Here is a 70,405-nt window from a genome sequence, read left to right on the forward strand (position 1 = left end):
GGAAACTGAGGCTCAAGTGGAGGAGCCGTGATTTGAACCCTGGATGCCTAAATTTTGTGCTGCTAACCACTACCTGCTCTCCTGAAGTTCAGAGTTGCCCCCTGGAGCAGTGGGGTGCACCAAGTGAGCCCCTGGCCCCTCTTGGGTCGGGAGACTCCTTAAGGCCACCAGGTGTGGTGGTGGCCTCCGGCTTGGCTGCAGAGCACAGACCCCTGGGGCTGGTCTCTCAAGGTCACACGGTAGGAGTGGAAAAGCAAGAGGAAGGAGAAAATAGAGTTGAGTCAGATGCCTTGTGGAATTTCTGGCCTTTTTTGAATTCTGGGAAGAGGAAAAAAATGGCGTACTTATTCCAAGTACGTCAAGAAAATAAGGGGCTCTTTACTTTTTATGTGCAAAAATCTCTGGCAGGCGGCACCTGCAAGCAAGAGGTTGGGAATCTGTGAGACCCAGATGCCCTGAGCAGGGACCCCAGGCTGGGAGGGGGGCAGCTGGCCAAGATGGGGAGAAGCAAGAAGGGACAGGACCGTCCTGAAGGCCCAGCATTTCCTGCAGGCAGAATTTGGTCCCCAGCCCTGGAATGTGGGTGGGCCCCTCCTGTGTGGAAGGGGAAATGAATGACTGCCTCCCTCTGAGCCTTTGAGCGCCCCACGCCTCCGCTCCCAGATCTGGCACCTTCTTCTTTGGGAGCATTGGGCTGTCTAGTGGAGCCTCATTCCTCAGCAACCCTCTCATCCGAGGAGAGGCTGCGCCACTCAGAGCACAGCAGAAACACTCTGCGTCCTGAAGGGCAGCCTGCTGTCGGAGTCCTGCAGCCCCCCAGGGATAGAGGCACATCCTACCCCTCGGTTAGGGCAGGCCAGGTGGAAGCCCATGAAAGGGAAGAGACCCGGATAAGAGGTGGAGGCACGTCTTTGAGGAGAGGGTAGGGAACAGCCAACAGCAAAGACTAGAGGCTTCTCATTCTCTGGAAAACTATTTATTTACACATTTCCGAACACCTGAGTTGAAAATGGAAAAGGACAATTAATTAACTACCTTTATGCACTTAGACATCCATGAATTCAGTCAACAAACATTTATTCATTCATTTAATGTGTGCCCTGGGGCCAGAAATGATGCCAGGTGCTAAGTATTTGGAAGTATCTGGGACTGTCTGGATTGATGTTTCTCACCTGGGGGTGGGTTTGTGCGAGCATCACATACTCATGCTGCGCCCCACCCAGCCTGGGCATCAGGACTTTTGGGGAGGGGTGTGAGTAGAGGACTTTGAAAAACTCCCCAGGTGATATGGACGCAAATCTCTGGTTCAGATACAACGACCAGATTGGAAACATGTTTGTCCAGAAGTACCCGTAGTCCTATCTCTCTGGGAAAGTGTAGGCATGATCTCCAGGTTGCGTTCATTCATTCATTCATTCCACTGGTATTTATTGGGCTCTTGTCAGGTGCCATGCCCCTCACTAGATGTGGGGTTGCAGACGGACCCTGCTTTCCTGGGGCTCTCACAAGTGTGATGTCTCATCATGCCACCCCCCTCCCCTGTGATGCTCCCCATTTCATTCTCATAAAATCTCAAGTCCTCACAGTGAACCTGCGACCAGGCCCTAGATGATCTGTTGCCTGTCACCTCCACCACCCTCTCACCCTCTTCCCTCCCCTCTGCCACCTCTGCTCCTTCCACAGGCCTTCCCTCCAGCTCCCCTTCCACTGGCATGCTCCTCCCCAGAGGTCCCCCTGCTAACTCTATTGAAGGCCACCTCTTGCCCCACACCCAGCACCACTACTCTGCTCCTCTGCTCCATTGTCCCTAGCACTTGTCACCTCCTAACACTTTATGTCATTTTCTTATTTGTGATGTACACTGCTTCCTGTGGTCTTGCCCTCCCTCTCCCCTTCTGGAATGTAAGCTCCCAGAGGACAGTGTCTTTGCTTTGTCACTGATGTAGCCCAAGCATCTAGAATAGTACCTGGCGTACGGTGGGTGCTCAGTAAATGTTTGTTGAATGAATCAAGCAAATAATTACACAGAGAAGTATGAAATTACTAATGTGTTAAGTGCTGACTAGAGAGAATGAGCAAAATGGTCTCTGAGCTCCTCCCGGCTCGTCAACTGTATAATTTTACTTCTGTTTTTCTTTGAAACATCATTCAGTGTTTACAATGATCCTGTGTGGTGAAGACTGTTCCTCTCTATTTTTGTTATCAGTGTGTTTTTCTCATGGCCCGGGCTCAGGGGGGAAGCGGATGTTGAAGACCCAGCAGTCTCTCTGCTGCTGGGCTCACTGTCACATCCCCGTGAGGGAGGGCGGCAGGGGACTCGTTGGTGGCCAGTCACGTATTCAACCAGGACAAGTCACTGAGCCTGTTCAGAAGGCTGAGATAAGGGATTTTAGAACAATTGTGAAAATACCTAACGTGTCCGCAGGGAGTCGGTCAGCAGATTCGGGAGGTTCTGAGGCTTGTGATCCTTCATGGAAGCCAAGGGAGAGGAAATTCCAGGGAAAGAGCCCTACGGGGTGTCAGGTGTTGGGTGTGTGTGCGTGCGCCTGTGTGCGTGCTTGTGTAAAAGGAGCTGAGCCAGTGACCGCATCCCCAGAACCCCAGCAGAGATCAGAACGGCCACCTCTCTGAGGCAGAAGGACAACCACTTCAAAAGACTGACCCATCAAAGAAAGGATGTGTCTCTCAGAGCCCTGGAGGCAGGCGGCCCTGTTCCAGCCTTGCCCAGAGGGCAGAGGGGACAGCAGCCTTAGCCCAGCCATCTGGACCCTAAACTGTCCCGAGGATGGGATGGGGTGGGGACAGCAGGCCATTGCTGCCTGATGCCCTCAGTCAGGCCCCTTTCGTCTGTCTCCACTCCCTTCCCCGGCAGCTTTTGTCATCCGCCTATTGTAAGGCTGGTCAGGGTGACCATGAGTGCCCGTCTCTGCCCTGGTTGATGTGCCCCTTTTCCAAGGATGGTGTCCAGGACAGCCAGGATGGAGAGCAGACCATGTCAAGGAGAGAGGGCCATGATGTTCTCTGGAGTAGGGGCCACCTGCCATCACTTTCCTGATGACCAGCCATTGCTTGGTGCCTCAGAGCCACCACCCTTCTTTAAATGTGCTGGGGGCAGTGTCAGTGAACAGGGAGGTGGCGGGTGCAGGTGGCTTTGTCGAGGAATCTGCAGTGAGGGGCAGAACCCTGGAAACAGCGGGGTACAAAGTTCTCAGCTAGGAGCCGTGAGGCCATCTGCAGGGGCCTGAGGGCAACCCTGGAGACAGAGACCCCATGCCAAGGAGGCTGCAGGGGAGGGAGTCAAGGTAAGAGGTGGCATGGGCCGAGTTTGAGCTGGCACACTCCAGCAGGGAGGAGACAGGAGGTTACAGGCAGTGACTGAGGTCGTGTGGTGGCGAGGGGAGGGAGAGGGGTGGTGTAGGTCCTGGGAGCTAGCTCGCAGGGAGGAAGGCAGGCCAGGAATCCCTTCTGCTGGGAATGATTTCAGGCTGGAATTGTTTGTGGATTGATCCAGTCACCCCTGTCTCAAGCTCCCTCTGGGGTCCTGATACCCCCAGATCCGAGTCCGAAACCCTTTGGATTGCCATCAAAGCCTCCACCACCGGCCTCAGCTCCCGTTCCGGGCCTCTCCTGGCCTTGACCTCCAGGGTCCCAGGGCTTCCCATAGCTGTGGCTTCTTCCTTTGTGCCTTTGCTTCTCCGACTTATCCCTGCAATAAAATGCCACCACTTCCTGGAAGCCTTCCCCAAACCTGCTGGTGCCCTTGGTGACCCAGAATGGCTCTTTGTCTGGGGGTATCCCTTCTTGAACCACAGACAGGTGATCCAAGGCCACAGGCCATGTGCACAGAGTGGACAGGGCTCTTGTGAAGGCTGGGGTCAGGAGCCTGGCTTCTCCATTCTCCTCTACCCAAGCTTATGTAAATACCCGGAGGGACCAGCCCTCCCAAATGCAAGGACAGCACTAAAGGGAGCAGACACAAAGCATAAGGCAGGGAGGCCGCCAAAGCCCTGACTTGGACCCTACCATCCAGGCCAGCAGGCCCAGAGTGGGATCCTTGGAAATGGCAGCTCCATCAGGACAAAAGGATTCCATGGCCAAAAGCGTTCGGGAATCTCTATGTGCTATATGTCCCCTATCACCCATTAGCACACTAAAGGCTCTGAAAAGTCCTGCAGGAAAGTGCCTGTTTGAGTTTATTTAACCTGGCACATCCCAAGTTTACTGACCAGGGAATCTGTTGTGTATGTGTGTGACATGTGTGTGACATGTGTGTGACACAAGTGTGACACCTATTAGCATCACCCAGAGCTCTGGTATTCGACAGGCTTGGACCTCCTCTGTGCCTGATGTGCTACGTGACTTCAGGCTAGTTCCTTGGATGTTCTGAACCTCAGGTGCCTATTTGCAAAATAGGTTCCTTACATGGTCCGTGAAAGTGAATGCAGTGTTGGCTGGGGGTCCCAGGAGGACATAATGTAGGCCGCTCCTGCAATTCCAGCCTTGTAGTTATGGTCTGGGGCTCACAGGAGACAGCAGGAGTGAGCACTCTGCAGGGCATGGTCCTGGGGCGCACAGCCAAGAGCTGGGACAGGAACCACATCCCCCCGACCCACCCAGTGGCCATCTGACCAAAGAGCCCTCTTCCAGGTAGCAGGCGTTTCCTGGGGTCCACACTGTTGTGGTTACCCTCTGTCCAGGCCCGTCTTGTACCGCTTGGCCCTCCACTCTCTAGCCGTAGGGAATGTCTGCCGGTCCCTCCCCCTGCATCTTGCTTTCCCTGCCCTCTCCCTGGCCATCCACCTTCCATTCTCACTCCCCTCCTTTATCTGGCCAGTTCAACCTGCAGGCCTCTGCTGAGATGCTTTTTCTCCATGAGGTTTTCTGGCTCCCCTCAGTTCACAGGTCTCCACTCTGGGTTCCTGTGGAACGTCTGCTTCCTACTTCAGACACACCCGCTCCACATATGGTGAGTTTTTTATCATCTGTCTCCAGCCAGCTTGTGCTCCTCCCAGGCAAGGCTGCTGCCCCATTCACACAGAGCACAGTCTTAAAAGGGAGGCGAAAAATGGTGCTTGGACATACGATTCTCTGTTCCCTCTCGCCCTCTCTGGGCCTGGGCCTGGCATCCCCTGCCTCCTTCCTCCTGTGGGGAGCTGTAGGCTGCGTCATCCTTCTGCTGCTGAAAGTGATGAATCACCTGTCCCCATCAGCCCCGCATGGTGAAAATCCCCCTCCGAGGAACATGGAGGAAATGCCGCAGACTGTGGCTCGCCTTGTCATGGGGAGCAAGTGGGGTGGGAGGGGCCGGTGCCTGAGCAAGCCAGGAGGGGCTGGGGACTTCCCTGCTCCCTGCCCTGAGCATCTTCTTGGTTTCTGCCAGCTGGGGCTGCACAGAGGGGCGGTGGTACTGCCCTTAGCTGAGGTGGGTCCTGGGAACTGGGCATCCCCGGCAGATGCTGAGCTAAGCAGTGGCAGGGATGGGGGAGGATGGTGCTCAGAAGCACAGCCCAGCCCAGACTGCCTGACAGGCAATGGGATCAGGGAGACCCGGGTAGCTGATGAGGAGCCAAGGCCCAGGTGGGCCCCTCCTTCAGCCTGAGGTGGGAGGTGGGCAGCAGCACTGATGCAGGTATATGCGAGGGCAGGCCCCGGGGCCTTTTAGCTTGGTCAGACCAGCCCAGCAGGAAGCCAGGGCTGGGAGGGCCAGGCAGGATGAGGAAGGTTTGCACACCAGGACCAAAGCCTCAAGAAGCCCATGGGCTGCTAAAGGAGACTCCATTCTGGGTGAGGCCTGAGGCCTGCTGGTCACGCTTGCTCCTTGGCTCAGGGAGTCTGGGTCGGGGCAAGCCTGGGCCTGATTCCTCCCGTGGTCACTGCCCAGCAGGGAATCTGCTGGGGTGGGCACCGCCCTGAGTGGAGCTGCCATGGGCAACTTGCCTGCCTAGGGCCCTGGCTGCCTCGCCCAGCCCTCCCATAGGTCATGCTGGGAGCTTGAGACCGGAGCTGCCAAAGAAATGCCAGGTGCAAGCACTGTGGGCCTTGGGGCGAGGACAGTGGGGCCCACAGGGTGAGTCTCCTGCTTCTCCTAAAATACAAAACTGACCTTGCCACTCCCTGCTTCCAGTCCCTCCCTAGTGCCATCCAGGCAATCAGGACGGCACTCAGCTCTGCCCTGGGCCTGCGAGGCCCTGGGTGATGTGGTCTCCACCCCCCTCCCGCCTCACCTCTCACTCTCCCCCACCTGTGAATCACTTTCCATTTCCCTCTGCCCAAGCGCTTGGTACTCAAAGGCGACCTCAGCACCCAGCTAAGTCCTGCTCATCCTCCGCTTGCTGCTCCAGGAGGAGAGTGGCTCTGACCCCCGTCTAGTTCCTCCCTACAGTCCCACAGCTCCCGCCTGCCCCCTGCCAGCTTAGTGAACCACTGAATGGCCCCAGATGTCACACTCTTGACCAAGCCACTTGAAGATCCCACTCTAACAGCCTCTCCCCAGCAGTTCCCTTTCTAACCTGCAGGCTCCTGCAGTGTGCTCACCTGTCTGAGCACAGGGTCCATTTGGCTCTACCAAGAGTCAGCTTACCCAGCCTTCCTAAGTGTGGGTCCTGGCTACCCCGCTCCTGGGGGTTCACCGAACCTGCAGGTGGGGCCCTGATCACTGTGGGTGTTATGCAGATGTCCAGGCTGACATCTTTCACGTTGTTCACTTTAGGGCTCTTCCCTGGGGGCCCAGGCCTGGCTCCCTATTCTCTGCCCTGAGCCCCCTCCCCTGTGGATTCTTCCCTCCTCCTCCCCCAGGGTCATCACCTCCCTGCATCTCTGTCTTCCCTGCTCTTGGCCTCCTCTGATGGGACACTGCCCAGGGGGTGGGGGCAGCCTCATGCTGCTTGTCCCTTTCCCTTCCCAGAGCTTGTCTAGATCAAGCTCTCCTGGTCTGAGCTTGCTGCATGTCCTGTCGCTGTTGTCTGAGACCCTACCCTCCAGTCTCCGGGACTGTCCTGGCCCCAACACCTCTGCTAGCCCTCCCTAAGGTCCTCATGAGAGCTTCTCAAGTGGTCAATTACTCACTGACAACTCCCACTCCCAGCGTCCGCCCCATGCCTGGCCTAGGCTAGAGCTGGGGCTGCAGTGTGAACAATAGGCCCTGTGCTCAGAGCTCCCATAGTGTGGTGGGCAAACAATTTATAGACTCAGATATGCTGTTATTGCAGGAGGCTAACAAGTGCTGGGGGAGCTCCCTGGGCAAGCGGGGTTCTGTCTGGCAGAGGGTCCAGGGAGATGTATTTGAGCCTTTGCAGACTCTAGCCATTGACCTCTGCCCTTCACCTGCTCATACCTTCTCCTCCCAATAGCCTCTGTGATGCTCACTGGTTTCCGATCACAGCTGTGGGTGCACATGTCCAGACAGTCCCTTTGCCTTGACTTACTACCTGCTCTTGTGATCCCATCATGGGCTCCACATGGGCTGACCTCTCGGCTGCCCCTGGAGTGAGGGCCCTGCTGCTTGGTGTATCAAGTTGCACTTAGGGACTGCTTGGGGAAGGAAAGGCTCTGACCTCTAGGAGGAGGCCACTCTCTGGTCCTATGCAGCTGAGGGGTCCCCAGGGATGTCCTCCCCCTCTGAGTTCTCTGCCTCCCTCCCATCTAACCAAAGGTCTCAGTTGTTAACATTGTTGAACTTGTGAATAGATATGTTTGTTGTCAGGGCAGCCTACTTCAGGCTTCCTGGGAGCAGAGGGCATGGTACCTACAGCAAAACCAGCCCACCGTGATAGGACTGTTGGCTTGTGCCTGCTGCTGAGTGGGGCATCCAGGATGTACAGAGGAGCTGGCCCCATTGTCATGGTAACAAGGCCCAGGCATGAGGGCATTGGAGAAGGCTGACTTTGCACGGCTGAGCTCCATTCTCACCTGCTGATCACCGCTAGGAGTGTGTCCCAGGTGCTGGGTGAAGGCTGAAAGTGGAGACTGGGTAACCACCCTGAAACCCTGTGAGTGATCCTGCCAGCCCCTGGGCCTCACCTGGTGCGTCTCACACCAGCTAAGGATGACCCTGGAGGCAGCCAGCTCCTCAGCAATTGCCCACTCTTGTCATGCTCTTGAGCCTGGTCCACAAGGCCCTTCCGATCTGACCCTGCCTCCTTCTCCTTTCGAGCCCCAGCCCCAGGAAACGCCTCTGTTCCTTAACAGGGCTGTGTCAGTCCACATCCTGTCTTTATACAAGCTGTTAAGGCTTTGTCTAATATGTTCCCTGTCTTCTCCCACTTCTCTCCATCACCAGAGAGACTCATCCACAGGCCCAAGGCCCAGGATAGTCACCTCCCCTAAGCAAAGTGGAGCACATCTGCTCTGCTCTGTGCTACGACTGGCAGCCCCATCACATTGCTTTTTGTCTACTACCCCTGTGAGACTATGACCTCCCAGAGGAAAAGGTCCAGGTCTTCTCTGTTGTATCTCCAGGGTTTGGCAGATGGAATTGCTCAATAAACATGGAACAAATCAACTTAGTCAAGATTCCTTTGGTTACAAGTTTAGGCAAAAGGAAGTTTCTCGAGAAAAAGTCTCATAACTGCAGGAATAAGAGGGCATGGGTGGCCCTCAATGAGAGCTGGAACTATGACTGACACAGCTCCAGGATTCACTTGCATCTTCTCTCCTCCACTTCCTCCCTGTGGTGAACAACGTGACCACCAATGGCTCCAGAGCTTTCTGGCTCCAAACCCATGGAGGAACCAGGCCACCTCTTTATATTCTTACATTAAAAATGCCAGGGAAGAATCCTGATTGGCCCAGCTTGAGCTAGTTGCCTATCCTCGGACCACCCATTATGAGGAGGGTATCTAAGAAGATGGCAGTTCCCATTCAAAGCTCATAGTTGGAGAAGGGTGGAGAGCAGATGCTAGGAGGAGGGTGCTGTTCTGGGCAGCCAAAACAAAGTGAAACATTGCATGAGTGAACGACTGAATAAATGAATGAGCCAAGAGCAACGCAGGTTCTCACAGATAATGGTACAGCTTCTGAAGCGTTTGCAAATCATTCTCATTGGCTCTTGCAAAAGCCCTATGACCCCACATTTCACAGATGAGAAAAGAGGCTCAAAGTCACACACTAGAGAAATGCAGCCAGGATGCCACCTCCGTATGGCTTATGAGGTGAGTGCCCTCAGAGGCTTTCCTCCCACACAGATGTGGGCAGCTAGACCTCTCCTGGGCAGTCACTGGAGAAAAGGGCGAGTGTCTGCCTGTGAGTGAGGGAAGAGGGGACTCTGCCAAGGGTTAACTTCAAATCCGTTTCTGCACCAACTCTCTTGTTTGAAAATCTTCTCTTGCCTCAGTCAGCATTGCACATGAGGACATAGCTGCTTCCTTGGAGATTTGAGATCGTGCCATCTTGCTTTAAGGTTAGACTATGATTCCCAGCAATGATTATCTGAGGTTGTGACTAGAGCCATAAGCCTCCAGGACGGGGGTGGGGGACATTATCCAGAACCAGACAAATTTGAGAGGGCCTTTGACCCGGGTTTTAGAGGGCAAGTGGGCTGGTCAGTTTTCACCTCCTACTACCTCCCGCCCGCATACACCAGGGAATGCACTGATTTTTCCTGTGCCTTTATCCTAACACCTGGCACTTTCTCCAGTGCAAAGGGATCAGCAGCTACACTTGCTTCTTAAGGGCAAGACTTGCATCTGTTCATCTTATCCTCCCAGAACTTCGGGCCTATGGCAGATTGTTTATAAAAAAGGCTTCAATAACTCCTCCCATATCTATGTTATGCCCTTTTGCAATGTGACTCTGATGATTCTTTCATGAAGAGATGGAGTCTATTTTCCTATGCCTTGAATTTGGGCTTGCCTGTGACTTGCTTTGACCACTAGAATACTGCAGCCTAGTCCTCAAGAGGCCCTACAGCCTTTGCACTTGTCCCCTTAGAATCTGCCAAACTGCATGTGAACATGCTGGGCTAGCCTGCTGGAGCCTGAGACCACAAGGAGTAGACAAGCGACATCCCAGCTGAGGCTCGCTAGACTGACTACCACCAGCACCAAGAGTCAGACGTATGAATAAGGCCATCTTGGACCTTCCAGGCCCAGTAGAGCCACTGGAGGACAGTAGCCACACTAATGACCCAGCTGAGACCAGCAGAAGAATCTCCCAGCTGAGCCCAGCCCAAATTGCTGACTCACGGAATTGTGAGCAAATAAAATGGTTGCTGTTTTAAGCAGCTAAGTTTTGAAGTAGTGTGTTACACAGTGATAGATAAGGGGTACAGGGCGGTTCCTAGTTGTAGTGGTTGAATTCTGTGTCCCAAAAAGATACGTTCAAGTCCTAACCCCCAGTACCTGTGAATGTGACCTTATTTGGAAAGAGGGTCTTTGCTGACGTAATCGCGTTAAGATGAGGTCACACCAGATGAGAGTGGGCCCTAAATCCAATGGCTGATGTCCTTAGGAGAGAAAGGAGAGAGGGATTTGGATACAGAGACAGAGGGGACACAGAGAAGAAGGCCATGTGATGAGGAAGGCAGAGACGGCAGGGAGGTGATGCAGCCCTAAACCAAGGAATGCCAAGGGCAGCCAGGAGCCACCAGGAGCTAGGAAGGGGCAAAGGATTCTCCGCTAGTGCCATTGGAGGGAGCGTGGCCCTGCTGACACCTTGATTTTGAACTTTCAGCCTCTAGAAGGGTGAGACAATAAATTTCTGTGGTTTTAAGCCCGCTGGTTTCTGGTAATTTGCTATAGCAGCTTTAAGAAATTAATACGCTACTTCAAAAGTTTCGCTGGGAGAGTGCTGGCTGCCTGCATGGAGAAACTGAGAAGCAGTGGGGAACTGGCTCACCCCTTGTCACCTCTCCTGCACTGACTGCACTCGCCATGCACCTGGGCTGCTACCACCCAGGGCTCAGACACACGCATCTTCTGCCCAGCCCTCCAGGTCCGGCTGCAGCTCTGCCAGGCATGACGCTCATGGCTTTCTTTGAAATGATATGGTGTGTGTGCACCTGTGTGAACACACAGTTTTTTCTGCACATAAAAGTAGTTTCTGAACCTTTAAATATGCTTGGAAAATATAACAAAGTAAAAGAAGAAAAGAAAATTTCCCAATAACTTTATCTTCCAGAGACAGGCACAGTCAACATTGGTTTGTAAATCCTTAGTCTCTTTGTTTATACAAATTTTGACATGCGGTACGTGCTTTTACGTGTCCTGTGTTTGTCACTCAGTAACATGCCATGGACTTTTTCTGTGTCAATAACTATGAGTCTGTTTGCTCAGTGCATATTTATTAAATACCCACTATGTGTCAGACACTTTACAGAACTCCAGGATGCAATGATGAAAAGACTGTGCGTTCGCAGTCTCTGTCCCCATGAAGTTTATAGCCTAGCAGGGGACACAGGCATCAAGCAAATAATTACACAAATTCTTTTTTGATTTTCTATTTTGCAACCATTTTAGACTTACAGAAGAGTTGCAAAAATGATGCAGAGTTCTCATATACCCTTCACCCAACTTCTCCTGGTATGTATATCTCTCACAACTATACGATTCCAAAGACTAAGGAATTAACATTGGTGCAATGCTATTCAGTACAGACTTTCTTTTCCACTTATACATTTATTTTCTGTTCCAGGATCTAATCCAGTGTCTCATATTACATTTGGTTGTCATGTTTCCTTAAGCTCCTCCAATCTGTGACAGTTCATCAGTCTTTCAGAACCTTAAGACTTTTTAAGAGTACTAGTCAGTTGATTTGTAGAAGCTCCCATAATTTGGGTCTGTCTGATGTTTCCTCATGATTAGATGAAGGTTATGCACTATCGGAAAGGGTGCCATCTAAGAGGCCAGCCCTTCTCAGGGCACCATATCAGGAGGCACACGATGTCAGTATGTCTCATTAATGGGGATGTTAACCTTGGTCACTTAGTTAAGGTGAAATCTATGGGGTTTCTCCACTCTAAAGTTACCATTTTCCCCTTTGTCACCAATAAAAATTTGTTTGGGGGAGAATATTTTGATACTATGCAAATACCATGTTTCTTCGTGAACTTTGCCCACCAAGTTTAATACCCATGAGTGGATCTTGCCTGTAGAGATCTGGTGTTTTAATGGTGATTTTCTACTTCCTCATTCCTTCTGTGTTTATCAAGTGAAGTTCTTCTGTAAGGGAAAGGTGTCACAAATGCTGCTCCTGTGACAGCAGTGAGGAGTTTTCCGAGGATGCGATGAGAACATAGAACAGAGTAACCTCACTCAGTCTGTGGTAGTCAGGGAAGTCTTCCCTGAAGAGGTGATATTTAAGATAATTCCTGCAGAATCAAAAGAAATTAGCAGGGTAAAGGGTTGAGGGTAAAAGGGAGAATGTTCCAGGAGCAGGGAGTAGCAAGTCTATACCCAAAGCTGATGGAGACTGAAATTGCATGACTGACTTTGGCCAGGTTGAAACTTTGGCCCCCTGGAGGGGCTTCCTCCTTTGAAGGGAGCAGCTGCTTCTTACTCCAGCCAAAGTCTTGCCCAGTGAAAATGAGGGCCTAGAATTGCCAGAGTTTCTGGTGTTCAGGAGAAGCTGGACATCTGGATTTTTTTCCGTAAAATTTCTCAGTCTTTTTAATGTTGGCAAATAATCCCATTCTCCTTAAAAGCCAAACAAAACCTGTAAGCTGTCAGGGCTTTTTTTAAGACTATTATTTTAGAGCAGTTTTAGGTTCACGGAAAGACTGAGAGGAAGGTACAGAGATTTCCCATATATCCCCTGCCCCCTCCACGCACAGCCTCCTCATCATCCACATCCCCCACCACAGTGGTACATTTGCTATGGTTGATGAACTTACACTGACACATTACAATCACCCTAAGTCATAGTTTCCATTAGGATCCACTCTTGGTGTTGTATATTCTACACATTTGAATAAATGTAGAATGACCTGTATCCACCGTTACAGTGTCATACAGAGTAGTTTCACTGCCCTAAAAATCCTCTGTGTTCTGCCTATTCATCCCCCTGCCCTCCCTTCCTTCCACCCCCAGCTGTCTGTTTTTATCTGTGCGTGGCTGAATCATAATTTATTTATCTCCTGTGGCTGGACCTTGAACGTATTTTCAATTGTTCACTGTTATAAACAATGCTGTAATGAACATCCTTGTACAGACAACCTTGACACCTTCTCTGGCTATGACAGTTTGCCCTGAATAGTCACTGTGGCCTCTTCATGGCCAGACCCCATGGTATTTCCAGGTCCCACTCACCTTCACCCTCCACACCTCATGCTCCCCCAAGGCCTCAGCTCTCCCTGTACTTTTCCACCTCCTTCAAGGTCTCTGTCAGCTGTGGCTGAGACCACATTGGAATCTCCACCATTAGTAAAGTCTGTGAGGTGGTCTGGGCTGTGGTGCCACAGAAGGGGCTCAGCTCTCTCCTGGGTTGAGGGACACAGTTGGTCCTGGATGCATTTCAGGCTAGAGCCTTGGCCTGGCTGTTCTGCTGATCTGCTTCCTGGAAGGGAAGGGCCCAAGGCCGGCTCTGCAAGCACTCTGGTTGCTGAAAGGGCAGCAAATACATTTTTGGCAGATTTACTGAATTGCTCTGATAAGGCTGGTATGGAGGAGATAAGGAGCCTGGGCCTCATGCCAGAATCCAGAGAGAAATTCCCTCTAATGGCGAGGGAAGAACCTAGGATCCACTGCTAGAGCTGGTGGGCGGGGGCCACAGCCCCAGCTCTCTGGCCACACCCAGCTTCCTTCCCGTGGTGCCATCTTGCACCACTGCCTTGGTGTTGTGCCTGGACTGTTCTTACTGTGGGGGTTAAAAGCCAGCTTGACATGTGGTGGGGGGTGGAGGGGTGAGAGGAAGGGCAGGTTTCCTTGCCCCTATGGCTCTTACAGAGGGAGACAAGGGAAAACTTTCTTTCCTGCTTGTCCTGAAGGAGGCTTCATCTGTGTCCAGGTAGGAGGCGAGGGTGAAACCCTGATGGCTGCTCCTGAGGGGCAGGGGTCTACCTCATACTCTCTGATCTTGAATAGTCCAAGTGGCACTTTCTGGAGGATTTTTAAAGATATACATAAAATGAAGCTATTAAGAGAGTCTGGCTGTCAGTGGGCTTCCTTCTAGACTAATTTTAAAAATAATAAAAATTACCTTAAAAATAATAATGTCCCCATTTACTGAGCACTAACTCTGTGCCAGGCTTCATGCTAAAGCCTCCGTGTATAGTACCTCATTTAACTCTCTTGCCAACTCCCAGGGGTTCAGGTTAATAGCCTTGGTTTCAGGATGAGCTTAAAAACCTGCTCCGAAGTTGAACTGAGGCTGGGCACATCAGTGGGGACAAGCCTGGCTTCCACAGCATCCAGAAATCCCCACCTGGACCACAGTGGACAAGACTGCTGTCGACAAAGCACCCACTCATCTGTCTTGTGTTTGCTCCCAGGAGCCCTAGAGCATGTGTCACCACCCTATGACCTTGCTGTTTCCTAAGGCTGGGGGAGCATGTGGAGGGAGGACTCCAAGTCCCCAGAAGCTTCTGCCTCCAGAGTCTGAGCCCCAAGGTGAGACGCCCTTGCTCTGTGGACCAAGCTGCCTATTGTCCCCTCACCTGGGAAGGGCTGCATTCTAAGTTTGGATTTTTCATAATCTCCCTGGCCTCTGTGGTTTACAAGCGTTATGCATACTCAGACATTTGTGATAATGGAATGGTCACTATTTCTAACATGAGCTCTTTGGAGTCTCTGAGAGCCTGTGTTTTATAGATTCGTTTTTTCATTCACTTGTTGGTCTCCTGAGTACTTGCTGGACCTGGCACTGCTGGAGGGACTGGGGATGCTGCGGCCAGCAGGGCACATGTGGCCCCAGCCTTCCTGGGCTCATATTCCTGTGGGAAAAATGCTCGATGAAATACTAGCAAAATGAATCCATATAAAAAAGATTATATACCATGACCACATGGAATTTATTCCTGAAATGCAAGATTAGTATAATATCCAGAAATCAATGTAACTCTCCATTTTAATAGATTTAATGACAAAACCCACAATATTTCAATAGTCACGGAAAAAGCATTTGATAAAATACAACACTCTTTCATAATGAAAACATTCAACAAACCAGGAGTAGAAGAGAACTTCCTCACCTTGGTAAAAGGCATCTACAAAACCCCCACAGCTAACATCATACTTGACGGTGAAAAACTGCTTTGCCCCTAAGATCAGGAACAAGACAAGAATTTCTACTCTTACCACTTCTATTCAGCCTTGTTCTGGAGGTTGTAGCCAGAGCCATTAGGCAGGAAAATTAAATACAAGGCATCCGGATCGGAAAGGAAGAAGTAAAACGATGTCTATTTGTAGATGACATAATCTTGTGTAAAGAAAAGCCTAAGGGGGCTGGCCCAGTGGCGTAGTGGTTCAGTTCGCGTGCTCCGCTTCGGTCACCTGGGCTTCGCAGGTTCAGATCTGGGCGCAGACCTAGCGCTGCTCGTCAAGCCACACTGTGGCAGCACCCCACACAAAATAAAGGAAGATTGCCAAAGATGTTAGCTCAGCAGCCATCTTGCTCAGGCAAAAAGAGGAAGATTGGCAACTGCCCAGTGTCGCCTCACCTGGGAAGGGCTGCATTGGCCCTGTTAGCTCAGGGACAATCTTCCTCACAAACGAAAAAAGAGAAAATCCTAAGGAATCTACTAAAAAGACAATTAGGACTATTAAATAAGTTCAGCAAGGTGATAAGACACAAGGTCAATATGCAAGAATCAATTTTATTTCTGTGCGTGAGCAATAGACGGTTCTAATATGAAATCAAGAAAACAATTACACTTATAGTGGTATCAAAAAGAATAAGATGCCTAGGAATAAATTTAACAAAAGAAGTGCAAGATTTACATACTGAAAGCCACATTCTAGTGGGAACAGTTGAGAAAACAAAGGGACATCAGCTTGGCTGGGCCATGTTGTCAGGGAGCAGCAGGCAGACCCAGGAAGACGTCCCCACTGTAGCCTCAGCAACCGGTGCAGGTTTGCAGAGCTCCGTGCCCATCCGCTTGCCTCTGCCCGGCTTCAGTGCCCTTTTGCCCCATTTAGGAAGGGGATTCTGGTGGTCTTGGCCATCACAGCCTTGCAAGTAATGTCTGTATTTCAAGTTGTGCAGGTGATGGGAACTTAGTGGTACAAAGTCCAAAATGGCCTCTCATTTTGAGAAAAGGAGGTGCCACTTTCCAGAGGCCTTGCCTCGTTCGGCCTTGGGCACAGGCTGCACCTTGGAAGTTCCCTGCTGCCTCCTGCTTCTGGGAAAAATGCAAGTTGTTTTTTTTAAAATCAACCTTTTATTATAGGATGGTTTTAGATTTGCAGAATTATTACAAAGATAGACAAAGTGGTCCTGTGAACCTGTTCCCATTTTTCCCTATTATTAACATCTGCGTTGGTATGGTACATTTGCCGCAATCAATGAGTCAATATTGATATATTATCGTTAACTGAAGTCCATCCTTTATTCAGATAGCCTCCATTTTTCCCTAACGTCCTTTTTCTGTTCCGGGATCCTGTCTGGGATACCATAGTACCTTTAGTTGTCATGTCTCTTAGGCTCCTCTTGCCGGTGACAGCTTAAAATACAAGTTTTAGCTTTGACAAGGGCATGTAGAAAGAGCGAGCTCTGGAGTCAGACAGATCTTGACTCAAATCCCAGTTCTGCCCTTATTAGCTGGGGACCTAGAGTAATTTATTTAAGCCCTTTGAGCCTTAATTTCCTCATCTGTAAAATGGAGGCAATAATGTCGAGCTTGCAGGGCTGTACCTTGCAGGAGAATACATGAGGCACAGCCTGCACCGTGCCGAGCACACAGCTGTGCTCCACGGCAACAGTTCCAGTGATGTGTCCACTTGCCTCCTCCTAAGCCACTGCCCTCTTCCTCTCCCATCGTATGCTGTGTCCAGTAGGTGCACTCACCCCTGGCGTGTGCTGCACAGACCCAGCAGAAGGGCTGGAATGAAAGGCAACACCTATTTAACACCAGCTGCCCCAGGACTGCTGGGTTTTCCCCGTCTTTTCCAGTCGAACTTAGGTCCGGGCATGCGGGCCAGCGCCTCTCGTCATGGTTACCTACTTGTCAGGAATGCACAAGGCTGTCTGCTCCTGGGATTGAGTCAGCACCTGGGAGCTCTGACATACTCCTGCCCAAACCTGACCTTGACCAGCCTTGCCTTCCCAAAGGCCTGGTGGTGAGGGGACAAGCCTGTGGCTTGCTCCTTTGGGGCTGTGTTGGCAGGGCCACCTGGACACATGAGTGAACTTTGTCCCATCTGTCTGTCTGCCTGCCGCTCTCTGAGGACACTAGGTGTTTGCTTCTGGTAGAAAGTCTCCTGGAGGGAGAGCGAGTCCATGTGCAGGGAGCATGTGTGCATTTCTGGGGGTACGTGTTTGATGTGGATGTGGGTGTGGGCCCACAAGAGGAGGTATGTATGTGTGTGTACATGTGTGTGTAAAAGTGTGCATGCCGCCTTAGTGTACCTGAAGGTTTATGATAGATGTTGGTGGGCAGGTGTGCATGTGGCCAACCTGTGAGTACATTTTGAGTCTGAGTGTGATTGGTGTGGAAGAGTGTGTATGTGACCAGGTGTGCATTTGCAGGTGTGAAAGTGTGTTCGATAAGAGAAGGGGATCTCCACATGTCTGCTATGCTACATACCATGGGCTCAGATGCAGAAACAAATCTGATGGATGGAGCCTTCCCTATAGCCACAGCCCTGCACCTATGTGGACACAGGAACAGGGCTCGAACCACCTCCTGGGCCAGAAGTACCTCTTCTGTTCGAAGCTGGAGGTAAATCATAGAGCATGGCACTCAATGTCTCTTTACCAAGAGAATGGCGTGTGTTTGGGGTTTTGTGTGACCCTCATATCAGCCGTTGAGAGCTGACTCGTGAAGGAAGAAGCTTCTGAAAGAAGGGAGACCAGGTACAGGGAAACTGTGCTCCCATTTAGGATCACAGTGTTCCAGGGAGGCCCTTCCTGGGCCTGAGACACTGCATGGAGCTCTGAGGGGCCATGGAGCACCCCAGGCCCGCCCTGGTGCAGGAGCCACTGCAGGGAGCTGCAGGCCCCGCAGGACTCAGGGAGCTCATCCTTGGGGACTCCCCTGCCCCGGGATCCCCCTTATCCTCCCTTACAATGCTCCCTCACTTCCTGTCCCCCACCCTTTGCCACTCAGGGAGGCTTCAATCCATCGAAGCCCAAGTTTGCAAAACTCTCCTTTTATTAAAGCTTCTGTCTGGAATGCACTTTCCTCATGTGCACACCTGGCTCACTCCCTCTCTTCCTTGGAATCGTTCTCTCAAATGTCACCTTCTCAATAACCACCCTTTAAAATCACAACTCTCCCCCGGCCCCGCCACCTTACTTTAAACGCCTCACCTCCTGCCCTCCTCTGTTTCCTCCCCAGCTCTCATCACCTTCTCACACGGTGGGGACCTGCACCACGAGAGGACACGAGCGCGGAAATTGAGACTAAGCAGTTAGAAACTTCTGAACTATAGCGTCTACAGATACTACAGAATCTATAGCAATTTGATGTTGCTCAGAAACCCAAAGGCAGATCGGAAATAAAGAAGCTGATTTTTCACCCCAGAGGGTTTAAGAATCATGGTTCTAGCACACTCTGTAAAATGTATTCCATTTCCTGTTTGTCTTCTCCCCACCCGCTGCTGCTTGACTGCCAGCTCCACAGGGCAGGGATCTTCTCCGCTTTACTCCCCACGATCTCCCCAGCTCCTAGAAGAGTGGCTGGCACGTGGTGGGTGCTGGATGGATATTTGTTGAATGAGCGAATGTGGAAGAGGTGATCCGAGAGGGTGAAGCATCATCAGCTGGCCACGGGCTAGGAGGGCAGCAAATGCTCTCTGTTCCCCATCCCTGCCTGACTTGAACACAGTGCTCTGGATCCAAACCCCTGTGAGTTGTTCTTGGGGTTCAAGTACCATAGGACATGGTTGGGAACTGTTGCCCTAATAAAAAGTGTCCCACTCTGCCCTTGGCCCTGCCCCTGGCCCATTCCCAGAGGGAGCCCAAGGCTGGCAGGGCCAGGCAGAGTGGCTCTCCTGGAGGTGGAGACAGTTTGATTCCACCTGCTGTTCCCACGGCTGTGCTGGCTGGGGTTGGCTGGGGCCCACGTGGCAGCAGCACCTAGGCCTGCCTCACGGGCCAGCCATCCGGCAGGGCCGGTTCTGGGCTCGCACACCCATGGCCACACCTGCTTTGTCACTCCTCTCCTCTTTGGCCCAAGCCCTGGGGCTCAGCTTCTCTTTCTCTGACTCTACAGAATCTCTTTTGTCCTCCCCTACTCCAGTGAAGGGTGGGGGTCTGGCCAAGAAGGAGGGGTTTGGGCCCTCCGGTCAAAACATCCTTAGGGGCTACTGTCCAGGCAGCGCTCAGGGCCATTGGTGACCCCAGCACGAGGACAGGAGTAACCTTTGTACAATTGAAAGTTCAGTTCTATCTTCTTATCTGCTTCCTCTCAACCAAGCAGAACCACAGACTGGCATCCATTAACAAAGGTTCCCTCAGTTTGTGAGTCTCACCTCTCCACCTGGTCCTGGGGACATAAAGGAAGCTGGAGGAGGGAGGTTGCCAAGAGGAAGTGATGCTCAAGCTAGTTTTTGATGGATGAGTCTGGAGTTAGCAATCCAAGAGAGGAGAAAAGAGATGAGAAAGGCACTCCAGAGAAAAGAGAATGGCATATGCAAAGGCCCGAAGGTCAAGAGAGACCACAGGTCACTCAGAAACATCCATCTGGTGTGTATATGGCTAGGTGTGCACAGGAAGGTGATGGAATCCAGAGCCAGAAAAGTAGACAGGGCCAGTTCTTGTCCAGAATACTCATTTGGCCAACACTATGAGCATCCCTGTGCTTGGCTCAGTACGGGGTATTAACATAGAAAACAGATGAGAGGAACATAAAGATGTTTGGACACATAATTCGCCTTATGCGTCTCCTCACTGTACCGTCAGTGCTGGGCACATGGCAGGCACTGAATAAACATCTGTAAACACAAATGAATGAATGAGTGGATGAATGAATGAATGAAGAGATGGAATGGCCAATCTTCACAGCCACAGAGAAATAGGATGGAGTAAAGAGAAGTCAGTCTTGCTGAAGCAGAGAACCTAAACCTTAGAGAAAGCCTCTGGAAGGAGAACCGTTTCTCTTTATTTTAAACTAAAGCGGCAGGGGAGCCAGTCCCATGGCCTAGTGGTTGAGTTTGCGTGCTCTGTTTCGGCGGCTGAGGGTTTTGCCAGTTCGGATCCTGGGTGCGGACAAGGCACCACTCATCAGGCCATGCTGGGGTGGGATCCCACATGCCACAACTAGAAGAACCCACAACTAAAATATACAACTACGTACTGGGAGCTTTGGGGAGAAAAAGGGAAAAAAATCTTTAAACTAAAGAGGATTATTGTAGTTTTCAGGGCAAACCTTAGCTGAGGCTTGTGCAGTTAGTCACTCTATGGTTGAGATTTTGGTATTTTTGCCGCTGATGCAACACACTGTAAGGATTTCCACAGCACATTGTGTTGAGCAAGCAAAGGCTGCAGAGGAGAGGCTGGGCAGGGCCTCCTGGAGCTGGAAAAGAAGGCCAAATTGATGCAAGAAGAGGCAAACCTGTGCAGGGAAATGTCCACATTCTTGCCCAACCACACCTGGAATGTGGCCCCAGGGAGGAGCCTTTGCACTTGCAAGAGGCATTTATCTGAGGACGGTTTGTGACATTTGGCTGGCTCAGAATTGAAAGCTGACAGGCCCTCAGAGTAGAGGAGAATGTGTCCCTGCTACAGCCGAGGGGTGTGGCTCTCCAGGGCACCCAGAGAACCAAATGTCAGTTGTGTCCCCCTCCCACCCCAACTCTGGCTAGGGGCTGGAGATTTGCTTCGTGGGTGAGAGTAGGGGGCAGACATGGGCCAGTCACAGGTCTAGTCCTTGGAAGCTGGTCAGCCTTATTGTCCGGATTCTGTGAGGATACCCCCACCCCGGCCCCAGACCCCCTGTGGGCACCTCTGGCCCAGGGGAGAGGGTTGGGTTATAGTGAGTAGCCAGAAGCAGCTGCTCTGTCTACCCGGGGTGGAGGAAAACTGCAGCTTCATTTTTCTCCAGCTCAAAGCCTCACCTGGGAGAGACAAGGATGAGCCCAAGTCATGGGCACCCCCCAGAGCTTCATTCCTCTGGGGAGACACGATATGATACCCCATGCCCAGATGCAGATTTACTGTGAGGTTAATGAAGCTTGTGCCTCGAGGCGCTCATTTGAACAAACCCCTTCCACGACTCTAGGCCTAATTTCGTATTTGCATTTTGCATTCTTTTTCTTAAGCAGGGTCCCCCAAATCATATAAGCTTCAGGCCCTACAAAACTGCAGCCACCCTGCCAGTACTCCTTGACCCAGGAAAACCTAGAGCAGATAGTGGGGCATCTGGGAGGCTCAGGGCTCTCGGGTCTCCTTCCTGAACCTCAGGCCAGGGCCACCCCACTGGCAGCCCAGGGTGAGATGGTGGAGGGCAAGGCTCAGAGCAGTGTCCCCCCTGCAGCCAGCGGAGGTGTACCTGAGCCAATGGCCAGCCAGGCTGGATGGAAGGAGACCGTCAGCTATAGAAGAGTCAGCGTCAACTTGAGAAGCAGGAGCCAGCAAGAGTGGATGCACGAGATCAAACAGCACTTCTAATTGTGTCCATATGGCCCACTGGTGGGGCATTTGGTGATGACCCATGGTTGACCACTGGCTTAAAATGGATGTAAAATACCATTGAATTGTATACTTTAAAAGGGTGGATTTTATGGTGTGTGAATTATATCTCAATTAAAAAAAAGGTACTGAGAGCTTGGTTGCTGTGGTGCTTTTCTTGTGTGTTGGGTCTAGTACTGGGGTGTCCATGAAGGCATTGCTAGGTGCCAGAGTTTCTGGGCATCAGTCACACATGGCAAGGGCTGTTCAGGGACCACTGCATCCCGGCCGGGTCCTCACTGAGCTAGGAGACAAGACAGTGGCACTACAAACAAGTTTCCTGTCCAGCTGGGGTCCCTGGGGGCAGTGGAGCAGCTTCAGGCCTTCCTGGGCCCCGATTTGCTGCCCCTATCTGGGCACATTTCGCCCAGCCCTCTGAGCCTCACACATGCTCGGGCCAGAGGAAGAGTTAACGATTAACCCGGAGGTTAGAGAAGAGAGGGCTGGGACTGTGCTCACAGGTTGCCTTCCCGCCCTCTGGCACAGTGGAGGCCCATTCTGAGCTGCACCCCCAGCCTGCTGAGTGGAGGCACTGAATGGAGGCAGGGCAGGGCTATCCCTCGCAGAGGAACTTGGCCTCCAAAGGACTCAGCAGAGTCAGCCATGAGACCCAGGGATGAGCCCCCTCACAGCCCCGGCCCCGTTGTCACAGGTGCGCAGGCACATGGGCAAACATTCCTTCCCCAGGGCCTGCCCTACCCCACCGCGCCTGCAGCTCCACCAGCTCCGGAGCTGTTAGGACAAATTTCAAAGTGCGCCGAGAAGCCTACTCAACCTCTTTTCTGAGAATAAATATCTCCTTAGGCCCACTGGTGACCATGTGGCTGGAGAGCCCAGGTGCCCTCCAAGGGCACTAGTCAGAAGATACTGCTGGCGTCCCTCACATCTTTCTCTGTGACACATGCTCAAGCACACAAGTGCACAGACACGTACACAAATACGCATGCATGTACATGTGCTGGGCACACGGGAATCGCTTTCTTCGTTCCATCCCCCAGGTCTGTGCAAGAAAATATTAAAATGACTCTCACCAGACCAGCTCCTGCAGAAGGCACAGCCGCTTTGCGCTCCTGGCCCAGGTGCTAGGGATGGGATGGCCTCTTGCCAGGGATTACCGCACTCAGGTCTGAGCTGCCCTCCCAGGGCTTTTCTTGGGGGCAGATGGAGGCAGATGGTTCCATTTCCTTGTAGGCAGGTAGGCCGGCTCAGGAAGACACGTTCTCTAGGATCCTGCTTGGTTACTCATGAACATAGCTAAGTCCCCACACCCGCCCTCAAAATACCTCACCCACAGCCATGGTGGGAACTGTTCCCATCATGTGCCCACAGCATGTCCAGCTGCCTTCTGCCTCATGGTCAGCCTCTGACTGCCAGCCCATATCCTGATTGGGAATCTCAGTGTGCCCACCCTGCTGCGCACAGACACGTACTTTGTTTCTGATAGGGGAACACCTGAGATGGAGAATGATTTTTCTTTAACGGGTTGGAGTGATACGCTTTCCTGGGCATGGGGCAGGACTGCTGATGCCACAGCAAGAGAGGGAGGCCATGCCCAAGAATGTGCCACACACACGAACACCCTCTGCCCATGTCCAGGCAGAGGGTAGGCGCAGTGCCCAGTCTCTTGGACGGTTCCAGAAAAGCACTCCCTGTGCTGGGCCGGAGGGGAGCAGGAGGGAAGATAGGAGTCGGGGACGGATAAAGCCACCTCTGCACACCCACTCCTACTGTGGAGTAACCACAGCGTTCAATGCCGAGAGTGGTCAGGGACTATGACATGTGTGGCCCCCCGAAATCCTCACCCTCTTTGCCCCTCGGTGCAGTCTCTCACCTGTGCAAAAACACCACTTTTAATTTTTTTTTTTATTAAAATACTGTTATACCCAGTGGAATGCAGCAGCAGTCCTGGTACAGGGCAGCATAACAGAACAGCCACGTTTACATTTTAAATAGTTATGATAACTTAAACATTCAGACACACACCATGGTCTTTGGCAGAAAATGTTCACAGCACAAAACATACTTTAAAAGAAATACCAAATATTAATCCAAAATATATTAAGTTGTTTTTTTTCCTTTCACAATATTTTTTTGCCTTTTTTTTCTCTCTTTTTTTCTTTTTGCTTTGTAAACAATGCACATGAACCAAATGTATTTTTCAGCTTTAAAGAGGGACGGGGGATTTAAAAAAATATGCAATTGTCCAGCAAATGCAAATGTTTAAAAAGGAAACTTGAGGAACCATGGGAATAAAATAACACATACGGAATCTAAAAACTGTAGAAGAAAAAACAATGATTCAAGGAGAACTGAAAACAGTCAAGACAAATGGCTAAAACCCACCAATCGCCCCTGGGCTGAGTTGGGAGGACTCTTTAAGACCACAGGTCAAAGTCACTGCTGCTGCAGGCTGCCATGTGGATGCTTCACTCTAACTCCAGAACGCTGGCCCTGCTTCAGGGCGCTGGGCACCGGGAGCTGAGGAGCCAGCCTCACAGGCGCCATTTTGTGATGGGGGTTCCCTTCCGAGGACTGTTCAAGTCACAACTTGTAGCTCATTGATTAGTTTTCAATAGCATAGCTCCCTCTCCCAATCCTTCCAGGTGGGAACAAAGACTCTGATGAGAACAAGGCAACTCCTCCTGTTTCCTTCGAGAGAATCGGGGCTGGGAAGCCCACCATGGCAGATGTCTGTGTGTGGTGGCTCATTTCATCTGGCTCAGGGTTCATAACCAAACTGACAGGATGTCCCAGGGACAGGAGCTGTGGAGCCATTTCAAGAGGCTGGTGATTGGGGTCCCTTGGGCATTTAAAACAGGGCTCAAGATGGAGGAAAAGACAGTCAATAACCTGTGGATCAACCAGTATCAAAATCCACAGACTTGAGAAGGAGAGATAACCGGGAGGCTGGCCAGAAGTTACAGGAAGTGCAACAGCAGGGATGGGAGCACAGAACGAGGGGACAAATCTGAAGCAGCATGCTTCAATCTTCTGTTCCACAGAAAGGGACTATATACAAACTGCACAGCGTACTCCAGTCCACTTAAATGGCCCCTACTCACTCCAGGTGAGGAGATGAGGCTGTGGCTTCTGCAGGATTAACACCCTCAGCAATCCCCAAAGGATGTAAGTCTTAGTGATCTCCAGGAGGCAGTGAGGAGCTGAGGAGCAGATGAGGTTGGCTGGGGCCACACTTAGCCAGAGGGGAACATCATGGGTGACTTGATTCCTGAACCAGCCTATCTGGGGTCTCTGGCAGCCATTCTTGGAAATCAGTCCCCAAACAAACATATCCCCTCCCTCCCTGCCTGAGTGCCAACTGGGGGTGCAGGGGGGCTCAGCTCTCTTCTGAGCTTTCAGTTGCTACCCCAGCAGCAGGTAAAGGTTGAATCCTCATACTGCATGGGCCCAGGAGGAATGTGGGGCTAAGAAGCAGGGTCTTCTGAGGTGCGGGTGCTCTCACAGCGCTCCTCTCCCCTGCAGCATCCTTCCTAAACTCCTGGGACCAGATGATCAACGGAAATAAGCGTGCACTGGGTAAAGTGAGGAAGCAGCAGTTGGAGGGGGCTGCTGGAATGGCCGAGAGCAGGGAATCGTTCCAGTCGCCAATGCACCAGCTCCTTCAGATCAGTATCTCCACCATGTCCGACAAGTCCTGGACTCTGGATGTAGCTACAGAGTCTGGAGAAAGAAAAGAACACAGGCACATGCCAGGGAGTGTTTCCAGAATGTTCTTTTAATCCTGGCACATTTTTAAGATAGGCTCTTTCTTCACCAACTTTTCCTACCTCAGCTGCCCAGGTACCCCAGTTCCCATAAATTGGCCAACCAAACACCATGCCCTTCTCCCTCTGAGCTCACCACCCAACCACCAACCTCCCATGTGGGGACACTTCTGTTTATAACTTTGAATGGCTGGAGGGCTTGGAGGGAGGGTAGAGAGCCCTGAGGCGGGGTGGCTGCAGCATTCTTGTCATGCCTGTGGTTCTCTGAGATGGTGAGGCACAGGCAAATATGCGAAGGCTAATGTGAAAGGGGAGCAAACAAATTAAATGGCGTCTTCTCAAATTTCTCCTTCCCGGACTCTTTTTAAACAAAGTCTTCTAACTCGAGAGTGCCATCAGGATCTTAGATATTTATCTTACAGGGCCATCATTATCTTAGATATTTAGGTTGGCAATTAAATATGTAAGGAAGACCAGGAAAAAGGAGACGAAGTGCCGCCCACATGGTCACTTTCTTTCTCAACTTTGGATCTGTCTGTAATCAGGGTTCTCAGTTCCTCTTTTCACACATCCAACCAGCCCTCAGGCTCATACTACGTTGGGCCACACATCCTGCTCACCCACCACTGTGCAGGGCTCCCCATGGAGTGGGGGCAGTGAACAGGAGGGGTCTGGGAAGAAAGGGTCTGGTGCTCCATTTCACACCCCCAGCAAGCCCTCAGCCCTGCCCCGCACAGAAGCCGTGGGAAGGAGGGACTCACCCAGCGAGGCTGTCCTCTGGCCACTGCCGCACCCCAGGAGGCTGTCAGGTTCTAGTCCCAGGCAGGCAGCGGCGCTCTCCGGGGAGCCGTCAGTCTGGGTGCTCCCATCTCTGCTCCCGTGTTTGGCGTGGGCAGGGAGGGGAGCCACGGCCACTGGCTCCTCCGCAGGTGCTCTGTCTGCTGGGAAGGCAGGGGGTTGATAGTTACGGCCTCGTCCACAAGCTGCAGCCTCCATGAAGAACACCCCAAGTTAACTGTAGCTGTTGGGGGCTCAAGGTGGTAGAGGTCGCCCTTGATTTGCAACAACTTCGATTACGACTAAATGCTCCTGTTCCAAATAGGAATGACTGTCAGGTTGGATTGATTTCCAAACATTTCAAGTGATAGAAGACTCCTTTTAGGTTAAATCTTAAACCAACAGGGACTCTAGAATTTCTGTGGCATCTGCTTAGAAGGAGGAGGGAGGGGGCTTGCCTAGAAAGTCAATCTGCACAGGAAGCTCTATTTTACTTTGATGGAGAGCAGCTGGGGCCAGGTGATGGAATTTATGGAAATGGGGGGCTACAGCACTCTTCACATCAGTGGGATAGCTGTAGGTTACAGGGCCACTGGGGCCAGAGTAGATGTTGGCTCCCTGGATAAGAGGTCAGGAAGCCCTGGCTCCTCTGGGTCTCAGTTCTGGGAGGAAAGGCCTGAGAGCAACGAAGCCCTCCACCTGTGCCACCCACCATCCTCCTCTCACCTGCAGCCAGCCGGGCAGGGGTATCCACTTGGCGCTCACTAGAGGAGAGCCCCTGCCAGCCCTGGGTCCCTGTCGTTGCAGCCGCGAAGAGAGATGGCACAGACTTGGCGGACCGCAGGGAGCCCTGGGTGGCCTTGCCAGGGTCTTTCCTGGAGCGCTGCTGAAGGACCTTGATCACCGCATCCTTCTCCAGGATCTGGGCATGAAGCACCTTTAACCTGAGGGTGAGAGGTCACACCCTCATCGTCAAACCCAGCAGCCTCCACCCTTCCCACCTTGTCAAAGTTGAAGGGAAAGACACCCTACAACCAGGCTGGACCCTCTTGCCCTTGTAGCAGGGGCCAGGAAGGGGTCTTCAGAAATGACATCACAGCTCTGACATTTGATGCTCTGAAGACTACCAGAGCATGGGCGCTGGGCCCTTCTTACACCAGCAAAGGCAGGTCATCAAGGGATGGGTTCTGGATTCATCTGATGATAGCCATGGAACACCCCTCCTCCTGGAAGGCACGACCCCAGAGCTGCGGACCAGCAAATGGGCTCAGTGGATGTGTTTGTGCTTTTGAGTCAGACAGAGGTCAAGCGGAAATCATGTGAGGCCTCTGAGATTGTTTTTGGAGAGAAAACACTAGGCACCCCCAAGCCAGGATCTAGTCCACATTCCTTCTGGAGTGGTATGTGGCGCGGACTCAGTTGGAAAATCTTGGTCTCTGATTTACATAGGGGTCAGGGGGGCAGGTAGAGGCCTGGAGTCTTGGACGGCATCCAGCACCCCCAGAGCCAGGGTCTCCTGGGCAGACCAAGGACTCAGTTGGCACCTGGGAAAGAACAGCTGTATGATGCCTGGTGTGCCAAACATACACGGTCAGCTCAGATGCAGGAGGGATTGCTGAGCCATGTGAGGAGAGGGGCCTGTTTATCAGAGATTAAGGACATGGAGGGACTGCACACTGCCACCCCCAGCCCCACCTCAGCTGCCTGGCCTGCAATGCCCTACCTGCTTTCCATCTCCTGATGCCTGTGGCCGCCTGCGAGCAGGCCCTCGTTGAAGCTGCTGCTGGGTGAGGGCTGGGGGGAGTGTCGGATGAGAGTGGTGTCGCGCTGGGCGGCGGCCGTGGCGGCTGCATCCATGGCAAACTGCCTCATGGCCCGTTCCTCCAAATATTTCTGCTCCCACTTGGTCATGTCGGCCTCCAGCGCCAGGATCTGCTCCTCCTTCTCCCGCAGTTGCTCGGACAGCCGCAGGGCGCTGAGCTCTGGGGAGCCATCACTGCCACTACTGGGGGTGCCCGCCTGTCTCTGCAGAGCAAGGAGCACTGTGGTCAAGGGTGGAGGATGGGGTGTGGCGGCCACACCTCACCTCCACACAAGGCCTCTCACTTATGCACGTGCTTGTTCAACTATTCACAGCACACTCCCCTGGTCCCGATTCCACCCAGAGACAAAGGAGGTGGCACAGTCCCCACACCCCTGCCCTGAATCCTGTGGCTGAGGGTCTGCCTTTGCACAGGTGGCCATACAAATTACCCTCCAAACTGGGAAAGTGATGCTCTTAATAATTACACTGGGACAACCGGTATAAATCGAGACAGAACTGTGTACACCAGGAGGTACAGTCAGCCTCAGTCTGTGGGAAGGGTAAGGTTGGGGGTGGAGAGAGAAGTCTATCTGGTTTGTAAACACCAGAGCTATTCACACAGTCCAAAGTGAGGATAAAGACTCAGGATCCTGATGACCATCTTCCCTGTTGATCTTGGGACCATGTCTTCCCTCTTGGGGAGACATATAAGAGGTGGCTAGTCTTCTACTTCAAGGTTCCTGACCTACTTTCTCTAAATACCAAGGACACCAACCCCTGCTGCTGCAGAGGACAGAAGCCCAAGTCTTAAGTCCCCAAGGCTGGTGCACAGCCAAATGGCAGAGCCTCTGCTAAGCCTGCTGGTTGAGAAAAGCCCGCAGCAAGGCTGGAACAGAGATCACCCTTGTTTTCCAGGGCCTCCTCAGATGCTGCCCTAGCTCTGTCACCTCCACTCTCCACGGGTCTTCCCAGCTCACCTGCTGTGCACGCAGGGCCTTGAGTTCCTGCTCTAGGCGCGTCCGCAGACGTAGCTCCAGCTGCTCACGCTTCTCGCACGCGGCCTGCAGCTGTCCGAGAGCCTGCTGCAGCCGCTCCACCTTCTCCACATAGGCCTGCTTCTTGCGCAGCTCCTCCTCGGCGCGCGCCGCCCGGCCCTGTGCATTGCTCAGAGCCTGCTCCAGCAGCTCAGCGCGCCGCCGCTGGTCCTCGATGGCGCCGCGCAGCAGTGCCGTCTCCCGCTCCAGCTTCTCCTGCTCCTGCTGCTGCTCGTAGCCTGCAGGGAGAAAGAGAGGCTGGGTCAATGACAGGGACCACCCTGGCTGGCCCCACTGAGCACCCACCATGTGGATGAGCACGATTGCATCTTATCCTCTCAACAACCCTACGAGTCAGGTACCATTATGAACTCCCTTCTACAGGCCAGGAAACTGGGGCTCAGGTAAATTCACAAGGAAATGGCAGCGCCTGACTGCAGGGTCCCTGCAGTAATGTCTGGCTACACTGCCTCTCTGCTGGGATGTGGACCTGCCCTGGGATGGCCCCAAACGCTGTCCACTTGTGCCAGGTGCCACCATTTCCAAACCACATTCACGATTTCCCTTGAGCCTCGTGATGACACTAGAGACCGGCCAGATAGGAACCGTGATGCCCATTTACAGATGTGAGAACGGAGGCTCAGGTGGACCATGACATGGTCATCATTCAAGTGGGAGCTGTACCTCGAGCCAGGCACTTACATTTCATTCCACTGAAGCCTCTCATACCAGCCCCTTGAAGGAGGATTTGTGACTCCCAACTGACAGGGGAGTAAACACAGGAGGTGACTGAGCCGCGGGGACAGGACCCCAAGTTAGCCTGGCTCCAGAGGGCCAGGCTGCCTCTGGTGTGGTGTGAGGCCCTCACACCCAGAGGCCTCCCAAAGTGGTCTCCAGGGCTCACTCTCTGGACCCAGGCCCCCCCAATTTAGTGCCACATTTCCTTCCATGGTCTGGGGAGACCACTGTGATGTGGGCAACCGACTCATAAAGAAATGCAAACTTCGGTGCTCCGAAAAACTGCAGGCGGCCCAGTGTTTCGTTGGTTTGAATCCTGGGTGTGCACATGGCACTGCTTATCAAACCACGCTGAGGCAGCGTCCCACATACCACAACTAGAAGGACCCACAATGAAGAATATACAACTATGTACTGGGGGGCTTTGGGGAGAAAAAGGAAAAAAAATAAAATCTTTAAAAAAAAAGAAATGCAAGCTTCGCAGCACAGTGAAAATGACTAAGCCCCAAAGATTTGTGCCTGAGGTTCCAGCAATCCTGACTTTTAAAGCTCCTTGTTACCTGCCCAGGAGAACTCTGCTCAGAGACCCTCTCCATAGAGCCAGGCCAGGAGAGGCCCGGGCCAAAGCACTGAGTCCACCAGTTGATGCTCTAGGCTTAAATCCACCTCCTCTTGGGAGTCCCGGGCTGGTCCCCAGGAGTGCATTGGCTGCCTGCCTTGCTGGAGGGCGGAGGGGGACTGGGCTGTGGGGCCTGCCTGATGAACTCAAAGGCACGTCCCTGGAACAGCACTAGCAGAGCCCCGCGGAATCTTCTGCTGTAATGGAATTGTTCTCTACTCTGCCAACCTATTGAAGCACGCGAGGCTATGGAGCACTTGAAATGTGGCTAGTGCAAGGGAAGGACCGAAGTTTTCATTTTATTTAATTTTAATCTTTGGGCCATGTGTACCTAAGTACCTATCATATAGGACAGTGCAAGTTCCAGAAGAGAAGAGTGAAGGCTTGGGACCCAGCAGGCAGAAGGGAGGATTTACTGACTCAGGGCCCTGGGGCAGGAGAGGGAGGACACAGGCGGCTCAGGTCAGCTCTGGCTCACTCTGGAGTTTTGAAGGCTGGGCCCAGGCTGGCCTCATTCTTTGGTGTGGAGAGAAAAGAAGGGGAAGCTCAACAATATCAAAATTAAGCTGTTCATCCTGCACCAGCTTAACATCCAGGGAGCGGGGAGGAGTGGGCAGGCAGGGAAGACACACTGGGAGTTTGTACCTGGAGACAATGACCCGTCCTGTGTGGGTTCACAGAGCCCTTCAGCTTACCGTTTGCAGAGGCCTGCGTCTCATCCCAGCCTTATTCTGACTGTCCCATCTTACAGCCCTAGAAACCTGAGGCTCAGGTGAGAAGAAACTGCCCAAGGAGGATAGAGCTGGCAGAAGGCGGTGACAGGACTCAAGCCCAGATCCCCGGGGAGGGCAGCCAGAGCTGGTCCACATGGCCTGCCTACTAGGAAAAGTAGAGGCTCTGGGAGTAATGAGCCCATTCCTGCAAGTGCTGACTGACCCCGGAAGACGTGAGGGAACCAGCATCCCTGAGAATTCTGTTTTCCCCAGGCTGTTAAGGAGCAAGGAATTACTGCTTGGGTTTCCTCAGCCCTTGGGGAGGGGCCCGGGGGACCCAGCCTTCCTCTTCCAGCAGCTTCCTGCAGCCTTGCACAACCTGTAAGGCCCTGGTGGGGGCTGGGACGCCTCAGGCCTTGGCCATCCCAGGCCACCAGGATAAAACCTGGGCCTGCTGGGGAGGGGAGCTCCTGGGCGGGTGGGGTGGGAGAGAAGCTGGGAGACAGGGGAGGGGGCCGAGGATGGCTAGAAGGCAGGGTGCAGAGCTGCAGAGGGAGCAAGAGGATGCGCCCCTCGCCTTGAGAAAGCCAGGCCCCCCACAGGCACGTCCCTTTGTGCTCACTCTCTCCTCCCAAAGTGGCGGCCAGGGCTCAGCACGCAGGGAGCGGCGGGGGGCGGGCCGGGAGCGGAACAGCCTGGAGCCTCTGGAATGCCAGGCATCCAGGTCACCCGCGGCTGTGAGATTAATGGCTCCAGCGAGGAGCCAAGAACAGCCTGGCGCTCGCTCCCCGGGGAGCGGAAACGCCTCTAGGCCGGCCTCCCCCGTGGCCCCTCCTCTGCCTGCTCCCAGAAACCCTCCCAGTGACTTCCTTTCTTTAGCAGAACCAGGCCCCAGAAATTGCCCCTTTCCTACAGGACACCCCTGTCCTGCCTCCTGCCAGCAACCCATCCCTCTCCAGACTCCCAAGGGCTGCCCTCTCCCCTTTCTTCCTCACCACATTCACCTCTCTCCCAGAGACCCTAAGTTTTTGCCACCTCGCCCCACCCAGCCAGTACAGACTAGCCTACCTCCTGCCTACCGCCCTCCTTCAGTGCTGTGTTCTCCCCTTCCCTGCCCTGGGCGGCCCTGTTGAGGGCTCTGAGCCCTCCTTGCGGAATGAGGTGCTGCCAGCCGGAGCTCAGTCCTCAAGCTGCTCCCCCACTTCTGGACACCCCCTCCCATCTGTGCCACCTACAGTAGGTTTCCTGATGGGTCCCTTGACTCCTCCTTTCTCAAGGCCACCCTCACCCAGACACCAGCCACCCCCATTCCACTTCTCTGCGCACACCCTAAATAAGCTCGCATACAGCACATGGTAGGAGCATACAGCACACGGTAGGAGCATACAGTAGGAGCTCAGTAAATAACCGCCTCTCTGTCTGATTGCTACAGCTTTTCCCTGCTGCTGAGCTCGGGGCTTCCTTTGTCCCCACCCCACACACGCCCATGCACCTCCACTTGAGCCATCCAGCTGCTTCTTCACCTGTGGCCCGCTCTCCACCCCTGCCACCCCCACAGAGCCTCTCTCTCTGGGGACCTCCCAGTGACCAGTCTCCAGGGCCAGGGCACCCTTGTTCCCTTGAATCTGTGGTTAGAAGACCCCACTCCTTCCTCAAGCTTGCCCCTCTCTCCCAATCGCCCCACCCCCACCTCCCCAACCCCTTCTTCAGACTGTACCTGCCGGCTCAGCGCCAGGAACCCACTTCTGGCTGTCTGCAGGTGCCCACCCAGCCGCCTTGCTATGGCTCAGCTCTGCCATGCTCCCCAGCTTCTCACACTCCCGTTGGGCACCCCAACCTTTCTGTTGCCTGGGACACCTGGGAAACTCAAGTTCTTCCTTCTCTTGCATCCCACTGCCTCCAGGGCTATCCTGCCTCCTCCACTGCACCTCTGCTTCCAAAGGACACTGCCCTGATGGCAGCACCACAGCCCAGCAAATCCCTGCTCCCCAGCTGTCCCTCCTACCCCCACCGAGCTCTCCAATAAATACAGAACCAGATCTTCCTCTTCTTCAGAAGCCACCCTCCTCCTGAGTCCAGTACAGTGCTGGGCGCAGAGCAGGCAATCAGTAAACCTGGCTCCAAGCACTGCTTTGACGAGGGGGAGGGCCAATTCTTCCCATCCAGAGGGGCTGCCATGGTCCCACCACCGCAGATCTGGCCAGGCTTCTGAGTGGGACCCCGACTTACTCTGAGCAAGCAGCTTGGCCACCATGTCCTGACTGCCTGTCTGGGCCTCCTGCGTCTTGCTCACCAGGCGGCGGTTTGCAGATTCCAATCTCTCTGTTTCAAAAGAAGGAAAGATGTTTTAAGGAAAGATGTTTGAGTACCAGGTAAAGCTGCCTGCTCAGGTGTCCCCTGGGGTCCTATCTGAGGGGCTGCATCCTCCACACGGGACGAGCTCACAAGGAAGCCTCCTGCCCCGGTCAGTTCAGGGCCTAAGGAGGAGGAAGCATCCAGGGCCACGTAGGTTAGGTGAGAGCTCCATGGGGGCTCCAAGGTTAAGAACACAGAGACAAGCATCTCTCTATCAGGGTGGCCCCCAGGGAGTCTCAGCCTGGGCCCCTTTGAGTCAATTTACACTTAGTTTTGCAGAGGACAGAGATTCCAAATTTGTCCCTAGACCAGAGGGAGCAAGTGCTCCAGAGACACACTCTGCAGACGCCGCCCATCCCTCCACCTGGCTGAGCTGCTCCCACCTCTGAGATCCCGGTTGAAGTCCTGCAGCCTCCTCATTTCACTGTCCATCTTGTTCCGCATGGTCTTCTCCAGGGCCTCCCGCTTGGAAGAGGCTCTCGTCAGGCTCTCGTGGGCCTCAGAGAGCCGCTGGATTTCACTTTCCAGCTGCAAGAAGCAGACAGCAGAGCTGAAGGAGGGGGAGAGCTCCCAGGGAGCGTGTGGCATCACAGCCCACTCCACGGGCCCAGGCCGATCTGCTCCTCCCCATCGGAAAAGGTGAGAGAGGAGAGGATAAAAAGTGAAAGCAAAAGACCCAGGTGACTCCAGGGGAGGGTCAGAGGCTTGTAGCCTCCGGAAGTGGACCAGACTGCTGGAACCAGCCAGTAAGGTTCCTGTCAGCTGTCCCGAGGTCCAGATGCTGAGTGAGCCCAGGGTCAGGGGCGCAGGAAGCACCTGTGTCCAGGGTGACCGAGCACAGCTTTCCTGTGCCCAACATTCAGAAAGAAGCATTTTACTTTTGCCTGGCTTCTGCTGGGAAATCTGAGCATGGCGGGCACCAAAGGACCCCAGCCATGTTCTGGGGATTTGAACTATCTCGGACACCACAGGACAGCCACAGGAGACCTGAGGTCACCTTCTAAAGCTGAAAATATAGCTGGTAAACCTTCACCAAAGAGTGGGGCACCGGACCCCAGCCTCAGCCGCCTCTGCCCAGAGTATCTGCTCCCCGGGGCCTAGCCATCCACCGCAGAGGGCCAGCCTGGCCCCGCCGCCCCTCCCACTTGGCTGCTGGCAGGTTCCGCACGTGCTCCTAGCTGGCCTGTGATTCCAATAAATCACTCGTTTTTTCCAAGAGGAGGGGCTTTCTCTTTGGCCAGGGCTGGCCTAGAACAGACTTGCTGTTGTGTGGGGGACACAAAGGGTTCTCTGTGGGAGGTGTCTGCGGGAGGGGGTGTGTGCAGGGGCAGGGTGCGAGCGTGCAGGGAGCTGGTGAATGGGCTCTTTCTAATCACCACTGGCCAGCAACTGCTCACGCTCCAGACCTGCTCTGCTGGCCTCACGGCTGCTCCCCAGCTGTCTGGAGTCAGTGAGGGAGGGTGCATGAGGGATGAGGGGGTGGGGGTCAGAGGGATGGCTGAGAAGCCCAGCCAGACAAGCTCTCAGACTCCTCTGCCTCTCCCTCAACTGCCCACTCCCCAGTTAGCCCCTCAGGGTCCCTTCCTCCCCCTCTCCCTCTGAGGTCCAGCAGGGCCTACCTTCTCGATGCGACCAGCCTTCTCCGTCAAGCTCTCCAGCTCCCTCTGCAGCCTCTCATTGTCCCTCTGCAGCCTGGCATTCTCCCTCAGCACAGTCTCCATCTGCGCCAGGTGGGCACTGGCCGAGGAGGCCTGGGTGCTTGCTGGCCCCTCCACTCCAGGTGGACCGAGGGAGGCTAGGGGCCCGTGGCCAAGAGCAGCTGGGTGTGGGGCCGGGGGGTGCTCCTGGGACTGCTGCAGGTACTGGTACTGCTGCTGCTGCTGGAGGAACACGGGAGGCACCTGGGCCTGCAAAATCCTGGGGACATAAGAGATGGTGCTCAGAGACCGCACAAACCCTCCTGGCTCAGAGCAGCCCCGGGGAGACAAGTCAACTCAGCCTCCCCACAGCATCAGGTAGCAACTAGTGGGGAAGGCCTTTTCCACGTGGTGTCCACCCAAGACCCTCAAGAGCTAGGGAGGCTGGCCTGGAGGGGATTAACAGCAGGAGGCTTGTTTCATGCCCAGCCTTGTTGTGGTCAAGGCCTTGAGGATCAGCCTGAGTAGTCCTGGACCTTAAGCAACCAGTGCTTAAATAAGGCATTTAAAAAAATGTGCACTTGACCCTTCTAATCAACAGAAGGTTCTTTTTGGGTCTGGAGGTCATGTCAATCATGACTGAGCACAGAGCCTTCCAGGCCCCTGGGCCACTTGGTGGCTGGGCCCCAGCAGCTACCCCCACGTCTGTTCTAAGCCGCCAGTTTCAGGCCTTACACTAGCACCTGCCCATGTGGCACCCCCACATTTTCTCCCTCCTATTTTGGGTCCTGTCACCCCTTGCAGAAACATTTTCAGAAGACTGTGGCTAAGGTTAGACTGGCGAGACAGATGTCAGGGTAAGAGTCTGAGCTCTGGAGTCTGACAAGAGGCCTTCAAATCCCCAGGGTGCCGGCATGTCTCTGCTAAATCCCGAGGGTCAGCGTCTCCAGCCTCTAGGGGCTCCAGGGCTGCACAAGGCCTGGCAGAGTGCTGGGCCTACAGCAGGCGCCCCCATAATGGCAGCCCACCCTCCACCTCTCCTACTAGGAACCGCAGTTTACTCTGTTTAAAGAGGAAATGTGACCCAAAGACTGGATTTTCTGCGATGTAGGGGCCACTTCTGGACTACTGAATAGCCTGAGCTTAGGGACAATGTTCTACTGGCCTCTAGCACTGGTATGACGTCACTCTCAGGGCCCCGCGTCAAGGGAGAGGGCAAAGCGTAAGAGGCATGGGGTGAGGGTGGGGGTCACAGAGCCTTTCTGGGGCCTTGTGACTCCAAATGTCAAAGAAAAGGCTGCCTCAGTTTCACCGGGAAATGTCCACGTCCCAGAAGCCCCACAAAAATTTAATTCCACTTCTGGGTCCATCACCGAAGCACTCACGCCTCCCCTCCCCCTCTGGCCCAGGCTCTCTCCCCTGCTCTTCTTAGGACCTTAGGCTAAAAGAAGTCTCTGCCCCCAGTTCCAGCAAACAATCCTGCAGATGGATTTCTCTTACTGCCTCAGGTGGAGCATCCAGTGAGGGTCCCACTGGAATGGGCCAACTCCCTGCACTGCTAACTGTGGCATTCTGGGGCTTGCTCCATGAACTTGCTCCCCTGCCCTGGGCCAGGCCGACACAACTGGCATTCTTTGGGGATGACTTAGCTCCGAGAAAGAATAGTCTCCTTTCCCTTCACACTTGCTCTCTCTTCCCCTTGTCCTCCCCTCCCCACTCTTTTTTGTTCTCCTGCCATCAGTCTACTTCCTTTCCGAGATATTATCTTTTCCTGACCGGGTTCAATAAGGGTGGTCCAAAAGAAGAAACCACGACTCAGCTTCCGAAGCCCTCCCGACTGAGCCCTGGGAAGGGAGATAAGGTGGGGGCCTGGGAGGTGGAGGCTGGAGAAAGCCCACAAGGCTCCCGCTCCTCCATACCAACGCCGTTGCGTCACTCGTGTCTCGAGAGTGAGGAAAGGCATCTTTCCCAGGAAAGGCCAAATGGTGGGAAAGTGGGTGACTACATGGAGACTCAGCAGGCATGAACAGAACCAGACTCTGACCTTGAGCCACCAGAGGAAAGGAGTCTGCAAAATCTCAGGGCCCTCTGGCGAGGTTTCCCGGACCCCCCATGGAGGGTGATGCAGGGTGTGTGAAATGATCGGTGTGTCGGCTTCTCGGGAACAGGTGCTGGACCAAGTGAGAGCCTCATTTCTAAGAATCCGTATTTCTGCAAACTATGTGGGCTTCCTGCCTCGCCCTGGTCTCTCTGCTTCCACTCTGGCCCCTCTGAATCCATCGTCTACGTGCAGCCAGAGGGACATTTTTAAAAAGGTAAGCCAGGCATCCTCTAATGGCTCCCTTCATACTCAGAGTCAGACTCGGTCCCCCCGCAGCCTCTGCTGAGCCTCCACAGAAAGGGGCTTGCCAGAATCCTCTCCCACTACACGTCAGCCACACGGAGCACACGGAAAAACATGAAAGGAAGTGAACAGCAGAGACAGGATAGCTCCTGCCCTGATGTAGGATGGGGAGAGGTCTCCAAGGAGGCCATGTGACCCTCCCCACCTCCAGTTAGGAATGGCTCCCAAGAATCACAGAAAGCAAACTGTCCACTTGTGCCTAAAAGTCTCCAGAAAAGGAGGCCCCACCTTGTTCCCACTTAACTTGCAAACAGCTTGGCAATGATTCCCAACCCTTGTCTCTAGGAAGTTCTTTCTGAAATCTAACCTTTAGCTCCCTGCTGTAATTCACACCCTCTGAGAATCCTAGTTACTTGACTGCTACAGCTAATCAGACAGTGGTGTCCATCTCTGATTTAAAGCAAGGGATGCCACTAAGTTCTCACAGGTGACCTTGGCTAAGTCCCTCTCTCCTCCAGGCATTAGCCACCCCCTTTCGGGAAGCCCTCCTCTGGGCTGATAGGGGTGAGGTGGGGATCTTGCCAGCCCTGATACAAGGTGCCGTCTTGGCGGCTCTCCACCCTGGGAGAACTGCACTGGAAGAAAGTCAAGAACATGAAAGACCAAGATGGGCAGGTACCTGACTTCAGCATGCTGGAAGTGCGGGCTGCCGCGGGGGCGGTACCGTGGGTCGGTGACAGCGGTGGTGGTCTCATGAGCTAGCACAACGTGTGGGTACTGAGGTGGAGGTCCACGGGTCTCTGGGCCCTCGGCAGGGGTGCCCCTGGGCGGGGGGCCCTGCTGGTTGCGGGCCAGCTGCGGGAAGCTGTGGGAGGAGCTCATGTGGCTGGGGGCCCGGGCACCGTTCCTCTCCAGGGACAGCTGCAGGAGCCGTTCACTCAGGGAGCGCACGTGCCCGTGCCTCAGCTCCCGCAGGGCCTCATCCTGCCTCCGATTGCCTCCCGGGGCCCCTCGGGGATCCCGGTCCCCAACATGTGGCCGGGGCCCCGCCTGCTGGGCCGCATAGTACTGTGAGTGGGCCTTGGCCTCCTCGTAGGTGGGCAGCTCCTCGCCCTTGCTGGGCTGTGGGCACAGCCGGTAGAGGGTGTTCTCTGCCAGGTGGGCCTCACCGCCCTGGTGCTCCTGGCCCTGGGGCTCCTGCCTTGTGGCCTGCTGCAGCACCTGACTGTCCTCGGGTACCGAGATCTCCAGGGAGGCCTGGGGGCTCCCTGTGCCCCCAGCCCCGGCCCCACCCCGCAGGGCCTGCTGCTGGATGGCCAGCAGCGTGCGTGTCTCAGTCAGGTTGCCATAGCGCAGCTGCTCCTGGATAAGGCGGTGCAGGACTGTCCCCGAGGAGTCTTCCAGTGTCCTCATGCTTCCTTGGCTTGCACACACCCACCTGGACAGAGGCCAGCGGCACCTGGGAGGAGAGAAAGAAGAGCAATCAGTGGCAGCACGTGGGAAGGGGCCAAAGGGGGGCCTTTCCACGACAGTCCTGTCCTGAGCATAATGATAAAGAGCAAGGCTACGGAGGGTCACACAGGACCAGGTTCAACTGCCAATGCTGTCACCTACTGATAAGGCAAGTCACCTAACCTCTGAGCCTCAGTTTCTCCATCAGAAAAATGGAAAGAATAATGCCTGTCTCGTGGAGTTGAGAATTAAAAGAGGCAATGCTGTTGATCTCCCGGTGCACTATAAATCTACCTGCCGTTATAACCACACAGGTGGAGACTTACTATGCTAGAGAAAGACACCAGCAACCTAGAAGGTCATCAACCAGGAGCCACAGCCTCCTGCAGTCAGCTTCCCCGTCAGAGAGCCTAGTTCAGATCTAACCACGGAGCTATCCAGTCCAGGGGTGGACAGGGTCCCCGTTTATTGGCAGGTGATAAAGAATGAGTCCAGCCCAGTAGAAATCCTAGGCAAACAGCCCCCAGGGGCCCTTTAGGAGGAAGCGTACCTGAGCCCCAGCCTCGGCGTAGCTAACTCACCACCCATTACGCCGCTGAGCCCTCCCTGCCATAGGACAACCTTGGTGGTCACTCTGCAAAGTGAACAGGAAGAAGGAGAAAATGCATGTGGACTGGTGAAAAACGGATGAAAGAAGAGAGGCTGCAATAGGACAATGGTCTTGGGAGATAAGGCAAAAAGGTGCCACCCATCAAAGTTTGTGGATCAGTCACATAGTCTGTGCACTGACAGTAACCACATGGGTGCTCCAGGAAACAGAAAGGATGGCACAATGTCTTTGATTTTATGATTACCATCCCCAGCCACACACACACTTCCTACTTGGAAAAGCCCTTGATGGTCCTCCAGGCACACAGGGGACTCAGCATTGTGACATCAGTAACACCCACTTGAGCCGGCTGGAAGAGTGAGGGAAGGAGGGAGGGGAGGCTCTGGGATGCAGGGACCTGGGGCTGCAGCTGCAAGCTGAGCCTAAAGTGCAGGAAGATAATACCTCCTGAGGAAGGTGTCCCCTTCTGAGCTTGGGCTCCCATGGCTCACGGCCAGGAAGGCTGCCTGCCTCACCCAGCTTCCTTTCCACAGCCTCCTCCAACACAAACCTCCAAACTGGGATTCAGGGAAAAATCAAACAAAACTCACACTGCCACAGGTCTTGTATGTATGGGAGGAGGAGCGGGAGAAATGTGCCCCTCCTCTGGCACAAAACTAGCCCCAGTGCCCTGGACCAGTTAAGGCTTGGCAGGTGGTCAGAGCCCCCATTCCCAATCCACTCCTCCTCCTAGCTGCCAAGAACTGGGGAGAGGGAGACAGTCTGGAGGGCATCTCTGTATCCATCCTTCCTGGCACCCAGTCATATCACCCCCCCCCCCCCCCCGCCCCCCGCAACACACACACTCAAGGAATGGAGATATGCAGATGCAAGACTCTAGAGTTTCCAGGGGCAAAACAGGAATAAATTCGCCCTAGAGTTTCCTCTGCGGGGCATTTCCTAAATTAATCACGGTCTGGGTTGACACCCGCTGAGGAGGACGGAGAATGCAAGGCTTTCGGGGCAGATTCCAGGCCGCCTCTCCCCATCAGTGTGCCTGGGAGCAGGGAACACCCCTCGGGCCTCTCTTCCCGAGGTTGTGCCCGTCAAGCCCCTCAGATGCACATCCTTTCAGCTGAGCTACTACTAAAATCTGCAACCGGGGCCGTGCACGTCTACTGCGCTGGCGCGCCCTGCTTTCTGAAACCCGGTTGGAAGAAAGCACGCATCTCCAGCTTTTGCCTGGGCTCACACTCTCCCAAGGAACGCGAGTTGCAAAGCGAGGTTTCGAAGTCAGATCGCGCCCCAGCCAGGGATCCCGCCACCAGGACTCTCGCCCGTCCACGAGCACCCGGTGGCCGCCGGTAAGCCTGGACCGAGCGGGCGAGGGGGGCCCGTGGCCCAGAGAGGTCTGTAAGCGTCGTGGGTCCGCCTCCCTCCCTCCCACCCGAGCCCTCTTTGTTTTCCAAATGCTCCAGCGCTGACGTCACCGGGCTGGACGGCAGGCTGCATTCTTTCTAAGTGAGAGCCAGTTCGTGGCTCCAGAGAGGATTTTCCAAGGAAGACAAAGAGGAATTCTTGGGCTAGTCGGGAGCAGAGACACCTGTAACACCCACCTAGCCAAATCAGCCCCCAGAACCCTGCAACATGAACTCGAAGCAGCGGCTCCCGCCCAGTTCCGCGCCCCTCTCCCGGACTGGCGACCTAAAACGCAACCCTGCTCTCCCCAGAGGCTGCCCCCTCCGCCAGCCCCAGGGGACCCGCGCGCCTCCGAGAGAGCCCCCCCAGGCGCACGGCGCGGCGTCCCCAGGCAGAGCGCCCCTTGCCTGGCTTTGCGCTGCCTGAAAAGGGCGCCCTGCGCCCTGAGGACGCTCGGTCCGCTGGGCTCCCGCTCCCGGAAAAGGCCGGGCGCGCCGGGGCTCGGGCTCCGGCTGGGGCGCGCCTCTGCCCGCCCCGCGCGCTCCCCAAGCGCCGAGCGGCCTTCCTTACCGCTGCGGCCCGCGGGGGCTCGGCGCAGTCGGACCCGACGACCCGGCCCGGCTCGGCTCGGCTCGGCTCGGCTGGGCGGCGGAGGTGTGCACCCGGCGGTGGCGCCGACGCTCTGGTCGCCCGGGCCCCAGCGCGCAGCCCCAGGATCGGCCCGCGCCGGAGGCGGCTGCTATGCCAGGAATGTGAGAGTTTCAGGTTCCCCCTCGGGATCAAAGCGAACCACAAATAACCTCTCAGCGCGCCGCCCTTCTCTGCCCTCCGCCTCCTCCCGCTCCCTCCTCCCGGCCCCCGCCTTCCTCCGGGAAGGCGGTGCTGCGGGCCGGGTGCCCGGCCGGCCCCCGAGCTTGGTTCCCCGGCCGCCCCGGGCCCTCCAGGACGCCTTGCGCCCCTCCTCGGCACCCCACCCCCACCCCGCCCCACGCTTGCCTTTGGAGCTGCTGGGGACGAATTAATCCAACTCGGCCCATCACCGCCCCCAACCCGGCCCCTGCCTCCCTCTCATCCCTTCTTCCCTATCGGCGGGACGACAGCGCGGGATGTGCACTGCGTGTCTCTGCGGGACTCTGGGTGTTGCAGAGGGAGGGGTTTGGGGTTGGGGGGCTGTGTGTGTGTGCGTGTGCGTGTGTATGTACAAAGGGTGGGAGGTCTGCAAAGATGTCCGAATCTGCCCAGCTTGGACCGTGCCCCGGCGAAGAGGTGATTCGGCTTCCAGCGCGGAGCCTCTTCCCTCACCCCCACTGCTTTCACCGCCAGCGGCGACCTTTGAACTGCACTTTTATTGTTTACAAACACCCTCGCCAGCTCTTTTAGGACCTGTCTTCACAGAAAGCGTGAATCGGGGTTGAAAAATCTTCTAGCTAATTTGACCCACCTAACCAACTGACTCCCCCGCCGCCAGGCGCTCTGTCCAGGTCTTCCCAAAGAAGGCAGCAATCGGCACCCCTTTACGCAGAGCGCACGGTGCGCCGCCACCCGCTTTTCGCGTAATCATCCCATTCAGCCTCCCAGTCATCCTCCCAGGGAGTTCTGTTATGATCCCTGTGTTATAAATGAGGAAACCGAGGCTCAGAGAAGTTAATGAGCTTGCCCAGGGTCACACAGAGAGTAAGTGATGAAGCCAGGTAACTGGACTGCTCAGTTTCTCATTCTCAAAACTCTTCCGTGGCCACCAGAATGCGGGCTCGCTACACGGACAGGGCAGATCCTGGGATCCCTTTTCTCTCCATCTACCCTCTCTCTGTTCCAGCCTCTTCTTCATTTCCCTCTACATCCATGCTAGCGGGGGGACCCTCTCCACGTCCACTTCTGTTGCTCCAGCTGTTCCTCCTTTGGATGGAATTCTCTTCTCTGCCCCTAGGACCCTTCCTCCCCCACCTTCCCACTAGGCTGGTCCATGTGTGCTGGTGGAAACCTCTTCTTCAGAAAGCCTGCTCTGACACACCCTCCCCACCCGGCAACTCCGTGTACCATTCCTGAGCCCTGACCACACTGGGACTCTCGACACTACCATGTGCCAGGCTCCGTTCTCTGTCCCCCAGGGTTAGGGCTGACTGCCCCCTGGCTGGGTCCTCTCCTCCTCCCCTCACTATGGAGTTTGCAATTCCCAGATCTGCTGGAGGGGACCAGGGACAAGAAAACTTTGTAAGTTCAAAGAGCTGTTTACTAGCCAGGGACATTGTTAATTTTTAATAAAGCCCTCCCCAAAAATGTGTGTATGTCTGTGTGATTTACTTGGAAGCCAAATATTGCATTTCAAATGGTGATTGGCTCTGAGACAAATGAGAAAATAAGTCATTTGTGCTAAGCTAAGGGATGTTTGGCGGTCCAAGGATCACCGCACAAAGAGAATCTCAGCCCAACCAAACAGACTAGGTAGGAATTTTAGAAATGAAAAGGAAGGGAGAAGAGGTCCCCAGGTGACCTTACCTCGTGGACAGCATTCTTCTTGGAAACACTTCGTGGAGATGTGAGAGTGGCTGTGGGAGTGTACTCCAGGGTTGCAAAATCAGGGGAAAGGTCAGTCCTATGTTTCAGGGGCGTTTGGGGGGACATCTGACAAATTGCTTTGCAAACATTCTTGAGATGCTTGCAGAAAGGGGCCAGCTCAAGGCAGCTAGAGTCAAGGAGGTACACCTTGGAGTGGGCAAGCCTGCTACAGACCTAAAAGGGACCCCATCACTGCTCACCTCTGTGTCCCAGGGCAACAGAAGGAGGAGAGGGGTCCCAAAGCCCAGATGGGAAATTTACACACACTTCTTTTCTTCTTTTTCTTTTCCCCACCTCTCTGTAAGAAGGATGGAGGGCAGGGCTCTGCAGGGTGGTTGGGGGAGAGGGTCACCACAGCTCCCACGTGCTGGAGGCAGGTGGGCACAAGTGGACCTGGCTGGCCAGCCGCTAGCACGTACATCTTCTTCACTTATAGCAGGGAAGAGAGGCTCGCCTCCTAAGCCAGGGCTTTCCACCTCCCAGCTTTGTTCCTCTCTACCCACCTTGTCCCCTCTTCCCTACCTCCTCCCCCTGCAGGTAATGATTCTTCCCAGATGACAGTGTGGCTGGCTGGGTCTGGAATCCTGCCCAGGAAGATGCAGGGGTGACCCAGTTCTCACAGTAAGCCAGGCTTGAAGCCTTTGCTCTGGAGAGTGCAGCTCCCATGGGTGTGGCTGCGTCATAGGTGTGTGAAGGGCTTAGCAAGGATCTGGGCACCCACACCCTTGTCCCTCCTTAGCCCGGGCCTGGGCTCAGGCCTGGATCCGTGCCTGTGATATGGCCTCAGTCTGGTTCTGCAGCTGTGTTCCACTGTGACCAGCAGGCAAATAAAGGCGAGTTCTAAGCTGGACCCTAGCAGCCCTCTCCCACGGAGCTAGGAAGAGAGTGGTCTCCTTACTTCCCAGGTGGTTGACTGGTGGAGGAGGGGCTCCAGGGCCCAGGTGCCAACATCAAAGCAAGACTCTGCTAGTTGTGAAATTCTCCCTTCCAGCCTCCCTGGACACTTCCTTTGACAGATTACGGGGAACAGGGAGCCCACCAGAATCTGGAGCAGGAGGCAAATTCACAGGAAGAGCCTGGACATTGGGACGGAAGTTCCAATGCTTCAGTTCCGAGAGTCAAGCTGGGGGCCTGACTCTGTCCTTCTGCCAGCCCCCGTGGTCCACTCTCCATGACCTTCTCTGCCCTCTCCCTGACCCCGCCCCCAGGGTTTCCCCTCAAGTCCTCTCCTGCCACTACCACCTCCTTCCCCTCCACTCCAGGCCTCAGGCACAGGTTGCCTCACAGAGTCTGTGCCATTGGGGTTAATTCTGCCAGAGCTGGAGCAGTTTTGGAGTTAGGCTCCACAATAGTTAGGGTAAGAGGGTGCTGTCCTAAGTAATGAAGGAGCGCTGACTTTCCAAACTGCACACACCCCTTGAGTCCCAGGCCTTCCTCGGTGCCCTTGGGCTTCCGATGCTCCTGCAGGCTCAGGCTGGATGGTTCCTGGGGCGGTGAGGTCCCTGCTCCAGGTCCAGCCCCGGGCCTCCGTGGAAGATGCGTCTAGTGGATATTGGTGAATAAATGGACAAACTGCAGGAGTGCACCTTCAGTTTGTTCTTATCTGGGCAGCCATCAGGCTGAGGAAGGGGATGGGGATGAAGACCTAAGAACTGGCACGTTCCAGGCCGTAAAGAAGGGAAGATCATTGGGAAATATCCACTTAACCCCAGGCACCTGCCTTTCCTGCAAAGCTCCCTGGTACCGAGGGGTACTGATTGGCAGATGGGCGCTGCTGCTCAGAAAGACCCTCTGCTCTTGGCAAGAGGCTGAAGAAGTGTGAGGGCCCTGGGTTTGCAGGGCTCCTTGTAGAAAAGAGCCCAGGGCAGGCTTTTGTGGCTCCTGGGGCAGGGCCAGTGTGATGAAAGAGTGCCCCCTAGTGAGCCTCGCCCCCAGCTGCCTGGGTCAGCTCAGCCCAGGGCTCCCAAGGTAGACCTGGGTCCCAGAGGGGAGTAGGGGAGGGGAGGGGAATGTTTGAGACAGGGTTTCATCCAGGGGACATGAGTCTTCCAGGACCCTCCAAGAATGGACTAATGGCTCCAGTTGTGTTTCTGAGCTTTCCTCCCGTTTCAGCCTCTCTTAGGATTTACATCGTCTTTAAAGAGATACCACCTTTAACACAAACAACCCTATATCATTGACATTGGGCAAATACCTTTCATTTACTCACCCATTCACCCTTCCATGCATCTCTTCTGTCTTATATTTCATGTATTCATTCAACAAACATTTCCTGGGCACCCACTCTGAGCCAAGCTCTATGAATTGAAGGGACTCTCCATCCTTGCAGAACTCAGGGGTCACTGGGTGCAGGGGAGAAAGAGGCTAGTACACTACAGAGCGGAGAGTTCCCTCTTGGAGGAAGGGAGTGTGGGCACAGGGAGGGAGTCATGGCTGGCTTCCTGGAGGAGGTGATTTTCAAGCTGAGTGCTAAAGGCCAAGATGGATTACGAGTTATCCCCTCCCCCAGCTGGTATGTGGATAACCTGCACTAGAAGCACAGACCCCCTGGTTCACTAAAACAAAAGCAGGAAGTACTGAGCCTTTCACAACGGCTGGGCTGGTGACCTCCAGCCACCGGTACCTCTCTCCAGGAGTAACGCCGGGAGACAGTGATCACAGAGGGACACAGGGAAACCTTGTGGGGTGCTAGATATGTTCACTACCTTGACTGTGGTGTGCGTATGCCAAAATTGACCAAACTGTGTACTTTAAATAAGGTAGCTTGGTATAAGTCAAGTCTACCTCCAGAAAAAAAGAAAAAATTTGAAAAGTCAAGTAGGATCACAATGTGAAAAGCAGTGTCCTCTTCCACCTTCTCCCCACAAAGTTCCGTTCCCAAGAGACTTTCAAGTCTTTCAAGACTTTTAGATGTTCTGTTATTTACACTTAGATTCCTCAAAAATCTTCCATTTCGTGGTGTTTCTGTTTTAGATATTATCTACCTACTTCCTACTCTGAAAGATTAGGATATAGCTCTCTTACACACCACACACACACAGACATTTACACACCTGCACACTTCTCTTCCTCCATCCTCTGCAAGGCTCCATGACATTTTGGTTAAATTATTATTCAGTGTTTATAGTACCATGACCATGTAAATATTGTTAATAGCTGGATCACATATTGTGTCATGATTACACTTCCTTTCTTATACAACTTTTGTTTTTATTGGAGTTAAATATTTGCCTCATTTTTTCATTTTCTGGGTGTGCTTTTTTCAGCATTAATTTGTGCCCAAGTGGACAGACAGAACCCTAAAATTCCACTCAATGAGTGTAGACCCACTGGTGTTCCGTCAGGTCCATTTGGATCTTGGTGGCGTCTCTCCTGGGAAGTTGGCATGGGTTGCCCTCTGGTCCCGCCAGATGGCTTTCATCTTGAGATTTCCTTCATCTCCATCACTGGCCCCTTCCCCTACTTCTCTTCTGTTTGCTTCCCTGTTTCTTGGATTCCTTGTCTTCATCTTCTAGAAATTTCCTAAGAATGGATCTACGGGAGATAAATTTTCCCTGTATATTTTGAAAGAGTTGCTTCGCTGTCTTCTTGCTTCTAGGGTTGCCATTGAGAAAATGATGTGGTTCTGACTGCTGATTCCTGGAAACGAACTGTTTTCTCTCTCTCTGAAAGCGTTTAGGATTTTCTCTGTATGTCTGATGTCCTGAAATTTCCCAATGATGTGCTTTGATATGTTTTGTCCTTTGCTCCGGACCCTTCAATCCGGCACCCCATGTCCCTAAATGCTGGGAAATTTTCTCATATGCTCATGTGGTTACTCTTCTTCAGTTTAACTGTTCTCTTTTTTGGAACTCCAGTTATTTGGATGTTAGAACTCCCCAAACGATTCTCTAACTTTTAAGTCTTTTTTTCTGTTATCCTTGATTTTTCTGGGAAATTTCCACCCCTTCATATTTCAACCCTTCTATATTTTTGCTATCATTTCTAATTTTCAAGAGCTGTTTCTGATCCAGTGTTCCCTTTTGTAACATCATCTTCTTGTTTCATGAATTAATTATCTTCTCTTATCCCTCTGGGAGTAGTAATTATAATGAAAATTGTTTTCTTATTCCAACCTCCACATTATCTCTGTTTCCTTGGAGTTCCTTTTTTTTCTGTTTGTTTGTTTTGGTCTCTGTTTTTTGTAGTTAAGGCTTCCCCCAAATGACTTTGATTCTTGGCTGTCTGGTCCTACTTAAGAGGGAGGTGTTTAACAGCTGGTGAGAGCCCCATGTCGGGGCAGAGCTGGTGTCTCGGTGGGCCTCACAGATAAAGGATGGCATATGGTACTAGCTCTCATGTTGGAGAACCCAAAAGAGCAGAATATGAGCCAGTCAGTTTCCCAGTGAAGAACCTAGTGAAGCTCCCGCCAGGAGGCTGGAAGCCTGGCTGCCAGCGTTTTGAGAGCAGAGCAGGACGGGAAGCAGAAGGGGCTGGGGGCCAGTGAGCTGTCAGACCCCACCACTACCACCACTGTGTCCATCTCTCCAGGTGGTCACTCTCCAGTTTGGCGCGGGGATGGGGAGGGGATTGGCCTGGAATAAGGTGCTGCTGTCTTCACGTGGTGAGGCGGGGGTCTCAGTGTGCTCCTCCTCATAAGGGTTTCAGCCCCCAGCCTTGCCTCTGTCTTGGAGGTGTCCTGCGGGTCCATTTGCTGGGATTGTCTGAGGCTCTGCTGAGCTTGCTTCCTCCCCTCCCCAAGCACCCAGCAGTGGGGAGAAAGCTAACATCTCCTCCACCTGCTTTCCCTCGCCAAGATTTTGTTGCCATCACCCTCCTGCTCTCTCTTCAGGTCCTGCCTTCTTCGGCTGAGGGATTAGGCTTTTTCCTTTCATCTCTTTCCTGTCGGGTAGGCGGATTCGGGGCGGAGCCAGGGTGAAGGCATTCTTCTCTCCTCCTAGGGTAGCCAGACCCCGCCTCTTCTTGGTTGTTCTCACTGAGGTGGCACATTCCAGGCCTTGTCAGGACTGGGGTGGGCACTTGGGGCAGGAAGCTGGCCAACTCAGGGTCGTTGAGCTGGTTCTACGACTTCAGGGCTGCTTTCTCTGCTGTGGGCTGGGACCCGGGTGGGGGTGTTTCTGTGAAGGTAGCCCTCAGGATGAGGCCTGGGGTTCTGGTACCCAGGACTCCAGGGCTGCAGCCAAGACCTTGGAAAGGAAGACTCGAGACTTGGGGTTTAGAGACCCAGGGACTGAGCCTGCGGTTCCAGGAGGCACATGATGCTCCCTTCAGACATCATCTTGTCTTCACCAAACCTAGGTATCCAGAAGGCTGGCCCAGAGCTGCCTTCCTTTCCAGTCTTGCCCCTTTCCTATGGGTACATTCACAGGAGAGAGTAGGGGCGGAGAACACTGCCTCTCCCAAGCCCACCTTTCGTTGCCCGCGGAGGGCCAGGCCTCTGGCCTTTCAGCGTTGTTGGAAAAGTTCTGTTGTTTGACTGGGTAGGGGTCTAGTCACTTGGGAGATGCGATAATGTCCAGCTTCTTTTGTGCGGAAGCTCCCAGGGTGTGTTGTGTGGGGTGCCCCGTGAAACCCGCGGTCACATGTGCCAGGGAGTCTCCATAATGACAGTATTCCTCCCTCAGAGGTTCACAATGGCATCAGCCTGTAGGAAGAGTCTGAAAATCCCTTCAGGAAGGAAACTATATCTTTTGTTTAAGGCACCCACGTTAGTGAGGACAGGCTGAAAGAGGTTAGACTGATCTCAAAAGGTGTGAGGCAGTGGACAAGTAGGAGTGTGGAGTCCGTCATCCTGGTGGAAAATGAGATGGCTCCAGAGTTGGAGACAGCGAATAATCAGAGCCCGTATTTTGGCTAGTCCTGGCTAACCTCTGGCAGAGGTCTCGGGTGCCTCAGCTGCCCAGCCTGCTTTTTAGACCCTTTTGGCAAGTCCTTCCCCAACCCTCGCCCAAATCCAAAGTCGCTGGAGCTGGAGGAGACATGGAATCTGGCCCTGGAACCAAGGAGTGACAGTGGAGAGGCCCAGGGCCAGTGTTCCCTCTGAGGTCACTGGGAACACAGGCACATGGGCTACAGGGAGGAGAGGGCAGGAAGCCCGAGAGGCAGGGACCACGGAGTCAGGCAGAGCAGTTGTTATTATTTTTGGACAAAGTCATATCTGCATTTTTAGTAAGATATAATTTAATATAAATATGTAATAATGTATGTTAAAAAATTCAACCATTTTGTGTACAGTTTGATGAATTTTGGTAATTGTACACAGCTGTGTAACCACAGCCGCCGTAAAGATTTAGATCCTCTTCATCTCTTTAAAAAGTTTCCTTGCACCCCCTTTGCAGGCAATTTCCTCCCTCGACCCCCAGCCCCAAGCCACCACAGATCTGCTTTCTGTAGCTCTCTCTTTTCCAGAATTTCACGTAAGCAGAATCATTAGTCATAGAACATGCCGTCTTTTGCATGTAATTTGATTTCTTTTGCTTAGCACTATTCTTCTTAGATTCATTCAGGGTCTTGCCTGTATTAATATTCTGTTCCTTTTTGTCACTGAAGAGTATTCCATTGTGTGGATGCACCACAGTTTGTCCTTTTGCTAGTGGGTAGAGATTGGGTTGTTTCCAGTTTTGGGTTATTATAAATAAAGCTGCTGTGAACATTCACATACAAGTCTTTTTGTAGACATACATTTTTATTTCTCTTGGGTGAATAGCTAGGACTGGAATTGCTAGATAGTGGAAAGTACATGCTTAGCTTTATAAGACATTGCACACTGTCTTCCAAAGGGCTGCGCTGTTTTACATGCCCATCGCTAATACATGAGAGTTCCAGTTGCTCCACATCTGTCAGCACTTGGTATTGTCAGTCTTTTTTTTTTTTTTTTTTACTTGAGGAAGATTAGCCCTGAGCTAACACCTGTGTTACTCTTCCTCTATTTTTTTCTTTTTGGTATGTGATTCGCCGCCACAGCATGGCTGACGAGTGGTGTAGGTCCATACCTGGGATCTCAACCCATGAACCCAGGCCACCAAGCCAAAGCAGAGCACACCAAACTTAACCACTATGCCACGGAGCCAGGCCCTTGTCAGTCTTTTTAATTTTACCCATTCCAGTAGTTGTGTAATGGTGTCTCATTAAGGTTTTTAGGCAACTCTCTGATGACTGGTGATGTTGAGCATCTTTTCATGTACTTATTGGCTACTCACATATCTTCTTTTATAAAGTGTTCAAATGTTGTGCCCATTTGAGAAACTGATTGCTTTCTTTTTATCAAATTGCAAGAGTTCTTTATATATTGTGGATACAAGTTCTTTTTGAGATATATGTGAAACTGATTGCTTTCTTTTTATCAAATTGCAAGAGTTCTTTATATATTGTGGATACAAGTTCTTTTTGAGATATATGTTTTGCAAATGTTTTCTCCCAGTCTGTGGCTCGCCTTTCCTTTGGAGTTGGAGATGGACTACACACTCTCTGGGCGACTCTGGACAAGTGGTTTAAGTTGTCCAAGCCTCGGTTTCCTCATGTGTAAAATAAGAATAAAAAAATTGATATTTAATCATAATTTGTTATGAGAATTAATTCATAATAGGATAAGGAAGGCATGGCACCGCCTGGGACATAGGGGACTGTGTTTCCAGAGGAAGATCTCTCTTCTGGGCGTGAAGGTGAAGTGAGGCCAGGACCACAGTGTGGACGCCAGGACTCACCACTGGCCTAATAGCCCCTGACCCTGCGGAAGTCCTTCCCACCCACGAGGTCCTTGCGCCTCAGCTCTCACCTCCTGGGACAGTCTGGCTCACGTCTGCACGTGTCTAGCTCCTTCTCTTCCTTCATGTCTGACCTCAAGTGTCACCACCTTAGAGAGGCCGTCCCGACCAGCCAACTTAAAATCTCCCCTGGGAAGGACTTTGTCTTTCTTCACTGCTTTGTTCTCAGTTCCAAACACAGTGCACAGCACCAAAGAGTTGACTTGTAGATATTTATAGGATCCATGAATACAAAAGAGAAAGGGGAAGAGGAAAAGAAGAAAGGAAAAAGACAGAGGGAGAAATGAAAGATGGGAGATGGACAATGGAGAGAGGGGAGAGACAGACTACATCACAGTGTTTCCAGGGTTTCTGTGCCAGTGTGAGCAGCTCCCTCCTCCTGCCCTTTAAGAGCCGGAGCTCCCCCCCGCCCCCACTCTGGTGAGGATCAGCTGAGATAATGAATGTAGGGCCTATCATGGTGCCTGGTGCTTAGAAAATGAGAGGGAGACAGAAGGAGAAAGATCTTTGGGCCTCCTTGGCTACACATTGACTTGGGGACTCTCTCACTCTCCCTCCCTCCCCTCCATTGGGGGGGGGGGGTAGATCCGTGAGGAGCATCTCCCAGATCAGATATCTCCACTTCCTGGCACACTCAGGGGTCCTGCTCCCGTCCCTGTCCTGATGGCTGAGATGTCCTGTTTACGATGAGCGGACTGAAGGGACTGAGCAGTGCTGCCTCCAGTTGGGGTTACCTGGGTGACCCCTCCCTTTGGGTTGGGGGCCTTCACAGGCACTGCCAAGAAAGCGCCTCCCCAACAGCCTCGTTTCCATGAGGAACTGTGGCGGCGGCCAGCCCAAGGAGAAAGGTCCAGGGCAGCAGTCAGGATGGGGGAGGGGTTGCAGGTGGGGGCAGAGCCCCTGGTCTCTGCAGCTGCAAAGTCCTTAATGCTGAGACCTGGCCCATTGTGCCCCTGCACCTGCTGCTACTGGCCCCTTGGACCCACAAAATCCTTCTCAATGCCGCAGCTAGAGGAAGAGGGAAAGGCTCAGCCCAGGGCTTCCAGGATTGGGGGGGCCCGGTGCAAGTCTTCCTTGGGCTCCTTCCTCTTTGCTTTACTTCCCTTCCCCACATGTCGGCCTGCTGGGCAGTCCCTGGAGATGGATCAGAGGGTTTGTGAGGTGCTGAGGGCATCACCTTGGGGACCCTCCCTTCCTGTTTACTGGCTTTGCCGCCTGGGGCAAAAAGATGAGCGTCCCTCTCACCCTGTGTAATGGAGCCCACCTCACACACAGGACTGTGTGAGTGCTCAATGGAACGGCCTAATGGCACCTAAGACATGTGCAGCAACCACCCTCTCCACAGAGCCTTCTGTACATTCTCACCTCGCAGTGGGGCCTCCCACCTGCCAGGGTCCCCTCCCGAAGACTGAAGGGCAGTTCTGAAGGAAGCGACCCCCTCCGCCAGAGCCACTTTTGAGAACAAGTCATATCTTCCAGAATCTTGCCTCCTCCTGCTTTGGCACCAGCCGACTGAAACTTTTTGCCCATGGCACTTGTCTTCTACTCACTCCCTTCAGATCTTTTATCAAACATTGCCTTTCAGTATGACATTCCTGATCGTACTGAACAATCATTATTTAAATCGTAACCTACCCCACTCCCTGTTCTCTTTCCTCCACCCACTCACCACCATTGTACACGCAATTTCTTACTTATTGTTTGTCTCCCCACTAGAATGTAAGCTGCACCAGGCCAGGGAGTCTCGTCTGTTTTGCCCATCGCTGTGTCCCTGATGGCTGGAACAATGTTTGGCACATTATAGGTAGTTTATAAACACTTGTTGAATGAATGAAGTGAACTCATGGACATCTGTTTTTGCCATGGGAAGATCTGTGTAGTTTTACAATCGCTGGCTGCTTACAAGAACTCACCTTTCCCCCCAACTCATTGAAGTTGCTTATAAAGTACCAGAGTAACGTCCCTCTGGGTGTAAGTGAGGGGCATCTGTGGGGTATTTGCATGGCTGCTCCCAATCCCTTAAACTCCCCTGTGGGCTGATTGGTCCAAGGGGCCTCTGCTCTTGCAGTGAGGTGACACTGTGCTCATTAGAGGTTTTACACGGTACATGACCCAGTGGTCTTAAGTGGTTTAAGATTAGTATCTGAGACTCACTGGGTTTTGCAGATGTCGTGTTCTAAAGCTTGTGGATCAGGAATCGTGCTGAGCTGCAAGTATTGGACACTACACAAAGAGTGGCTTAAACAAGTTAGGGATTTATTTTTCTTTCACAAAGCATGATGTCTGGAGGTGGTCGTCTAGGCTGGTATGGCAGCTCTACAGCATCTTCAGTGTCCCAGGCTCCTTTTAACTTTCTGCTCCTTCATCCTTTGCCCACAGCTTCTAGACCCAGCCTCACGATTGCAAGATGACCACTGCAGCTCCAGCTATCAAGTCAGTCTTCCAAGTATTAAGAGGGTTAAGGCTAAGGGGAGCCAGAGAAAAGGGTGCATGCCCCCTGACTCAGGCTTCCTTTAAAAAAATCCAGTCTGACAACCTTTCATTTTAACTGGAATATTTAGCCCTTTTATATTTAATGAAATTACTAGTATTTTGGGGTTTAAATCCACCATCTCGCCATTTGTGTTTTATTTGTTTCACTTGTTTTATGTTGGTTTCTTCCTCCTTTCTTGCTTTCTAAGTACTTTTTATTATTCTATCCCTTTCAGCTTATTAGTTTTATATTGTTTTATTATTTTTTTAGTGGTCACCTAGAGACTGCTGCAATATGTAGCCCTGACTTATTAAAGCTTAATGTAAATGAATACTTTTACCACTTCCAGGACAATGCAAAGATTTTAGGACACTTTGACTCCAGTACTCCCCTCCCATCTTTGGCTGCTGTTGTCATGTATTTTAATTTCATATGTATTTTAAACCTCACAAGATATTATTATTATCTTCTTATATATCATCAATCTTCATTTAGTTTTACCCATATATTTACCTTTTTCATTGCTCTTTATTCCTTCCCTCATCTCCATGATTCCACTTGGGGGCATTTTCCTTGTGCTCTGTAAGTGTCGCCTTAATGTGGGTTTGCTGGTGACAAAGGCTCCCCATTTTTATTCACTGGAAATGTCCTTATTTCGTCCTTCCCCCCTGTCGGTGGAGAAGCAGAGCACTCTGGGCTACAGAGGGAAGCCCAGCTGTCTTTCTGGATGACATGGGCTGGATGGGAAGTTGACGGCCTCTAGGGTGTGAGAGGTATCAAGAGAAGCCGGTGTCTGACAGAAGTCAGAGGCAGTCATTCGATTCCGACTCGGGCCGAAGGGTCAGACCTGGCGCTGGTCAGATTTCTGAAGGAGAGCTGCTCTTGGCACCTCTTCTCACAAATCAGCATTCCCCACTGGGCAGCGGTGGTGTCAGGGCCTCGTGTCCAGCCTCCCTCTGGTCAGGTGGTGTGGGGAACGAGAATCTCCGAGTTTCCCTGAACCTCCACTGCCACACACAATAGAATAACTTTATCAGGCCTACTTTCTGCACAGGCAATGTAAAAACCATTTTGTAAACTGCCCTCCTCTTGAATTCCTCAGATAAGCCTGAGGCTTGCACGGATGGAAGTGAGAGATCATGAGTGCTGGGTCTCCAACCAACTCTCGGCAGCTAGAGCGGCTTTGGCTGGATTTCTTAGACCCTGAGAGGGTCTGGCCCAGTGTGAACTGGTGGTCCTGAGGATCCCAAGGTGAGTTGGGCAGTTCAAGTCTTTTCCAGATGTTATCCCTCTGGCCTGTGGTCCCAGCCACAAATCACTACATCGTACACTCTGCATCGACCAGGAAGGCCATGCCGGGGCATAGGGCAGGATAGAGGGGCATTAGGCAGCTTCCTTCCTCCCCTGAAAATCACAGAAGCCACCCGTGCCAAGGTGAATAACTGCCTATATCGAGGACACAGGAAACAAACAAAGCAGAAACACAGCTTACCTCTGTCTGGACTCTGAGCTCTCTCTGGAGGAGGAGGAGGAGGTTTGGAATGCGTTTCTGGTGGGCTGCCTACGTTTAGTTATTTTTCTACTGGCTAAAAAGAGAAGATGAAATCCTTTCCTTCTCTAAATTTTATTTTGCCGAGGGAAAAATAAAAACTTATTTTAGATTGTTCCTTCCATCTGGAACAGTTTTCTGCTAGACAGCCCGTGGCTCAGCTCTCACTGCGGGTCTCTGCTCCAAAGCCACCTTCTCAGGGAGGCCTTTCCAAAACCCTATTTAAAGTTACAACCACTGTCACCCCCACTTCACCACCCACTGGAAACCCTGGCGATTTCCCATACCCCATCACTGCTTTATTTTTCTGTTTCCAAGCATTATTTATCATCTGCCTCCCCTCACTAGACTGTCAGCTACGTGAGGGCAGAGATGGATGTATGTTTTATCCTCTGCTACGTTCCAGGGCCGAGAACAGTGCTTGGCACACAGCTGGTAGAGGAATTATTTATTGCTTCACGGCAAAGCAACCCCAAATTTAGTGGCTTAAAACAATCACATTTATTATCTTATAGTTACTGTTGGGTAGGAATCTGGACGCAGTTTGGCTGGATGCTCTGGCTCAGCGTCTCTCGCCAGGCTGCACTTAGAGCATTGGCTGTGGCCGCAGTCTCATCTGAAGACTCAAACAGGGAGGATCTGCTTCAAGCTCGCGTGGTGGTTGGCAGGATTCAGTGTCTGGCAGGCGGTTGGACTGAGGACCTCGGTTCCTCACTGGCTGTTGGACAAAGTCTGCTCTCAGTTCCCTGGGCTTCTCTATAGGGCATCTCACAATGTGGCAGCTGAGCCCATCAAAGCAGGTAAACAAGAAGAACCACAGAATGCCAGTAAGACGGAAGTTACTGTCTTTTGTAAACTAATGTTGGATGTGATTTCCCATCACTTTTACTGCATTCTGTTCATTAGAAGCAAGTTACTAGGTGCAGTCCATACTCAAGGGGAGGGGATTATGCACAAGAATATAAGTACCAGCAAGTGGAATCATTGGGAGCCCTTTTAGAAACTGCCAACAATATTTGACTTGCAATTACTGTTTGTTGAATGAATGAATTTGGATAAATGCAGAGGGAGAATAGAGACAGGTAGGGGCATACTGCTGTTAAGAAATTGTTTCCTTAGTATGTTGGAAAGCTAGGGGACGTGGGCATCAAAGGGCCTGCCACTTTGCACTTGTCACATGCTTCATTTCACGACTGGTTAACTTCTACTCTGATTGCCTCCTCGCATTCACCCACAAATGCATGTGTGCATATGACATACAAACTGGAGGACAATTCATTCTTCAGAGAGATGAAGAAACTGGTGAGCTTACATACTGGGCTCAGAGATTTGTGAATCGTTTTCAGAGGAAAGGCTGGGGGAATTTGTTAATATTGGGAAAAACACATTTTTTCCCACTTGCACAACTCAAATAAGGCTAAACACTCCCATGCTGGAATTTTCCAAACCAGTTCCATTTCTCAGATGGAGAGGAGGAAATTTGGACAAAGCCAAGCCTTGTTTTTAAGGAAGAAGTGAGCTATATCTGGCTACCTCTGGGCGCTCAGCACGAGCTTGCGTCTCAGGGAAATAGAAGAAATGAAGACATGAGAGGAACACGCAAGATGGCTGCAGAGACCAGACCAACAGTAGGAGATAACAGTGAAACACAGAGACATCATTGCTTCAGTTACGAGGCTCAGATCAGGGTGCTGCCGGAGATCAAGAAGCGGAGATTCATGGGGCTAACACAGGCAGGGATGGTTCTGGAAATCGGTGGGTGAGAGCTTCACCTTTGAGTATGAAAAGTGTTTGAATAGGAGGAGGGCATCCTAGGCGATGGGCAGCACAGGAGGAAAGGGGCAGAAATGGGAATCGGCGCGGCATGACTACGGGCGGAGAAACAGGCCTGAAGAAATGGAAGGCACGTGGTAACAACTCAGAAAATAATGAGAGGCCGCAGGGCAGGATCCTTCTGAGTTTAAGAGGTGGGGTTAGCGATACTGGTCCTGGAAAGGAGATGAGGAAAGTACTCAATTCTGGGAGTGATTAAGTCATCACTGGGCCCAGGGATAGGCAGCCCCCAGGAACAGCCTGAGATGGGGCAGTGTGTTGGAGGCTGGGCTGCCATGATGCCTTCCTCCTGTCCTGGAGAAGCTGCTGAGAATATGAGTGGGTCTTTGGGACAGCTGCCAGGGGAACAACAAAGTTCACCCTGAGTCTTCGTGGGCTGCTCTAAGATCAGGGGAAAAACCATCATAGGAGAGATGGGCAGGGTCACAGTAGAACTTCTGTGCGATCCCACCCCCTTCCTCACCCAGTCCCGCCCACAACCCCTTCCTCTCTCCCTGTCTCCTGTCTCACTTTGTTTTTCTTCACTGCACTTACAGCCATCTGACACATTGGACGTTGACTTATTTGTCTTGCATATGGTCTGTTTTCCCCGCTGGAACGTAAGCTCCGTGAGGCCCAGGATTCCCAGAGACTACAGAGCGCCTGCCACGTAGTAGATACTCAGTTAACATCTGTTGCACGGAAGAAGCCTTGTTACAAAGCCGTAAGCTCTGCTGATAAAGAGTTTGATCTGGTCGGGAGGACGGGGGTGATCCATTGCCACCTTGCCCTCAGCCGGGGCAGCTGCATGGGTGTATGTGTGTCTTTACTCGCAGAGAAGAGCTGGCCCTTGCTGGGAACCGCCCCCACCTCAGTCTGGGCCCCAGGGAAAGCTGCAGGTGACACAACCTCCCCCAGGGTCACACTGGTGCCCCCACTTTGACTCCCCCCAACAGCCTAACTTCCCACGTCTCTGAGTTTGGGGCTTCTGCCAGCCTGCAGCCCTGCGCTAGCCTGGCCCCACCTCCCTGGAGGCCCCCAGCAGTTCCATCTCCTTGGTCCCCTCTGGCCAGCCTCAGTGGGCACCAGGACCACCTCTGCATGAGACCCTGATTGGAAAGGGCAGGCAGAACTGGCGTTTTCTCTTCTCCATATCCACCTCCAGCCCCAACAAGCACCAAGAAAAAGGGTTGTTGATGGTGTTTCAGAAGCTCCATGACCCCATAAAATATGCTTCGTTTTTCTCAGAAAATGAGCCATTTTTTTTCCCTCTGTGTTTTCATACGGTGCCCAGAAGTCCCTGGATTTCCTGGAATTCATATGAAGAATTCCAGCTATTCCAGCCGTAGTTTTCACACACACAGCTCCTGCCAACAGACTGTGGCCATCTGGGGGCAGCCTGCGGGGGTGGAGTCAGCTCACTCTCGAGTCCTGGAGATCTGGCAAGGGCTTCTCAGCTGACCCTCTGCATGCTCCTGGGTATTTTTTAAAAACAGTTTTATTGAGGTGTCATTGGCATATAATAAACTACACTGAACAATGTGTTGTTATGACTTAATATATGCACCCATGAGATCGTCACCAGGATCAAGACAGTGAACATATCCATCACCCCAAAGGGTCCTCCTGTCCCTCTCTTCACCCCACCCCCCCTCCCCAGGCAACCACTGATATGCTTTCTGTTCCTATAGATTCGTTTGCCTTTTCCAAACTTTTGTATAAAATGGAGTCATCCAGTAGGCACTCTTTTTTGTCTGGCTTCTTTCCCTCAGCATAATTCCCTTGAGATTCATCCATGCTCTTATGTGTCTCAATGGTTCATTTCCTTTTATTCTAGGTAGCATTTTATTGTTGATGGATGTACCACAATTTGTCTCTCTTCATCTTTTGATGGAAATTTGTTTTTTTTTCCCAGCCTTTGGCTCTTACAAATAAAGCTGCTCTGAACATTTGTGTACAAATGTTTGTAGGGATGTGTATTTCTTTTTGTCTTGGGTAGTCACCCAGGAGAGGAATGGCTGGGTAATCTAGCAGGTATCCATCTAACTTAAAGAAACTGCCAGGCTGTTTTCCAAAGTGATCGTACTATCTTACACCCTTACCCGCCATCCATGAGAGTACCAATGCCTCCACGTACTCACCAAGAACTGTGTGGTCAGTCTTTTTAATTTAAGCCATTCTAACAGGCCTGTAGTGGTATTTCGTTGTGGTTTTCATTTGAACTTCCCTCCTGACTACTGTTGTTGAACAATCTTTTTGTGTGCTTATTTGCCATCTGTATATCTTCAAATATATTGCCCTCCATTTTTAAGTTGTGTTCTTCGTTTCCTTACTATTGAGTTTGAAAACTCTTTATATATTCTGGACTTAAGTCCTTTATCAGACATATGCTTCACCAATGTTTCTTTCCAGTCTGTGGCTTGTCTTTTCATGCTCTTAACAGTGTCTTTTGAAAAGCAAAAGTTTTTAGTTTCGATAAAGTCCAATTTATCCATTTATTCTTTTATGAATTGTGGTTTTGGTGTTATATCTAAGAAACCAATGACTAACACAATGTCATGAAGACTCTTTGCTGTGTTTTCTTCTAAGAGCTGTATAGTTTTAGCTCTTGCATTAGGGTTTATGATCCCTTTTGAGTTCATTTTTATTAATGGTACCAAGAGTGACTCCAAGTTCTTTCTTCCCTCCCTCTTCTTTCTCCTGCTTCTTCGTGGTCTTCATTTTGCATATACATGTCCAACTGTTCCAGCACTATTTGTTGAAAAGACTGTCCTTTCCCCATTGCATTACTCTTGTGTCTCTGTCAAAAATCAGTGGCTCATATGGGTTTATTGCGGGATTCTCCATTCTGTTCCATTGATTGACTTATTTATTTTCACACCACTGCTAAGCTATTTTTATTATTATAGCTTTATAATAATTTTGGAAATCAAGTGTTAGTCCTCCAACTTTTAACCTCTTCTTCAGGGTTGTTTTGGGTATTCTAGGTCATTTGTATTTCCATATGAATTTTAGGATCAACTTAATTTACATTAAAAAAAAGCCTGTGAATTTTTGATTGGAATTGTCTTGAACCTATAGCTCTTAGATTATTTATTTATTTATTTATTTTTAAGATTTTATTTTTCCTTTTTCTCCCCAAAGCCCCCCGGTACATAGTTGTATATTCTTTGTTGTGGGTCCTTCCAGTTGTGGCATGTGGGATGCTGCCTCAGGGTGGTTTGATGAGCAGTGCCATGTCCGCGCCCAGGATTCGAACCAACGAAACACTGGGCCGCCTGCAGCAGAGCATGCGAACTTAACCACTCGGCCACGGGGCCAGCCCCCATATAGCTCTTAGATTTTTTACTTTACTTCCTTCCTGAGCTTCAATTTCCTCCTCCGTAATGTGGTGATAATAATTCTGGCACTGCAAGGCAATTGGGAAGTCCATGCGGGCTGGTACTGTAAACCTTCTGACACAGTGCCTGGAGCATAATAGAAACTAAAAGATGTTAGTTCTTTTCTACCTTGTTACGTGACAAAAGCTTGCATCTTTTAACCCTAACCTTCTCTGTAGATTTCCCTCTATCTTTTTTGGAAATTCCACCATTACATCCTGGTTAGCAGCGGATGTGACCTTTTTTTGGCCTTCTCTCTTTTAAGTGGCCTCAAAAGCAATGTCTTCAGGATCTGTTTAGTTTCAATCTCCACAAGAAAATCTGGGCTGAAGTTTCAGTCATAACACTACTGGATTTCCACAGTCAGCCTCCAGACTGCATTCTTCCTCTCTAGGTTTCATTCTCTCCAAAGTTCTCTGAGCCCCAGTCTATTAGTTAGGAATGTGTTCAGTTGCAAGTAACAGTGCATTTGGCTAATGATAGCTTAAACAAATAGGGATTTATTTCACTCATGTAACAAAAGCCTGGAGGTATGTGGTTGCTTGTGTTGGTTCAGATGCTTAACAATGTGATCAGAATACCAAAGGGTTTTCCTCTTTCTGATCTGCCATGCTTAGCCTGATGGCTTTCAGCCTTCGGCTTGTTTTCTCTGGGTCACAAGATGGCTGCCAGGGCTCCAGACAACACATCACTTTAATTTATTTTTTTTTGGTGAGGAAGATTCGCTCTGAGCTAACACTTGTCTCCAATCTACCTCTTTTTTTGCTTGAGGAAGATTAGCCCTGAGCTAACATCTGTGCCAACCTTCCTCTATTTTGTATGTGGGATGCCACAAGAGCATGGTTTGATGAGTGGTATAGGTCCATGCCCAAGATCTGAACCCATAAACCTAGGCCACCAGAGCAGAGCACACTGGACTTAACCACTGTGTCACAGGGCCAGCCCCAACACATCACTTTAAGATAGGAATGAGGATATGGGGAATCAGAAGCTTTCTCAGGATACTTCCTCCCCCAGTAGACTCCTGCTTATTTCACATTGTCCAGAACAGGCTCACACAGCAACCCCTAGCTGCAAGGTAGTCTGGGAATGCGGGGAATAGAATTTTTGTGATCCATCACCCAGGGCTGGACAGATTCTCACCCTTCACAAAGCTCATGTTCCAGTAGCAAAGAAAAGGTGGAGAGTGGATATTAGGTGGGCAACGGGCGGAGTCTTTTACTCTTAGTTCTCTTAACTGAAAATGGAGATAGTAATGAGGTAGTTGCAGGATTAAGTGAGGTAACGTATACGAGGTCATTAGCACTGTGCCTGGCCCATGTTAAGTGCTGAATAAATGGCATATGTTATTTTTATTATAATTAGTATCTTCTTTGACAAGGTCCAAAGAATTCCTTCATTGCTCAGAAAGTCCCCAGTGAAATTAGCTCCTCCTTCTGGGCACGAAACCTTTCCAACTCCCCGTCCTCCTCTCCTGACACAGAGCATTGCCGTGGCAGATATTTAAGGGAACTCGGGGTGTTCTAGGCAGCGGTGCTGCAGAGAACAAGGCAGACACAGCTGCTTACTCGTGGGAAACAGATGACAAACAAACACACAAACAAACAGGGGCGGTTACAGCCAGTGGGGAGTGGGATGCAGGAAACAAACGGGACCGTGAGCTGGAGGGCGCGGAGGAAGCTGCTTCCACAGGGCAGCCGGGGAATGCCTCTCTGTGGAGCCTGTGTGAACCGAGACTTGAAGGATGAGCAGGAGTCTCAGAGAGAAGTGTATGCCAGGCCAAGAAAACAGCAACAGCCAAGGCCTAGAGGTATGAAAGGCTTGGTGTACTTGAGGAGGCTGGAAGGGGGTCAGACAGAGTGTGGAGGAAGAGAAGGCATGAGATGCTGCAGGCGAGGGCCAGGAGAGGCAGGCTTCACAGGCCATGGCAAGGAGTTCAGATTTGAAGTGCAGGGGGGAGCCATGGAGAAGTTTCTAGCATGGGAGAGATGTGATCTGATTTTGGAAAATGAACAAAACAAAGTGAACTGTATCATTGGTTTGATAGTGCTAAGGAAGGGGATCTGAGAGTTTGGGTAAGGGGTGATGCTGTGGATAAGGTGGCTAGGAGAAGTTTTCCTGGGAAGGTGAAGCAAGGGTACTAGCACTCTGGATATTTTGGGGGACAGCATTCCAGGTAGAGGGAACAGCAAGTGCAAAGGCCCCAAGACCAGTGTGTGCCTGACAGTTTTTGCAGAGCAGTAAGAAGAGCCGTGTGGCTGGAGCAGAATGTGTGAGGGCCAGAGTAGCAGGGAGGGAAGTCGGGGGAAGGGGGAGAGTAAGGACAGGTTCTGCAGGGCTTTGTACAGCCTTATAGGCCTTCAGGCTCTTTTTGAGATGGGAGCCGGCAGAGGAGTGATCAGGGGAGCAGAGGAATGACATGGTCTGATCTACAGCTTCTGAGTATCACTCTGGTTGCTGTGTGGAGAAGCAGGGGAGCAGTTGTGCAGCCATGGCGGTCATCCAGGTGAGAGATGCTGGGGCTTTGGACCAGGGGGAGGCACATTCTGGAGGCAGCATCGTGGGGGAGGAGCGAGAAAGTGGGTTGAAGGTGATCCTCCGCCTCTGATTTGAGCAAGAGCGTGGAAGCAGGGACCACTGCTGAAGTCAGGTTAGGGGGAGTGACAGGGAACAAGAGTTCCCCACGAAGAAGCGGTGAGATCTGCCAGGGCAGATACTGGGGGGAGAGGGGCTGTGGGAACTTAGGGGTGTTGGAACTTAGGGGACAGCTGTGGACTGGAACGTACATTAGGAATCCTTAGCAAATGTGTGGTATTTAAGGCTGGGGGGATGAGTGTTATCATCTAGGAAGGGAATGCAGACAGAAGAGATTGAACTCTTGCTCCCAATTCCTTGCTCCATGGTAATACATATCTTTGCCACTGTTTCATGTTGGGTAGAGCAAACATTACCCCCCCCCGCCGACTTTGGATTGGGCCACGTAACTTATTTTGGCCCACAAGATGTTAGCAGATATTACGCTTGCGTAGTTTGGCTTGGCACCTTGTGCTTCTGCCATCTCCAGAACAGACCCTAGGGCCCCTCAGCCTCGCCCTAGAATAAGACACATGGAACACAACCGCCCCAGCCACCACACAAACCCACCACCTCAAGCAGGGCCGCAGCTGGCCCACAGCTGCTGAGCAAGAAAGAAATGCTGACTGTTGTATATAGTTTGTGGTTGTTTCTTATGCAGCATAAGCTGACTGACACCTCCCTTCAGCCTCTTGTGCCCATCTTTTCTAACTCCAGCTCTCCTCCTCACTGTGACAGCCTATTATCTCCCAGCTGTCAACTCTTTCCTTCTCTCATCCAAGATCTTCAAATCCTATCCTCTGGTCCTTGCTAGACAAGGTGAAGGGGATGAGAACAGTGCTTTGTCTCTAACAGTGACCACATGCAAGTACACAGCTCTTCAGCGGGTCTGGAACGGGTCTTACACATTTTCGTTTGGTCCTGACGACCTCGCGCAGTAGGTGTTCTTACCTTGTCTTCTCAGGAGGCAATCAAGGTTCAGAGGAGGGGAGAGTCTTGCACAGGTCCGACCGCTGGGGGCAAGACAGGAGCCCAGTGGCCAAGAGGAAAGCCTAGTCCTTCTTGGGGCCAAGTAGGAACAGAGAACCAAACATTGACGTTCTGGGAACAGGGTGGAGGGGAGACTTGTTTTTCACTGAATTCATTCCTTTTGCATTCTGTGCGGTGTGCATGTGTCACCTACACACACACAGAGCTCAGGAATAATAAATAATATTAACATGCTTAAAGAAAGGTTCTGTCTGTGAGTTGAAGGGAATGGGAACGGGATTTAGAGAAGCACGTTTTTTTCTGTTTCTAGTTCTGTCTGAGAGAGGAGACTGGAGGTGCAAGTCTTCTCGTTTCCAGGTTCTGGTTTCACCCCAGCAGGCCTTCCTTGGGATGGAGAATTATGAGCTGGAAGCACTAAAAGTTCCAGAGGAGGAAAGCCCCGCTCTGCATGGGATTCAGCCCTGCCTTTTGTGCTGGGGATCTGGAATCTTTCTTTAAGTGTGTTAATGTTATCGATTATTCCTGGGCTCTGTGTGTGTGTGGGGGGGGGGGGGTAAGACATGCGCATGGTACAGGATGCAAGAGGAACAAACGGTTTTTCAGCTCCCCCATCTCTCCGCCTTTGTTTGCTCATCTGTGAAAAGAGGTGATGTGCTTGTTGTGTGTGTGGGGGTCCGTGGGGTGGGGTTGGGTGGGGGGAGGGTGAGCTCTTCGAGGGCGGGCTGGGGAGATGCCTAAGAGGGAGGGCGGATTTGAATCTTTGGGGGACAATGCAATGATTTGAAAAGGCTCGCTCACAGTGACCACAATGATCGCAAAAGCTTTGTTTTGTTTTCCTATGTTTATTTTCTTTTTGGTCAGGATATATCAAAGCATTTGAAACTTCCACTAACATTAAAGGAAGATGTGAGATACTAAACAAATGTGGGGGCAGTAAAGACTGCTAGGGCAGCAGGCCGGCTGGTGGGGCGTGAAAGGGCCGCATTTTCGGTTGCAGAAAAGAGAAATTCTTCTTTCAACCCAGTATCCCAAGAGGCCCGGACAATTGGGGTATACTGGGAGGATCAGACTTGCAGACAAAACCGGCATCTGCATTTGAAACGCGCTCCGCTCCCGGGGGCTCCTCAGGGAGGCTGGCAGCGGGATCTGCCGGCTGCGGGTTCCCCAAGTCCAGAAAACATCCCAGAAAGCCCTAGTGGGAGGCTCGGGCTCAGGTTGCAGACCCTGGGTCTCCGGGTCCAGGAGGGGTCCTCAAAGAAACCCCGCGCCAAAAGCTGGAGGGCGGGGGAGCGGGCGCAAGCCCCGGGCTTGGCTATTTTGCCCAAGGTCACCTCCAAACGGGATTGGGAATAAACCCTCCTTGTTTGCCTCTCGCCCGGCCTAAGCCCCAGGTCCCCTTGGGTGTCGTCCAGGACGCCAGGCGCGGCTGCTTACAATGGCGCTCAGACGACAGATGGCGGGCGGGCAGGGGAGGGGCGCGGGCAGGTGCGCGGGGGGAATGTGCCGCCGCAGCGCTGGACGCCCGGCTGCCGGGGAGTGGATCGCAGCCCGCCGGCTGCAGGCGGCCGCCCAGCCCCGCGAACAATAACCGAATTCTCCGCAGCCCCCGGGCTGGGCCCCGCGCCAGCCAGCCGGGGCGAGCGCCCCTCATGCTGCACCGGCCGGGTGCGCCCATCCCCGTGCACCCGGAGCCCCCGTGAGCTCGCGGCCACATGCAGATCCATATACTCACACTCACTCACTCACGCGCTCACGCGGGGCGCTGGGCCAGCGAGTCCTTGAAAAGGTCACAGGTGTGGCGAGCCCAGCGCCGAGAGCACAGCGGCTTTCTTCACCGGCACACAGGCCGACTTGAGAAAGTAGCTGCGTTTGGTTTTCAGTGATGACAAATAAAAATGGCAAGCAATAGGATATATTGGAGTATACGAGGAAGCCATTTGGTATAAACCTAATTCGGCCTGACTTTGTTTTTTCCGAAAGGGCCTGACTGTGGCCGTTGAGCACGCATTGTATATCTGCTTAGACATTTCCTATGGTCAGAACAAAGGCCCTTGAGATAAAAGGTGCGACTTCCCCCCACATTGACATTTCCTTAGGGATAAGCATCTTTCCTTTGGCTAGGAACTGATTGCTGCACTCACCTTTGACCACCCAGCTCACCTGTGACCACTCTGCTGGAGACAACAGACTGCCACCCTGCTGTGGTCACTGAGACAGAAGACCTACCTGCTGTTTCCATGAATCGCTGTGCCGACAGAGCAGTCTCCCGACTATTGTAAAAGGGACATTTCAATCCTATGTGAAACATCCTCTCTGGGGGTATATAACCACTCTGTGCACCCCACTTCTTCAGGGGCCTTTCTTCCGGGTTATAATCCTCAGATTTAAGCTCAGAATAAACTCACCCAAATTTTCATTTATAGATTGGTTATGGATTATTTTCGTCGACAGTGACAAGCTCAACACTATAAGCCCGGGCCTCGGAGTCAGGCAGGGCTGTGACGTAGAGAGAGCCCTGAACCTGAGGTGGTGGGGCTGCAGCCTGACTGAGGTGCTGCCACGTGGTAGGGCCCAGCCAGTGGGCTGGCTGAGCATCTTTCCAAGAGCGCTGACCTTGCCACTCACCTCTGGCCTCTAGCCCTCAGGCCTTGGCTACTACTATTACACGCTCCATCCCCTCCTGTGCTTTATGCTCCTTCTTAAAGTGAACCCGAACTGAGCAAGGCAGGCGCCAGCACAACAGCCCTTTCTGTCCATCCCCTCAGGCCTGAAGCTTTCCTGAGGCCAGAGAGGCACTTTTGTGAGCCCCCAGTTAGGTGGAGTGTTTAGTCCTTAGGAAAGTGGCCCTGATCCTCAGGAGATAGTGAGCAGTTGGGCGAGTGAATTGCAAATGGAGACAGGACCGTGTGCAGGCTGGCCAGGACCCCTTTGTAGTTGGAGAGCTAATGGCAGCTGGGTGACCTGGGCTGTGAATGTTTAAGGGGTGTGTGTATGTGTCTCTGACTCTGAGAGGGACCTGTGTGCCCTCAGGGACTCTCAGAAATGCCACAGTGACTTTCCCTCCCCACTCCACACTGCGTGGACAAATAATGACAAACACCACACAAGGAAAGAAAGAAAAGAAACATGCGAGACTCTTACTCTGGAAGAAATTCCTCCCTGTAGGAAAGGCGAGTTGGGCTCTGAGGTCCTCGCTAGCCTAGCCCAGATCTCTCTTTGGAGCTGGTGCTCTGTGGGAGGAAGCCCCTTATGGTGGCCACAACTCCTGTCCTGCTTTTCTCTATAGCCCTGGGGTTTCTGTGTCCTTGCTGCTATCACTCAACTGTATTAGATTTAAAATGTTATAATGCCTGTCTCCTTGCTTTCTTCAATTATCTGCCTGCATTTTGACGTCTGTATATATGCTACACATATGATACAGATGGATCATATATACCTGGTATACATGTGAAATATATATATATATGTATATGGCTCGTCTGATCATGGAGAAGTCATTTTGCTAGTTTAATCTTGATTGTGTTCTCTTTTTTTTTTCTTTAAAGCAACACATAACAGCCTGTTAGAAGAACATTCTGGTAATTCTACTGTGTAGAGTAATAACACACCAGAGTTGGAAGGGAAATACAGCATTTTTCCAGTGCAGTATTTCTCAGACTTTGTCACTTACACATCGCCTTTGTGATTTCTGTCATATCATATACCACCTGTAATATTATTTATTTAATATGTTTCTGTAAATCCTCTTGCTTTTTTAGCTTAAATTTATTTTAAAAGGATATTTTGAAGGTGATTTCTGGGGACATGGTAACCTGAATGTGGTTCCCTATCTATCCACTTGAGTGAATTTCTTTCTCTCTCTCTGGCTAAACAAATGTAGGGGCCAGTGGAAAGAACGCGGGATAGTTGTCCTCCCCATCAGTTCATCAAATACTGGGGAGCCTTGAAACAAGGTTTGAGAAGAGGTGGAGCCTGGGGAGAATTTGGACTCCAGAGATCTGGGGGGGCCCAAGAGGAGGCTGACACTGGGCCAGAGGAAGACACTCAGTCCCCTGCACCTCACCCCAGCAGCTAAGAAGTTGCTGAACTAGTGGGCCAAGTTCCTTTGTTCCTGCGGTCACGTTCCCAGACCAGGAAAGCATTTTCCAGATGTCTCTGCAGGAGGTGGGGAGCATGCCTGCATCTGTGCTGTCTTGGTTAGGGCAGAGACCTTTTCCCACTAACTGAACGCCTTTCCCTTAGGTTCCCCAGCACTTGGCCTTGAGCCCTACCTAGTGAGCTGGAAAAGAGAGGAAGGACAAACAGAATGTGCATCCAGTGAAATAGAGTTGCTGAGAGAGGCAGATGACAATATGAAGTTTAAAAAATTAATAAGCACTGCAAGTATTTAAATATAGCAAAAAGAGACTTTGTGGGGGCCGGCCTGGTGGCATAGCAGTTAAGTTGGCACATTCTGCTTCAGCCGCCCGGGGTTCATCCATTTGGATCCCGGGTGCGGACCTACGCACTGCTTGTCAAGCTATGCTGTGGCAGGCATCCCACATATAGAGGAGAAGAAGATGGGCACGGATGTCAGCTCAGGGCCAGTCTTCCTCAGCAAAAAGAGGAGGATTGGCGGCAAATGGTAGCTCAGGGCTAATCTTCCTCAAAAAAAAAAAAAAAGAGAGAGAGAGAGAGACTTTGTGGAGCTAAAAAAATGTAAATTCCCAACTAAACCGTTCAAATGATGAGTTGAAGGAGAAAATGGTCACTACTGAGATTCAGACAATTAGTCAGACAAGTAGCATGGAAAATCAATATCAGCAAATAGCTTAAAGCACAGAACAAAAATATAGAGATGGAAATTAGGGTCAGGAGCAGTCTGGGAGGGTAGATCTTACCACCTAACATATGGATAATAGGACTTCCAGAAGGAGAAAAAGGAATAGATGAAAGAAATAATAAACATGATAGAAAAATATTGCCTTGAGCTGAAGGAAGACTTGAGTCTGCAAGGTTGAAGGGACTTTCTCAGTTTCAGGATGAATTGACAAGAAAGTACCTAGGTCAATTTCTGAACTCTAAGGATAAAGATAAAAATGTTACAAGGTCCAGACCTCAACTCACCTGTAAAAAGAAAAGAATCAGATTGGCATTAGACTTCTTATCTAGTACTAGAAAATAGAAGCTAGTGAAATAGACTCCATAGGACTGTGCCTCATCCAGTGGGTCTCCTGTTAAGGAGAAAGAAATCTATGTGAGGCTAACCCCATCTGATGGAAATATTCAAGAAAAGATGCTCCCCAAACATACATGAACCGGGAGGGAATGGAATGGAATAGAAAAGTAGAGAACTGTCAAATAAACAAGGGGGAAACTGGAAACAAGTAAAAATAAGAAAAAACAAAAGAGGAGAGAAAATAATTACAGTCTGTTCTCATTATTCTAGGATTCCGTACGTGCAAATTCACCTACTTGCGAAACTTTCTCTGTAACCTCAAAATCAATATTGCAAAATGCAGTATGTATAGAGAATTCATAATGCACAGTTACTTTGGAAGACGGTTTGGTAGTTTGCTACAAAACTAAGCATACTCTTACCATATGATCCAGTAATTACTCCTTGGTATTTACCAAAATGATTGAAAACTTCTGTGCACATAAAAACCTGCACATGAATATTTATACCAGCTTTATTCGTAATTGCCAAAACATGAAAGCAAACAAGCTATCTGTCAGTAGATGAATGGATAAATTGTGGTACATCCAGACAATAGGATATTATTCAGTGCTAAAAAGAAATGAACCAGGGGCCGGCCCCGTGGCCAAGCAGTTACGTTCTCATGCTCTGCTTTGGTGGCCCAGGGTTGCACAGGTTTGGATCCTGGGCGTGAACCTAGCAGTGCACATCAAGCCATGCTGAGGTGGCGTGCCACATAGCAGAGCCAGAAGGACCTACAACTAGAATATGAAACTATGTACTGGGGGGCTTTGGGAAGAAGAGAAAAAAAAAAAAGATTGGTAACAGATATTAGCTCAGTTGCCAATCTTTAAAAAAAAACGAAAAGGAAATGAACCATCAAGCCATGAAAACACTTGGAGGAAACTTAAATTTGTGTTACTAAGTTAAAGTCAATCTGAGAAGGCTGCATACTGTGTGATTCCAAGTATGTGATATCCTAGAAAAGGCAAACTATGAAGACAGTAAAAATATCAGTAATTTGAAGGGGTTGTGGGGAGGGAGACAGGGATGCATAGGCGGAGCACAGAGGATTTTTAGGGCAGTGAAACTACTCTGTATGTTACTCTAATGGTGGATACATGTCATTATACATTTGTCGAAACCCATAGACTGTACAACACC

At 51.9% G+C, this 70,405-nt stretch overlaps 1 protein-coding gene across 3 annotated transcripts; it reads right to left on the reverse strand.

Moving 5' to 3' along the window:
- Positions 1 to 23,607: 23,607 nt before the first annotated feature.
- AMOTL2 (angiomotin like 2) lies at positions 23,608 to 41,729 on the reverse strand. 3 transcript variants are annotated; one of them, XM_046675272.1, is made up of 10 exons: positions 41,536 to 41,729; positions 38,185 to 38,964; positions 35,144 to 35,441; positions 33,908 to 34,052; positions 33,399 to 33,491; positions 29,043 to 29,338; positions 27,985 to 28,286; positions 26,988 to 27,205; positions 26,246 to 26,422; positions 23,608 to 25,440 (listed from the first exon to the last, which is right to left on the reverse strand). In XM_046675272.1, exons 2-10 carry the CDS (start codon positions 38,916 to 38,918, stop codon positions 25,382 to 25,384), a joined length of 2,322 nt encoding a protein of 773 aa, XP_046531228.1. In that variant the 5' UTR covers positions 38,919 to 38,964; positions 41,536 to 41,729; the 3' UTR covers positions 23,608 to 25,381. The 3 variants fall into 3 exon arrangements, with proteins under 3 accessions (XP_046531228.1, XP_046531219.1, XP_046531238.1); XM_046675263.1 differs by having other exon boundaries at positions 26,246 to 26,425; positions 41,536 to 41,728; XM_046675282.1 differs by lacking the exon at positions 26,246 to 26,422.
- Between the last annotated feature and the right edge of the window lie 28,676 nt (positions 41,730 to 70,405).

Source organism: Equus quagga, chromosome 1, assembly GCF_021613505.1.
Source record: "Equus quagga isolate Etosha38 chromosome 1, UCLA_HA_Equagga_1.0, whole genome shotgun sequence".
Classification (NCBI taxonomy): domain Eukaryota; kingdom Metazoa; phylum Chordata; class Mammalia; order Perissodactyla; family Equidae; genus Equus; species Equus quagga.

Coding starts and splice junctions, on each gene's coding strand:
- AMOTL2 (XM_046675263.1), bottom strand. CDS start 38,918: ATGAGGACACTGGAAGACTCCTCGGGGACAGTCCTGCACCGCCTTATC. Junction 29,339..33,398: donor GGCCAAGCTGCTTGCTCAGA/GTAAGTCGGGGT, acceptor TTCTCCCTGCAG/GCTACGAGCAGCAGCAGGAG. Junction 27,206..27,984: donor CATCAGGAGATGGAAAGCAG/GTAGGGCATTGC, acceptor TCTCACCCTCAG/GTTAAAGGTGCTTCATGCCC.